This window comes from Panthera uncia, chromosome X (genome assembly GCF_023721935.1).
Source record: "Panthera uncia isolate 11264 chromosome X, Puncia_PCG_1.0, whole genome shotgun sequence".
In the NCBI taxonomy this organism is placed as follows: Eukaryota; Metazoa; Chordata; class Mammalia; order Carnivora; family Felidae; genus Panthera; species Panthera uncia.
The window spans coordinates 31,645,270-31,717,358 of record NC_064817.1 but is presented as its reverse complement, the minus strand read 5'-3'; the positions used below and the strand labels follow the sequence as shown (position 1 = coordinate 31,717,358).

General features: G+C 41.2%; 1 protein-coding gene across 1 annotated transcript; it reads right to left on the bottom strand.

The window, feature by feature from the left end:
• Positions 1-14,075: 14,075 nt before the first annotated feature.
• LOC125931598 (cytochrome b-245 heavy chain) lies at positions 14,076-47,344 on the bottom strand. Its single transcript, XM_049643666.1, has 13 exons — positions 47,211-47,344; positions 44,805-44,900; positions 43,415-43,525; positions 34,956-35,040; positions 32,016-32,161; positions 29,745-29,935; positions 26,528-26,657; positions 23,963-24,055; positions 21,398-21,651; positions 20,379-20,541; positions 19,112-19,258; positions 16,987-17,111; positions 14,076-15,673 (listed from the first exon to the last, which is right to left on the bottom strand). Exons 1-13 carry the CDS (start codon positions 47,253-47,255, stop codon positions 15,547-15,549), a joined length of 1,713 nt encoding a protein of 570 aa, XP_049499623.1. The 5' UTR covers positions 47,256-47,344; the 3' UTR covers positions 14,076-15,546.
• Between the last annotated feature and the right edge of the window lie 24,745 nt (positions 47,345-72,089).

The following is a 72,089-nucleotide window of genomic DNA, read 5'->3' as shown; positions in this document are numbered from 1 at the left end:
AAATGAATTTGAGTGGAGTCAAACAATTCAAGATTATACCACAATGAAAAAAGAACGAATTCCTGCCTCCCATAAAATGGATGAATCTCAGGAATATTTCTGAGTGAAAGACAGAAAACTGCATATACTACACGATTCTATTATATGAAATTCAAGAGCTTGCAAAACAGATATATGATATTAGAAGTCAAAATAGTAGTTACCTCTAGCGGGCAGAGTATTGACTGTCAAGGGGCATGATGAAAATTGGGTTCCAGAAATGTTTTGTATATTGATCTGGGTGATGTTACACAGGTACCTATACATGCACAGATTTATTGAGTTGTACGTTTAAGATTAGTGTTCATTATATACCTTGCTTTACATATGTCATGTATCAATACATTAAAAAAAGGAAATGGAGGGGCTTCTGGGTCGTTCAGTCAGTTGAGCGTTGGGCTCCTGATTTTCCAGGGTCAAGGGATTGAGTCCTGCATTGGGTTCTGCGCTGAGCTCTGAGCGTGGAGCCAGCTTGGGATTCTCTCTCTCTCCTCCCTCTGCCTCCATGCATGTGCATGCATGTGCTCCCCCACAAAAAAATAAAAAATAAGAAATGGAAGTCTGAAAATATTTTTGTTCTGCCTCATAGTTGAGTGTTTAGCTGGGTTAAAGGACACAAACTGTGTGCTTCTTCTTAGATCCCCTCAAATGCCTCCTTACTTGCACTCTTGGACAGAGCCCCAACTGTGTGGGATTGCTCCTTTTCTTCCAGACTTCGATGAATTGTCCCAACACATCACAGGAGATCTAGTTCCTGACATGTACTGGATAATGGCTGGATAATGCAACCCAAGAGTGTGCAGGTGTGTGTGTGTGTGTGTGTGTGTGTGCGTGTGTGTCTTGGGGGTGATGAAAAGGAAAAATTGTTTTTCCTCTCAACACTACTTCACTTCTGGTCACAAAATGTGTGGACATTGTCCCATACTGACCAAATTTCCAGCATCACCTGGGTGTCCTACAATTCAATTCAGTTCTGACACTACCTGGAGTTAACTCAGATCTCACAAGTTCAGAGCTCAGTCCCACTAGGCTGCTCCCATTTCAGATGACAGTCACAAGTCCCAGGTTGTCATCTGTACTTCAGACTGATCGGCTCTAAGTCAGAGTTCCCATTACCCCCTCTTCAGATTTGATAATGTGTTAGAGCAGCTCAGGGAACTCAGGAAAACCATTTACTTATCATATGACAAGTTCATTATAAAAGGACACAACTCAGGAACAGCCTGGTGGAAGAAGCACATAAGGCAAGGTACATGGGAGGGGTTGAGGACCTTTCACGCCCTCTCAGGGTGTGCCACCCTCTCAGCACCTTGATGTGTTCAGTGACCTGGAAGCTTTCTAAACTCTGTAGTTCAGAGATTTTTGTGGAGGCTTCATCACATAGGCAGGATCAATTATTAACTTAGTTTCCAGCCCCTCTCCCTTCCCTGGAGAATGGGGGATGGGGCTGAAAGTTCCAAGCTTCTAATCATGGCTTGGTCTTTCAGGGGACCAGCCTCCATCCTGAAACTATCCAGGAACCCATCAAGAGTCACTTCATTATAAACAAAGGTGCTCCTATCACTCAGGAAATTCCAAGAAATTTAGCAGCTGTGTGTCAGGAACTGGGTCAAAGACCAAATGCTAGATCAAAAGATACTTCTAGCACCTTTATTGCTTAGGTAATTACAAAGATTTTAGGAGTTCTGGCCAGAAACCTGGAATGAAGACCAAAGCGTAGATATTTCTTATTATATCAAGATATCACAGAAGGTTATGTTCCCTTGAAGTGAACTTGACCAATGGAAAACAGATAGGAATATACTGGGAAGATTCAAAAAAATGGGGGTAATTCATTTAGGCATTATTCTAGGAATATTCCCTTTCCAGTGTTATTGTCATGACATTAGATCCATAGAGAAGGAAAAATAATCCTAGCACACAACTCAGCTTAAAGTTAAAAATAATTATATATATATAACTATATATATATATATATATAACTATATGTATATATATAACTATATATACAACTATATATATATATATAATGTATAATGCACTGGTTATTCAATGGACCCCATCAATATGATGCTTTGTCTTATTAGCTCAGATAAATTATCTTCTAATTTCTTTAATACTTTTCTCCCACCTGCTACTTCTGTACTGTCTTTCTGGAACTTGCATAGATTAGATAATGGACTGTACTTTTTTCAGTTTCATGTCACTATTCTCCTCCTTTATGTCTGGTATTCCCACGTCCCTAAACTCTCTGGCCTTTTTTAGGATAAGTAGGGCACCTCCTCAGATACTTCTGGTTTGGTTTCCTTCCTCCCAAGTCATGAATTATCATTTCTCCACCAATTATCCAATTTCTAGGAATATGTTGAAACTGTTTATCCCTTGAGGTCCTCATCCAGCCCTTTGCATGGGTTATCTATTATTTTTTTAAGTGCACTTTAAGAGCCTTGGGATACAGAGAAGGAAAATTGCTTAGGGTCAGTTTGCCATCTTGAACTGGCAGTGTCTAAATGTTTATTAAATAGTTGAAGCTGCCTTTGCCATGTGACTTGTGCATTTCATGACTGTGTAACAGGACTATCTTTTTCTAAGTGTGAGGCATGTTTTTGATTCATTTAGCCAGGGCAAACTTTTAGAGACAAATTTAGAGTTCTCTGCTCTCTCAAAGCAATCAATACCACCTGCAGCAGACCTATACCCAGCAGGTCAAAACTTCTTCATTTCTGAAAATAACTAATTGTGCTTTTTAAATATCACTGAGAAAGAGGAAAGTGAAACAGTTGTTTTTATATCCTGTATTTTTCACTTCCAGCATAAGATTTAAGGAGTTATTTTTCGAAAAATAAAATTCTATTCTTCTTCCTTTAATGCCTTAAATGTCACAGAATTTCTATCTCCCCCTCCCCCATTTTAAAGCAAGCTAATTATTTATTTAAAAATTTTTTTAATGTTTATTGATTTTTAAGAGACAGAGTATGAGTGGGGGAGGGGCCGAGAGAGAGGGAGACACAGAATCTAAAGCAGGCTCCCGGCTCTGAGCTGTCAGCACAGAGCCCAACACGGGGCTTGAACTCATTAGCCATGAGATCACGACCTGAGCCGAATTCGGAGGTTTAACCAACTGAGCCACCCAGGCGCCCCACTAATTCTTTATTTTTATCTTTAAATTAATTTATAAGCAAATTTTCCTTATTTAGGTAGAATCTACACAAGTTCTCCTTTCCTTTCCCCCAGAAATCTGGACATTACTGTACTGGAAATGGACATACTAATTATGCAAAATTTACCAAAAAATCAGACACACTAATACAAAATTTAAGCCATCTGGGAACACCCTGGCACAAGCCATTCTCAATTCTTGAACTTTCCAGATGACTAAGGATTTACCTTTAAACATGGGCAGCAATCTTAACCATTACTCAAGAATATTTTAGCTGACTCCACATGTTTTAGCCCTTTTGTGAATGGACTGTTAAAAACATGATTGCCATTACACACATTATTGTACCAAATTGTAAGCTCTAATTAATATTCTCAGCTCTTGAGGTCCTGGATAATACACTTACCAGAGAAAAACTCAGGATATATAGCATTTGTTGAATGTATGTATGAATGAATGAATGAATACAGAAAGAAAGAAAGGCAGTACAATGACGCTCTTAGGTTCTGCTGGGGTATATGGACTCTTTTCCGTTATACCGAATGACCCCAGACTGCTGTGCTTCTGAGTTTTTGGGTCTGTTTGTAGTGTTCCTTTTTGCTCTTTCTTTAGATTCTCTTGTCTCAAATGTCTCTTGTTACGATTGTGTGTATACCTACCTCTAAAAATCCTTCTCTCTTCTTTAACTCACCACTTCTCATTTTTTTATTTAAACTGTTTAATTATTTTATTTATTTGAGAGAGACAGGGACAGCATGAGTGGGAAAGGGGCAACGAGAGAGGGAGAGAGAATCTCAAGCAGGCTCCGCTCTGCCAGCAGAGAGCCCGATGCAGGGCTCGAACTCACAAAACCATGAGATCATGACCTGAGCTGAAACCAAGAGTTGGATGCTTAACTGACTGAGCCACACGGGTGCCCCAGATGGCTGTATATTGGTATTGCCTTCTTGCATTGTAAAAGCCAGCACCCACAAGGTAGTCATTCTCTTCCAACCACTTATTAAGTATGGATTTGGGACCAAGATCACTAAGCTTCTTATGGCAAATTTAAAAACAGCTCTGAGTTTCTGATTGGTTTTATCGGAGTTTAATGTACTGTTTGTGGATTTAAGTTCAATTTTGGTTGCTCAGACACTTCCTCCTGCCCTCATCCCCACTTTTTACTTCTATTTCAGAGAATAAGATTGCCAGATAGCTTATTTCTACATGGTGAACAATGCACTAGTTATTGGGGTAGAATTGTCTAATACGAATTACCTATATTTTCTAGATGGCAATACCTTTAGGTTCTATGAGCCCTGGGACTTTCAAAGCAAGCATAACTCCACATAAGTCATGACAATTCAGAAGATGTAGTGTTTTCCTCAAAGTAAAACCAATATATTTTTTATGGTAATTCCAGAAAAGTTTGCCATGCAATGTAAGCATGAATATAATCACCTAAAACTCTTGTACTGGAACCTCCATCTCTTTCATCAAGTTTTGATACTATTTATATCAGTAGCTTCATCGCATAACAAATTACCCTAAAGTTAGAGGCTTTTAACAACAACTATTGGGGTGCCTGGGTGGCTCAGTCAGTTGACCGTCCGGCTTCAGCTCAGGTCATGATCTCACAGCTTGTGGGTTCGAGCCCTGTGTTGGACTCTGTGCTGAGAGCTCAGAGCCTGGAGCCTCTTCAGATTCTGTGTCCCCCTCTCTCTCTGCCCCTCCCCTGCTCTCTCTCTCTCTCTCTCTCTCACACACACACACACACACACACAAATAAACATTAAAAACATTTTAAATAATAAAAAAATAAACAACAACAATTTATGTTTCTGAGCATCTACAAGTCCTCTGAGTGATTCTGTTGGTGTGAGCTGGGCTCACTTATGCACCTGCAATCAGCTATAGGTTGCCTGAACAGTTCTGTTAATCTTGGGCTCTCTCTCACATGTCTGTCTGGGGTCTTGGTGGGCACTGCTAGGCTGAATTTGCTCTGCCCTACATGTTTCCCCTCACGCAAGCTAGCTTGGACATACTATCGTGGAAAAGGGAAAAGAGTAAAAGACACCAGAAGCATGCCAGTTTTCTTGAGGTCTAGACTCTGGAATTCACACATCAATTTTGCTGCATTCTATTGGTCAGTCCGTGCAAGTCACAAGAATAGCCCAGATTCAAGGAGTGAGCAAAATAGACTCCCTCTCTCGATGGAAGGAACTGCAAAGTCACATTGCAACAGACATGGATACAGAGAGAAGTAGAAAATTGGGGTCAAATTGCAATCAATGTTAACATTATTTATGTTTTTGAAAGCAAGGAAAAAGCCACTCCATTTTATTTTAACATTCCCCATTTCGTTTCACTCCTTCTAGTTAATGCTGATACCACCTATTTAGGTTTCATTTTTCCCTATTCCCATCTCTTTGCCTTTGATATGCAATACCTTAAAGAAGAAGATGCCTCAAAACGCATTTTTATATATACCAAAGGGAAAGTAAAGTTTGCTGAACATTTGCTACAAAAGAAAAAAGTGCAACAACTCACGATCTTAAAGGGTGTTTTACAGCCTACTTCCATTGTGAGTTGGAAGTGGTCAGCTGACTGTTGCCTTTGATCTCAGTCAAGTCACAGGCACGGTTGCCCTAGCAGAATGAAACGCCAGGTGATAAATGCAGCAGAAAGTTGTCAACACAGATGTCTGAGTTTAATATTTTAGCTGTGGGTGATACAGAGCCTCCAACTGGAAAACAGGATGATCAGATAGCTCTGTGAACCGTCGGTAGCTAGATCTGGAATAACCACCACGTGAATGGTGTGCCCTGGTGATCTTTAGCCAACACAGACACATTAATTAACCTCAGGAGATGTTTAGGTAGTGTGATTTTTTTAAATCAACCTGTGCAAGGAGCTCTGAAACTTGCTCTCAAATCTCTTAGGAAGGACAAAGATGACTCCTTCATTATGCCCTGAATTTCCCCCCATCTGACCTGAAGGAGTGATGTTTAGCTGTTTCCATGGGAGTGGGAGGGTTAGAGATTTTATTGTCACTTAATTGGGAATTGCATGACTAAAAACAGGAAGCACTGTTTAGCAATCAAGTGATCTAACATAATGGTACCCTTAGGGATTACTTAATATTTTAATGTAATTCTAAAATTTATGAAGAACTTTTGAGCCTGATTTTCATAGAAATCAAGCTTACTATATTTGAAGCAGTCTTCTCTGATGGATAAATTTCAGAATACAATACTTTGGGCTGTTTTCAAAAGTCAGACAGGCACAGTGCCCAGGTCATTGGCTCTCAGAGCAATATTGTGAAAATAAATTCACAGTGGCTGCTGTTCACGTACAATCTTTCCACAACCCAGTATGCATCAAAATTTAGTTTCTTCTTATACTTTAAACTGCTTCCTTTTTTTAAAAAATTTTTTTAACGTTTATTTACTTTTGAGACAGAGAGAGACAGAGCACGAACGGGGGAGGGTCAGAGAGAGAGGGAGACACAGAATCTGAAGCAGGCTCCAGGCTCTGAGCCGTCAGCACAGAGCCCGACGCGGGGCTCGAATCCACAAACTGTGAGATCATGACCTGAGCCGAAGTCAACTGACTGACCCACCCAGGCACCCCTAAACTACTTCCTTAAAATCTTCTAATCTATTAGCAATAATGAGTATGAATTGGAATATCCAATTGTTGAGATTCCTCATCAAGATGACAAAAACTACAGTTTTAAAAGAACCTCAGGCCACCTGGTGGATCTTTTGTTAAATTGTTAGAAATCTCTAGGGGTCAGACAACCTAGCCTACATCAGCAATTTATTTTTCACCCAACAACACTTACAGTTGTGAAATTATGTCCCTTTATAACTTACCTTCATCCTCATACAATTTTATTTCATAATACACACACACACACACACACACATACACACACACACATACACATACATGCACACATTCATGCAATGTACAATAGTTGGCCCATCTCTGCCAGATAGAGATACATTATAAATAAAATAAATACCAAAAAGTAGATTTCATACATATTGTTAAAATCTTTTAATGTATATTTATATTTGAGAGAGAGAGACAGAGCACAAGTGGGGGAGGGGCAGAGAGGGAGGGAGACACAGAATCTGAAGCAGGCTCCAGGCTCTGAGCTGTCAGCACAGAGCCGGACTTGAGACTCGAACCCATGAACCATGAGATCATGACCTGAGCTGAAGTCAGAGGCTTAACTGACTGAACCACCCAGGTGCTCCAATTTTATACATATTATTGAGTCATCCTAGAGCCTTCTTTACTCCAAGAAAGATACTTTCATTTCTTGATAGGTCCCATCTTATTTTAATTTGAAAGTAAAAATTAGGTTACATTGAATAAATGGTAACATAGGAGAAGCCAGCTCTCCAGCCTTCCTCCCCACAGAGATAATAATTAGACACTATCCATGAACAAAAACAGCTCTGGGAGAGCTCTTGAGTCCACTTAGGACACTTTAGAAACACAGTTGAACAAAAAAACTGAGATTAATAACACAACAAGAGAAGGAAAACAAATTCATTTTGCCGCATCATCCCATCTCCCAGGCCACCATTGTTAACACCAAGAAGGAACTTCCCAGTTAGAAAGAGTTTCTCTCATCCGAAGAATGGGCTAAGTGACCAGCTTCCCCAGCCTTCTGGGACACTGCATAAAGGTTCCGTTTCACCTTTACCCCACCCAGACCTGCAAAGTTGAGATGTATTGAGCCAGCTAAGAATATGGAAGAAAAACAGAGGCTGTTATTAGCAAACACAGAGCAGCAGCCATTGTTCATAGAGACCTGCTCTGCAGAAGAACTCAGTAGATTTTGCCACTGATGAGGCCAAAGGCCAGCACAGCTGCCATGGACCCCGTGCACATCTCTCTAACTTTTGCCCCAAGGATATTCATTTGCTGATGCTGGCTGTTTGAGTTCTCCTGCTCCCTTCCCCCTCCCATCCTTACCAGAGCCTGGGACCAGCACCTGCAGCCATTGAAGTCTCTGTGGCTGGACAAGTGTTGAGACGCACCCACCGAAATCCCTGCCCATCCCCACCAGAGCCCAGGAGCCATGCTCACAGCCAGCTCTAGCTTCTGCAGCTGCACAAATTCAAGACATCAGTCTAGGACCCCCTAGCTGACCCCACTACTATACTTGATCTGAAGGCTAACCCCTTCAGCTGTGTACCTGCCCACCACTGGCCTGACACCAGTCGTTGGCTTCCACTGCGGCCATCAAGCACAGGGGAAGAGTATATAGCCATGGGTGCTGCATCAACAACTAGGGCCTTTGCAGATGCTTGTGGACCCAGATCAAGCCCCATCTTCCATCACTGGCTGGCACCACCATGCCTACCTATAACTAACCCCTCTGGCTTTATATGCGTACACTCCCAGCCTGAACCTGTCACCAGCCTCCACTGCAGTGTGCATTTCTGTGAGGAGCGTATGCAACCATAGGAGAGCACACCAACATCCAGGTCCTCTGCAGCTGCTAGTGAGCCCATAGTTAGCCCCGGTCCTTGTTACCTGTTCTGGTGCCCATCATTACGAGTGTGTCTACAGCTGACCCCAGCCACTACATAGGCACCTGCAGCTGGCCCCTGTAGTCAAGTGTGTGTATTATACCACCAGTTCTGGACACCACTGCCTACCCTGATCTTCAACTACTGGAACTGGAGGTGCTATTTCGAACCCCAACAGCCCTTGCAGACATTGAAGACTCCTCACAGTGCTCACTAAGGACCACATAGTTATTGATGCCATGGATAGATCAAATGATAGGTCATAAAACAAGTCTTAGCAAATTTAAGAAGGCTGAAATCCTAAGTGTCTTTTCTGACCACAATGGTACAAAACTAGAAATCAATAGCAGGAGGAAACTGGAAATTTTACAAATACATGGAGATTAAATAACACATTCCTGAATAACCAATGGATCAAAAAAGAAATCAAAGGTAAATCAAGAAATATCCCTAAACAGACAAAAATGGAAACCCAATATGTCAAAAGTTATGGGATGCTGAAAAAGCAGTTCTATGAGGGAAGTTCATAGCAATACATGCCTACATTAAGAAACAACTCAAATAAGCAACCTCACTTTAATCCTCAAAGAACTAGAAATAGAACAACAAACTGCTAGCCCAAAGTTAGCAGAAGGAAGGAAATAAAGATCAGAGCAAAAATAAATAAAACAAACACCAGAGAAATAACAGAAAAGATCAATGAAACTAAGACCTGGTATTTTTGTAAAGATAAGCAAAATTGACAAAAGTTTAGCTATACTAACTCATAATAAAAGAGATACGACTCAAATGAATAAAATCAGAAATGAAAGAGACATTATAACTGATGTCACAGAAATACAAAGGATCATGAGAGAATACAAACTGGATAACCCAGAAGAAATGGATAAATTCTAAGAAACATACAATCTACCAAGGCTGAATCATGAAGAAATACAAAATCTGAACAAACCAAAAAAAGAGTAAGGAGATTGAATCAATAATCAAAAACCTCCCAACATAGAAAACTCTAGGACCAGATAGTTTCACTGGTGAATCCAACCAAACATTTAAAGAAGAATTAACCCCAACCTTTCCCAAACTTTTCCAAAAAATTGAGGAGAAGGGAACATTCCCAAATTCATATTATGAAGCCAGTATTATCCTGATACCAGGGCCAGATAAGGACATCACAAGATAAAAAAAATTATAGGCTAATGAACACAGATGCCAAGATTCTCAACAAAATACTAATAAACCAAATTCAACAGCACACTAAAAGGATTGCATGCCATGGTCAAGGGGTATTTGTCCCTGGGATTCAAAGATTATTCAATATACACAAATCAACAAATGTAATATATCACATTAATAGAAAGATAAAAATCATATGGTCATCTCAATAGATGTCAAAAAAGCATTTGACAAAATTCAATATCCTTTCAGGATAAAAATTCTCATAAATTGGGTATAGAATGAAAATGCCTCAACACAATAAAGGCCATACATTGACAAACCCACAGCTAATATCATACTCAATGGTGAAAGGTTGAAAGCTTTTTCTCTAACATCAGGAACAGGACAACGGTGCCCCCTCTCATCACTTCTATTCAACAGAGTACTGGAAGTCCTAGCCAGAGCAATCAGGCAAGAAAATTAAAGAAAAGACATCCAAACAGTAAAGGAAAATTAAAATTGTCTTTGTTTGTAGATGATATGATCTTGCATAGAGAGAATTGTCAAGACTCCACCCAAAAAAAGCTAGAACTAATCAATGAATTCAGTAAAGTTGCAGGATACAAAAATCAAAAACAGTTGTGTTTCTATACACTAACAACAAAAGATCTAAAAAAGAAACAAAACGCTCCCATTCACAATAGCATAAAAAATAATAAAATCCTTAGGAATAAATTTAACCAAGGTGGTGAAATATCTGTATACTGACAACTACAAGAATTGAATGAAAGAAACTGAAAAAGATAGAGACAAATGGTAAGATATCCTGTGTTATGCATCAGGAGAATTAATAGTTAGAATGTCCATATTATCCAAAGCCATCTATAGATTCAATGCAATGCCTATCAAAATACCAATGACACTTTTCACAGAAATAGAATAAACAATTCTAAAATCTGTATAGAGCCACAAAAGACCCCGAGTAGCCAAAGCAATCCTGAGAAAGAACAAAGTTAGAGGCAAACTATGCTACAAAGCTATAGTAATCAAAACAGTATGGTGCTGGCGTAAAAGCAGACACACGGACCAATGAAACAGAATTGAGAGCCTAGAGATAAACCCCCATATATGGTCAACTAATATTTGACAAGAGAGCCAAGAATACTCAGTGGAGGGGAAAAGATAGTCTCTTCAGTAAGTGGTGCTTGGAAAACTGGATAACTACATGCAGAAGAATGAAATTATTCTATCTGACACTACTCGCAAACATGAACTTGAAATGGATTAAAGACATGACTGTAAGACCTGAAACCATAAAACTCCTAGAAGAAAACATAAGGAAAAAACTCCTTGATGTTAGTCTTGGCAGTGATTTCCTGGATATGACACCAAAACCACAAACAATAAAAGCAATAATTTATAAGTGGGACTACATCAAACAGACAAAAAGCTTCTACACAGTGAAGGAAATGACAAACAAAATGAAAAGGCAACCTACTGAATGGGGTAAAATGTTTGCAAATCATACATTGGATAAGGGGTTAATATCCAAAATATATAAAGAGCCTCTTAAAACTCAATAGCAAAATCAAGAAATCCAATTAAAAACTGGGCAGAGGGGGCACCTGGGTAGCTCAGTCGGTTAAGTGTCTGACTTCGACTCAGGTCATGGTCTCACAGTTTGTCAGTTCAAGTCCTGCATCGGGCTCTCTGCTGTCAGCACGGAGCCTGTTTCAGATCATCTGTCCTCCTCTATCTCTGCCCAACCCCCCCCCCCAATAAATAAACATTTTAAAAAATTGTCAGAGGAATTAAATAGACAGTTTTCCAAAGAAGACATATAAATGGGCAACAGGTACATGAAAAGGTTCTCAACATTACTCATCATCAGAGAAATGCAAATCAAAACCATCATGAGATATCACCTCGCACCTGTTAGAATGGCTATCATCAAAAAGGCAAGAGATGACAAGTGTTGGCAAGAGCGGGGAGAAAAGGGACCCCTTGTGCACTGTTGTTGGGAATGTAAATTGGTGCAGCCACTATGGAAAACAATATGCAGGTTCTTCAAAAAATTAAAAATAGAACTACCCTATGATCCAGCAATCCCACTTCTGGGCATATATCCAAAAGAATTGAAATTATTATCTCATAGAGATATCTGCATTCCCGTGTTTACTGCAGCATGATTTCACAACAGCCAAGATGTGGAACAACCTAAGTGCCCATCGACAGATGAATTGATAAAGAAAAAGTTATATATATATATAATATTTATATATATTTATATTTATATATAATATTTATAATATTATAAAATATATAAAATATTTGTATATATAATAATATAATAATACTCCATTGTGTATGGAATAACATTTTTCTTTCTCAGTCATGAGAAGGAAGGAAATACTGCAATTTGCAACAACCTGGATGAACCTTGAGGGCATTATGTTAAGTGAAATAAGTCAGACAAAGAAAGACAAATGCGGTATGATCTCACATATATATGGAATCTAAAGAAGCCGAACTCAGAGAAACAGTGGTTACTAGGTGCTGGGGTGTGGGGGAAATGGAGAGATATTGGTTAAAGTGTACAAATTTACAGTTACAAGATGAAAATGTTCTGGGGATCTAAGGTACAGCATGGTGACTATGGCTAATAATACTGTATTGTATATTTGGATGTTGCTAAGAGACTAAATCTTAAATGTGTTCACCAAAAAAAAAAAAAATCATTGGTAAGTATGTGATGAGATGGAGGTGTTAGCTAACACTACGGTGGTAATCATTTTGCAATATATAAATATATCGAATCAACTCTTTGTACATCTTAAACTTACACAATGTTATATGTCAATTATATCTCAAAAAAATCTAGGAAAAAAAGAAAAGAAATTGGCAGATTACTGAGGTTTCAGAATACAGATATTTTGTAACCATCATTGTAAAAATTGATTCAGTGAAATTTCATTAATGTATGCTAAAACGACTGGGTAAAAGGCTATTGGAGAAAATGAGATTTGTAAGGTCCCAAAGTATTCCCCAAATGTGACTTACTAGTTACAGAAGTAAAATGAAACCTTTCCATTTATACAGAGAAACCTGGTGATAAACTTAATACCATCAATAACAGGACCAACTGACAATGGCTACCCTCTAACGCAGTGCACTGAGGATACAACGTCACTTGTACATAGCCTAGAGAGTAAACGTTGGTTCTGTGACAGTGTTAAATTTCTTGGATTTGTTCACTGCCTTGTGGTTATATAGGTAAAAGTTGTTCTTTGGAAAAACATTCTTTGGTGAATCATCATGTGGTATGCTTTAAATATCTTACAATTTTATTGGTCAATTATACCTCAATAAAGCTAAGGAAACATTATAAATAAATATAAATAAATAAAAGTAATAAAAATTAACGTGAATTGGATTAACCAGCGTTTCTTAAAAGTTTTTAAATGTTTATTTATTTTTGGGGGGGGGGCGGGTAGGGGCTGAGAGAGAGGGAGGCACAGAATCCGAAGCAGATTCCAGACTCTGAGCTGTCAGCACAAGCCTGATGTGAGGCTCAGACTAGGGGTTCTTTGTCTTTGAGAGATTCTTTCCACAAGGTGAGGTGACACTGTATTGTCTCCTACCACTGCTGTGAGGGTCCCTAGGACGTGAGCAATAGAACTCAGTACCCAGTTTTCCCTTCCCAACCCATAAATCACGACATGTTTGGCATGTCACGTGCAAAAACACAGACTCTCAACCCCACTGGGGCAGAGCAAATCTTTGCTGTTTGAATCCACCCTTTAATAAGAAGATCAATAACACAGACACCAACAGAAGCTCATCAGTTTTAATAGTTGAGCACGGTTTTAACAGTTCTTCCTAGGATTATATCCCAGAGCCCCCCCCTCCCCACCAAAGTACTCAAATACAGCACCTACAAGTATTCAAATTTCATAAATGCAATATTGCAAAAGCAGGAGAACTCAGAGAAGCCTTCATAGCGTTGAGATTAAAAACAATGCTTAATCATCCTCTTGGTACCTGTTGCTAAGCGCTAAATACTAAAAGCTGAAAAAGCTGTATTGGCAGCTGGCAGCTAGCTGCTTGGGAGAAGAATATGGTAATGGCGAGCACTTTCACACTTCATTTTTCATCTCATAACCAGGATAACACAGGACAGGGCTCTCTGGTTTGGTAACTATTCTGTTATCAAGGTAAAAAACCCTGGAGAAATATTTTCAGAGCCACAAATGGAGTTGGTTTTACTCATGCCACAGGGTTAGAGACGGCCAGGATTCTCAGAATTTTCAGAACCGTGATTGCTTCTTCACACATTGGTATAAAGAACCGAAACTATGAGCACAGAGCCTGAGTCATAGTAAATAGCACAATAAAAATTTGGTGAATGAATCAAGTGATACCTGGGTTTCAGTATGAACAGGCTGGACCTAAGTTTCTCTAAGTAAAAACCTTCCTGGGACATTCTGGGGAGGCAACATTCTCACAGCAAGCCTGACTTGTCAGGACCCGCCCTCAGTGACCTGCATGTCCCGGGAGCCCAAAGGAACAACTGAGTTATTACTACTTCATCCCAGTCCAATGCATATGCCCATCCAGCGTCAAAATTTGCAACCAGAATCTCAGATTCAATACCACATGTAATCAAAACAAAATGAATTATGTGTAAGCCTCCTTCAATTACATTCAATACATAACAAGACTAAGAAATCTAGGGTGGAAAGTGACCAGTGTGAGACCTTTTTTGCTTTCTTTCATTCTCCTGTTCTCTTCCCCCTTCCCTCACCCTTTCCTCCTAAACCAGTCTTGTGCCCTTCCCCCAGCTTTCTTTTCTTCCTTCCTCATTACCAAAGTAGTTCTAAATATCTGTGGCTTCAGAGGGTGGGGCAAATAAAGCTGTTTTAGTTTCCAGAAATAGAAGCAGTTCTAAGAAAAAAACCAACTGTTTCTGGCCACACTAACAGTGATTTAGAGGCTCTCTCTTGAACTCATGGATATCTAGAACATTCTATGGGGTGTGAATTCAATAGCTACACAGTAAAGCTGGGGATTTTCATTTCTAGGGCATGAATTTGTTGATGGTGATGATGATGATGATGATGATGATATGACAATAAAACATTAGCCACACAAATAAGAGACATTTTGTGTGTGTATTTAAATAAAACAAGGGGTAGATGCTTTTTAAAAGCAGATGGGCATATCACATACCTATTTGTCCCAGTTTTTAGTTTAAGGCAGCCTGGTATCATGGAAAGACCACAAAACCCGGAGCGACGTGCACTAGGTCCAAGCTTCATAATGTTAAGGAAGTTACTTCACCATTTCGAGTCCCTATTTTTTTTTATCCTAAATACTGAGCCCAGGAATCCTTGTCCTACCTTTCTCTGGCATTACTGTGAGTGAAAAATGAAATACAGTTTGTAAAAGTGCTCTGAAAACCATAAAGCCCCATACAAATGCAAATTACCACTATCAAATGATCTTTGACATCTCTGACATCCCTTTCAGGGAAAACCTGCACATTGTAACTTCATTTTCTCTCTCTTTTTAAGGGGGGAACTTACATTATCAACTAGCATTATTGGGTTGGGTACTTGGCAGCATAATCCTCACTGATTTTCTCGTGGAAGAGACCAGTTAGAAGTTTTCCTTGTTGAAAATGAAATGCACTCCCCGAGGGCCAGACTCAGAGTTGGAGATGCACTGTTTACTGAGGGTTTCCGCCAAGGCTTCAGGTCCGCAGAGGAAAACTCCTATTCTGGTACTTTGGGGAAAGAAAGGAAAAATAAACCGTTTTAGGCTTTTGGATGAGATAGACTACAAAGCACGTGAGGGAATCTCTTATTTCCCTCTGCCCCTGTGTCTTTTCCACTAATGGCAGAGTTCAGATTACCCTGCAGGAGAGTGGTTCAGCCCTGTTTGTGGCGACAGCTTCAAAAGGCAGTTGACCGCCCTGGGAAATGACATTCAAGTAGAGTTTACAGAGACCTCTACCACAGAGAAAATGGTGGTGAATTCGTGAGTCTGTGGGCTACTTCACTTCAGGGCTCTATGTCCCCAAACCGTCTCCAGCATCTTGAAATCAGGAACAAATCTGGTTTAGGTTCACCAACTCGGCCAACAGCTTGGTGGGGATTCATCTCTCTGTGTTTTAGATTCTAAAGTCACGTTCCTCGGGGCGCCTGGGTGGCTCAGTCGGTTAAGCGGCTGACTTCGGCTCAGGTCATGATCTCGCGGTCCGTGAGTTCGAGCCCCACGTCGGGCTCTGTGCTGACAGCTCAGAGCCTGGAGCCTGTTTCAGATTCTGTGTCTCCCTCTCTCTGACCCTCCCCCATGTCTCTCTCTGTCTCAAAAATAAATAAACGTTAAAAAAATTAAAAAAAAAAATAAAGTCTCATTCCTCAAGGTGTGGTTCCAGACCAGTAGCCTCCTAGTCCGCTTTTTAAGAATGTAGGTTCTCCACTCCCACCCCAGACTTACTAAATCAGCATCTGCATTGTGAAAAGATCCCCAAGTGATTTATATGCTCATTAAAGCGTACAAAGCAATGGCCTGAAGGGTGTGTTCGTGGTGATTCTTGAGTTTATCGTGAGTTCTAGTAAGGTAGAGGATCCCCTCAAAGTTTCAGAACGGCTAAAGCTTTAATGAAGGCAGAAAGGACCTTAGGATGTCTGTCAACTTATGATTTTAGACCCCAAAACTAAAACTGAAAGTGGGGATGGTGTCTCCTTAATAATAAAAGTATGAATCGTATTAAATTAGAAGAAGTAGATACACTGGTGAAATTTAGGAGCTGAAAGAAAAGAACCAAGTTACAACCCTTCTTAGGAGGAAAAGGGTTCAGAAACGTGGAGGTGGGGGGCCCAAGCATCTTTGTTTATAATAATTCTCCAGGTAATTTTCGTGTGATTTAAAGACTCTCTTGTAAAGTCATACATATCTAGAAAATTTTAGTGGGTGTGAAGATAGTAACCTAGGTGTTTTGGTTTTCAGAGCACACAAATCGAGCCGTGTTTGAGAGTTGCTGCTTTAGGCAGGCCATGGGCCTCAAGCACACTGTGGTGGGGGACTCCTTACTTTGGGTGTTGACTTGCAATTGTCTTGAATTCATTATCCCAGTTGGGCCGTCCATACAAGGTCTTTTGTTTCAGGCCTGTGATCACGTCTTTCTCCTCATCGTGATGCACAGCAAAGTGATTGGCCTGTAGGAAAGGACATGAATTCACAAAGCAGAGACATGCTATAAAAAAACCCATATTAACTATATATATATATATACATATATATATAGTTATAGTTGAATATACACATATATATATCGTTGAAGGCTAGAAGGTAAACAAATATGAAAAAACTGGGTCTCCTCAGGTAACTTACAATCTAGAAGGGCAGACCTTTAGGAGAATTGCTAAGAACTAAAACAGATTAATGCACTGATATTTTGGTAACACAATGAGACAACAAATCAAGTCTAAAGGTAGTCTGTGTGTGTGTGTGTGTGTGTGTGTGTGTGTGTGTACACACACAGTCACATGTTGTTTTCTGCTACCCTTCTAGGGAGCCTCAGTTTGAACAACAAATATTTTTCATAAAAGTGGTTAATTAAATGTATTTAAAACTTAAATCAGATTTTAAATTCACTGTACAGGGGATGGATGATGGGCTAAGAAGGGTGGCCAGTCTGGTTTCATAACCCTGTAGAGACCAGTTTTGTAAAGCAAAATAATTGTTTTTCAATGCAAATACATTTCCCATTTAAAAAATGGTGCGTGAGTTTTTAAATAATAAAACTGCCAAGTGATTTATGTATTATATATTTTCCCCCGGTCTCATTTTGATCAAATATTTGTTGTTGTTTTGCTTTTAAAATTACAGAAGTGGCATTGCGAAATCCCATTTTTCTAGAGCAGCACTTTTCATGGTCATGTGTCCCTGGATCCACACTTGCAACCAGGCTCATCTAAGACCCAGAGAGTCTATGATAAACAATACACCAAAACCCAAATGAGAAACCAGTTTTCACAAACACCAGGCGCCAATGTGTGGCTATGGCCAGTAGAGACACTGGCCAGTGATAGGCAGACACTCTTGCCTTAGCTCCTTACACAGGGGGATAGCTTCTGTTGCTTCCAGGCCAAGTAATTAATGTTTGCTTATTTAGAAAGATGTTACCCCCTAGGAATCATTAACTTGTTTCAGAGTTTCTCAATGTCAACACTTTTGACATTTGAAGCCAGATAGTTCTTTGTTGCAGGGGCTGTCTTATAAATTGTAGAATGCTTTCATTGCAAACATGAAATTTTGCAATGTGCCTGGAGGGAGGGGTACGTGTTTGTGTGTGTGTGTGTGTGTGTGTGTGTGTGTGTGTAATGTGTTATGTCTCATGCATTACATAGTATACTATACCCACATATATATATACACACATATATATATGCTACATACATACATACATATATACATATATACACAATATATATCATCTTCATTAACTATATTTCAATATATTATCAAATATAAATGATAATCATGAACTCCTGGGAGTTGTTAAGAGTGCAGGCTCTGGAACATTCTGCCTCTGCCTCTTACTAGTTCAGTACCTTTGGACAAACGACCTAACCTGTTCTGGGCTTTGGTTTTCTCACGTATAAAGTATGAATAATAACAGTAGCTGTTTCATAGGGCTGTTGTTAGGATTGAATTAGACAATCTATTTAAACACTAATAAAAGTACCTAGCACATAATATAGGCTTAATAACTATGAGCAGTTATTATTACTACTTATTAAATGTATTGTGTATATTGAAAAACACACATAAACATAAAATTAGAGGAATATGTGTGTGTATACTGATATAAAGGTAGAGATATATATAGAGAGAGATATAAAGAGAGGTGGATCATCTTGTCCACCTGGGTTGAGTCCCCTGGTAGGAATGTGGCTTTAATACAGTCAAAGTCATGGCACCTATTCCCTTGTAGGTTCCTTAGCTTTGATCTGTTCCTCAGATACTAACTTTGAATCTAGGCTCGTTAGTCTGAACACGTGGGGATATTGAGTGAGGGTGGACAGGCTGGATCACTAAAACCCATCAACAGTTCTTGGTAAAAACGGTACACAAAATACTCCCATAACCAAAGGGAAGTCAGTCAGCCCTGGACACTGGGGGAAGGACCTGAGATCTGGGACGTCGCCCTCACCTGAGACTCATCCCAGCCGGTGAGGTAGATGTTATAGCTGAGGAAGCCGGCGTTATTCCTCTCCAGCATCTGGGTCTCCAGCAGCTGCAGCAAGTCGGCAAACCACTCAAAGGCGTGCGTGTCCCGGCAGAGCCAGTAGAAGTATATCTGCAAGAGCCACAGATCATGAAGCAGTCTAGATTTAAATAGGCCTTATCGCAACTGATATATGGATTTCTGCTCTTCCCCCCACTCGACTTTTTCCTGCTGCTCAGAATGCCTGGAAACATAGGTTTTCAGAAAGCGCTGGGCGTTTCATAAGCTAGCTCACATGAACCTGTGCTGGCCTTCACACTGGCGGGGCAGTACATCAATAGCTTGGTCTCAGAAGTACATGACTTAGGAAGAAACATTAGCTCCCCACTTTCCCTCTAGGTCTGCCCTTACCCACCCCAGATCCCTGGCTTCCTTTGTGCACAATAGGATCAGGCATTCCTGAGTTCCTCCTCCATACAGTAAAGAGAGAAAGGGGAGAATGAAAAGTCAAGGTACACTCCATGTCCCTATTAGAGGTTATCTCTATAGTTATTAGAATGACTCACGTTTCATTCAAGGTGTCCTTTACCAGGCAAGGAAACCAAATTTACATGTGACCAAAAAAATGCCCTGGGAATTTATTCTGAGGAGCTTCCCAGAAGAAAGTAAACGTTTCATGAAAGGACATGTCTCCTGCCCTCCCCTTGCAAACTAAAAAGTACTGGGGGACTGGAAATGCAATCAACCTCAATGTCTAACACAGGATGATAGAAAAGTTTTTCTATATCCTCTCAATGGAACACGGAGGAATCATTAAAAAGGATCATTATAAAGCCTGTGACAACACTGAAAAACACCATAATATGTTTCTGCTAAAGCAGGACATGAAGGTATATGTACAAGTTTCCAGGAGTATGTAAACTTGTGGGGAAATATTGGAAGAGAATACACAAAAACAATAGCTACTGGACTGGGGTTGTGAATACTTTCTGCCGCATCTTCGTTTCTTGTGAATTTCTACTAACGCCGTACGAGCATAGTACGTTGCTTTCAATAATAGACCTGCTTCTATGAAAGCACATTTAACTTCTCAAATCGCCCTTTTATGAGAAGTCGGTCTCGCTGCAACCACGCAGAACTTGTCTTCACTTCCTTTGGTCTCTGCCAGCCTCTGCCCTGAAGTCTCTCTCAGGCTTCACTAGGCAGAACCTAACGACCTTATCCGAGCCCTGTGAAAAATGAAAGAACTTACCTTTTTGAGCCTCAGATTGGTGGCATTATTGCAATATTTGTACCAGACGGACTTGAGAATGGATGCGAAGGGTGTGACCCCGATCCCTGCTCCCACCAACATCACCACCTCGTAACTGAACACGTCTTCACTGGCGGTGCCAAAGGGCCCATCAACAGCTATCCTGGAAGGAGGCGTGTGAGGAGATGGTTACGGGGCTATCTTGCACTTCAGAGAAGGATGGGGCACAGGTTTTCACTGGGGGTGTGTGCAATATGTCACATCGAACCGGGACGACGTATCTATGGGGCACTTTCTTTTCTGAAATAGCTTTCAAGTAATGAACCTGATGTCAACAGTGTGGTTGGAAGTAATAAAAGGAAGTTTTAGCTAACTGAAAACATTTGATAACTCTCAAGGGTGTTTTTTCATCTCTCCACACCCTTCACCTACCACACACACACACACACACACGCACGCACGCACGAGATTCCTGTTTACATCACACCCTGAGGTAAACTGAGAATTTTCTGTCATAACATCTTATAAATTTAATATCTTCAATTTTCACTTGTGTATTCATCGAGTGAATCAACAAGCTTTTCTCTAGCATCTACTAAGTGCCCAGCACCGTCTCAGGCATGTGGGAAGGAGGGGACAAAGCGAATAATATGTGGCATTTACCCTCCAATAACATATATCAATTAAATTTTAAGAACATCTTTGATACACTATAACTTTGTTAGAAAAGTTAATATAACTTGGCCTTGACCCTTACCCATTTAAAGGAATTTGGGAATATTTGTTATTAATGTTTGATTCAAACATATTTTTTATGTTTCACACAAGACTTATAGATATACGCATAAACACACCACACACATACAATGGGGAACACAGAGATAGCTGCCTATATTTGTAGAACTTGTGTGTTTTGTTGGACCCAGCAGATAGTAGAGTGAGAGACGGGAAAAGAGGAGCTATTTAGTGACATTTTCCCTGAACTCATACACTTTCGTACATACACACTTTGTACTTACTTAGGTAGTTTCCAAGCATCTTGAAACTCTTGTTTATCACAGCCACAAGCATTGAAAAGTCCTTCTGTCCAGTCCCCAACGATACGAATATGGATGCTAAAGAAGTCTTCCTCAGGGGCGGAGGTCAGCGTGAAAGGGTGCCACTCCAGCCTGGACACCTTGGGGCACTTGACGAAAATGTATTGTCCCACCTCCATCTTGAATCCCTTCTTCTTCATCTGTAGCTCGATGGTTTTGAAAGGGTGAGTGACCACCTACGGAACAAAACAAGTTGAGCCCCTCTCCTCAACTTGGGACAAGTCCCAAGAGTCATCCCAACCCTGGCACTCCCTGTAGCATCAGCTGAGGCTGCAGTTGCGACCTCATTGAGGGTCAGCTATTTCTTCCCCCATCCTGACTTTCTTTTCTTTTGCAGGTTCCTTTCCTGAGACTATGCCTCAACAAACCTTCTGCATGCAGTTCGCTGTTTCAGAGTCTTTGCCAGGGAATCTAACTTAAGACACCAGCCTATTGTGATATTTTTTTTCTCCAAGAAGTCAAGGCAGGTAACTACAAACAGGAAGAAGAGATGTCTTCCTGCTCAGTCTTCCTGCCTCCCCAGGGGATGATTGAGAGCCTTGGCAGCTGGATAGAAGAAGGAGACCCCATTGGCTAGTAGTATAGTAACATCCCCCAAACCAAGCCTAAGGTACTAGTCTATCTTTGTCCTGAGCCACACCTTGAATCTGCCTGATTCCATGCATTGTTTCTACATTTCTACCTACCTGGGAAGTATACCATCCATCTCTCCCAAAGCCAGGCCCCAGCCACCCGTTGCCATCCTCATTCTCTATGTATACAAGTGTTCATGACAGCTTTGTTTATAAGAGCAAAACATTGGAAACAGTCCAGACATCCATCAACTGGTGAGTTGGTAAATAATTTTAAAAAACACAATCAAAAGCTGTCATCACAATACAGAAAGTAATATATTTCTGGGACAATTCTTGAGATACCTAGGACTTTCTATGTACAACTAAAAAACAAGGGACATCAAGGAAAAGAAAAATCAATAGAAACAAAACAGCAGCTTCCCAAATGTTGACTGATAATGTGAAACGTTCCTTTCCATGAGCGAGGAGGAGTAAAGTGGGAAATCCTTTCGATACACATTGCGAAACATTTCCAAAACTTGTGATTTAAATAGATGTTAAATGATAAGCTGTAACTGACTTCCTTTCTTCACTGAAACAAAGAGCCACAATGCTTCATTTTGAAAACAGAAAATAAAAATTTATGAAAATTATTTTGAAAATGATGTTCACCATGTTGCAATTTTGTATGGTGAAAACATTTTTTACCCTGTTGCAATTTCGATACCACAGGCGAAATTGGGATGGAACTAAATAAACTGTACCAGCAGAAAGAATTGACACCGGAATACTTTTGGATGACATCTTGTTTCTTTTCTTTTCTTTTCTTTTCTTTTCTTTTTCTTTTCTTTTCTTTTTTGAGAAGAAAATGAATATCTATGTTTATAAGAAGAAAGTGAATATCTATTTTCTCCACAGGAAAACAAGTTTGTCTTTGAAATATGTTTAAGGGAAATCCTTGTCTGCTTAGTCAGGTCTGGCCTAATAAGGAAAATTTTGTGGCAGCTCTTTTTGCTCATCTTTGGGTTTTTTCTTATAATCCAATATAAGTATCATAAAAGGAGAAGTGCTGTCACTTCCTATATTTCACGATTTCTAAGGCCAGCTGGACTAACTTTACTCTGGCCTTCCATAGATGCCAAGAAAGAAAAGCTTGGGTGGAGGATGGAACATTTGTTGAACTGTATTGAGTTGAATTAAATTTTATTTGATAAAACTAGCTTTGTCTGTTGTTTCCTGAAGCTATAAGCAGGAATTTCTATTTCTATTTAATTAGTTGTATATTTACATAGTTAGTAATGAGAAGCAGCATAGAAGCATGGGGAGAAAAGGCCACCTTGTACCTGGTGTTGATGAACTCAATTCTAGATGCAGTTTAGTTACTAACCTCCTTGAGACTTTGGATTCTTCAACTCTGATATTCTATGATTACATACACAGCACAGAAAAGGAGATAAAGGGAGACTTGGAATGCTATCTCAACCTCAGTCAGACCTGCCCTTGGCTCCCTGGTTCTTTTAACATCTGAGTATTTTAAGGCTCAGTGTGTGCCCTCTTGAACTCATGTGTTTTGCCTCTTCACTCTTAATCTGCTCACATCATCACTGTATGCTTCTCCCCTCTACACACACACACAATGAAAGAGAGAGAGAGAGAGAAAGAGAGCGAGAGAGAGAGATTCATGCACACAAAACAGTTGGCTTTATTTTTCAACAGAAAATGTTAACTTGTAGCTCCCCGAGTTAAAAGGTCCAACTACTTGATTATCAAGCTAAGTACACTGACTGAAATTAACTATAGGTCTTCTCTCTACCCTATGTTTAATCGAAAGAAACCGGGTGAAAGACAGCTCTGACCAATGATATAGAGAACTTGGGTAAACTTGTTCATGATATAGTTAGATGCTATTAGTAATTTGTAAACCAGACAATACCTTGGTGATGACCACTTTCTGTTGAGATCGCCAAAACCGTACCAACCTCTCACAGAGATACAGAAACATGGGACCAACAATCCATTTCCAAGTCTGTAATTGGAGCAAAAAATGAAAACAGGATGTGTTAAGGGGTAGTAGGTAATACAAGATTCATGAGGACAAAACATTGTAGAAGTCAAGTTAATCTTTGTAGGCTTGTTTAAATATTTGATATTAGATTAGTAAATTTGTTATGCAACAGAACACATCATAAATATCTAAAATCAAAGCAAATTTTTGAGTCGATAAAAATGAGCATTCTCCTTGGCCACATTGGGGAACTTCATCTACAGTATGAAACTCTCCCAAGAGGAACTGTCCAAAAGAATGGGATTTCCTCCTCGTGTTGCAACAGCAGTTGCAATAACCTTACAGCAGAGCAAGGTTGGTTTCAGAATTAATGTTTCTCTTAAGGATACCATTTCAACAACACCATATTTTTCAATGCAACATTGAAGTTGCTTTCTCTCAGCCATGCAGTCAAAGCTTAATCTTTTGCAAGGTAAGAAATTTTATGCAAGAATGCAGCTGTTTCTCCAATATCCTGGTAAGTTCTCAGAGCTATGCAATGTACCTGCTGAAAGGGATAAGCCCAAAGACTTTTAGATTTCTTTAGATCCCCTTCTGGTCAGAAACTCCAGTGTTTCATAACACTGGAGTTACCCTGTACTATTATTGGCTATAATAAAAACCTTTAGGACACACAGATCCATCCTGGGGCACAGTCAGTTAGGTTCCTAGTTTAATATCTGAAATAGCCAAGAGCTTTAGAAGGCAACATTACTTAAAAAGATGGCATTCCAGAATGGATTCCAAGAAAGAAAAAAAAATTCCCAAGTCTCACATATGGTCTATTAAATTTTTTGAAGAAACTTGTTATTGGAAGTTGAGAGCACCTGAATATCTGCCCCAAAAGTTAGAAATATTCTGCTGCTGGCCTTTGTTTTCAAGGGACAGGTTTTTTTGTTTAATTTTTTAAACTTTTTAAATGTTTATTAACAGAGAGAGAGAAAGTGGGATAGGGGCTGAGAGAGGAGGAGAGAGAGAGAATCCCAAGCAGGTTCTATGCTGTCAGCACAGAGCCCACACGGGGCTTGAACCCACAGAACTGTGAGATCATGGCCTGAGCCCAAATCAGGAGTTGGATGCTTAACCAACTAAGCCACCCAGGTGCCCCGTCATGGGACAGGTTTTTAAAACATCCTGACGTCTGGGGCGCCTGGGTGGCTCAGTCAGTTAAGTGTCCGACTTCGGCTCAGGTCATGATCTGACGGTTCGTGGGTTCGAGCCCTGTGTCGTGCTCTGTGCTGAAAGCTCAGAGCCTGGAGCCCGCTTCCAGTTCTGTCCAGTTCCACCCTCCCCTGCTCTCTCACTCTCTCTCTCTCTCTCTCAAAAATAAATAAACATTAAAAATTAAAAAAAATCCTAGCATCATCCATCTATTTCCTGGGTGCCACAATGGGGCCCCACTGAATGGAGCCAGGTCTCGGACATTGCCTCTAATCCCAGAAACCCAGAAGCTCCTTTGAGGTAGATGCCTATTAAGGTAGTACTCTGATTCCAGCTGTCTTCAAGGAAATGTGCCTTCCCCTAAACCATATGAGGGCCTGCAATACAGTTCCTTTTTTTTCCTTTCTATTGATGTCTGTATGTAGAGGGGCAGTGCATTGAGACGTCTGGTGCTTTCATTAATGAGCAAGGTTGCTTCAAGATGTTAAGCCCCTGGACAGCATACTGTGTCTTAGAGGAAGAAAACTGTTATAGTAGGAAAGTAGAAAAAATTAAGGAGAAAATGAGATGGGACGTCTGCCTTTCTGTTACACTGTGTTTAAAAAAATTATAATCCTGTCCAGAAGCCCTATACAGATGTTGATTTTTGCCTAGTTTTATACCAACGGTTAGCATGATAACCAATAGAGTATACTGCCTGCCAATGGAAGAAAAGATATGAAGAACACAGGGCCCACTTCTCACTCAGTGGAGCAGAGATATTGAGAATACACAAAATGGAATTGTGCAGAGCACCCAACAGGAGGTCTGAACAGAGAGTTAATATTCCCGCATGTTTTCCCATGGGCACCCTTGCCACACTCCTGCTCTATACGCAAAGCCTTTGGGTGTTGGTAGGAACCTTATATCCAAAGAGGCTCATAGCTCCTTCTAAGTGACTATCTGAGTCATCCAACTCAGCTCAGAATGGAATCCCTCTGGAAATCATTAACTGCTATCATGGCCTCATATCCAGAAGAGAAGAGATGGAATTTCTTGAACCCCAACAGCACTTTCAAAAACAATCCTTTTTCAAGTTTTAGATCAGGATGTTCAGAACAGACCAATGCAATCCTTATTTTTCAAGAAATAATTCTAGACAATAAGTGTAGCAGAAAAAACTAGACACATAACATTCTAGCACTTCCATGGCCTTCGTAATGGACAGCTCTATGACATTTGTACGTATTTCTTAGACACAGTTTGAAGATGGTTGGTAAAGAAATCGTAAAAGTAACAATGAATTGTACATACCATAGGAGGGTTCCCAGAAAACTGTGGGATTGGGCATTCCTCTATTTTTCCCCATTCTGAGATATTTTTCTCACAAATTTCGTGATGGTGTTGGTCTAAACTCTGTGGGGTCTGCCCACGTACAATGCGCCTGGGGAGGAAATGTAAGTCCGGATGGTTTAGCAGTGAGAAATCAAGCTCTTAGTATTTTGAGACTCTGGGCATATTTCAAGTATTCTAATATGAATCCTGTACTTTCCATTTACCAGTAATATCTTATTGACCTCTCTGAATAGATTTGAGGAAGGGAAAGAAAATATGTCTTCTTCAGCAATAGAAAAAAGATATGTACAATGGCACAAAGTATAGGTAACATCGTACAGGGTAAGTTTTGGATCATTAATATGTGTTTTCTTAAAGGGAGCATGTGTGCTTCCGTTTCGAGTGTTACTTTCATTTATAAACAAACGGAAACAGGAAAACCGTAAATCTAACAGAGCAATGAGTAGCCCATACAGTGCCTTGGTGCAAATTAGAAAAAGACGCCCCCTCTGAGAGGGCAGTATTAGAGGCAAAGAGCATGGCCAGCAAAGCGTGGGCTAATTTTATGCCCTGCGGACAGGCACCCTTGTGTAGTTGACCATACACTCATACACAGTAGCTTTGAGGCTTAGTCCAGGTGCTTCATTGGTTAAACTCAAATTGCCTAAATTGAACCAAAAAGTTTTATCAATTTAAGAAGACTCTGTGGAGATTATGACATTCTCACAGACATCGGCACTAATGGTGTGCCCTTTGAAGTGCCCACAGCCCATTCATTTCAATTCCATAAACTGTAATTGAGCAACTGCTAACACACAAGACAATGTGGGTTTAGTGGGAACAGAGGAAGGGAGGCACAAGGTCAGGTAAGTCAGGTTCCTGACCTCGAGGAACATAAATTGCAGGGTCTTCAGAATATGTGAGAATAGAGGCACAAAAGGCCCTTTGTAATAGTTTCTATGGGGGAGCTAAACTTTATTGTGCCACTTGGTACATTCTGCAAATGGTTTTTTTAACACTTATTTTTAGAGAGAGAGAGACAGAGAGAGAGGAGGAGAGGGGCAGAAGGAGAGAGAGAGAGAGAGAGAGAGAGAGAGAGAGAGAGAGACAGAATTCTAAGCAGGCTCCACACCCAGTACAGAGCCTGACACGGGGCTCGATCCCACGACCTTGGGATCATGACCTCAGCGAAAACCAAGGGTGAGACACTTAGCCGACTGAGCCAAGCAGAGGCTCCTGTGACTGTTCTAATTCAAGGCTGTTAACCATCCCTTTCTGTCCTTACGTTTGGGGGCAGAGAATTACTGTGCCAGACCTGGGGAAAGGCACTGTACACAAATTATCTCAGTTGACCCTCATAACAAGATTGAATGGTAAGTATTAGCACCCCCATTTTACATATGAGAACACCGAAGCTTAGAGAAACTAGCAACTAGAAGCAGAATGATTTGGAGAAAACACTTCTGGGCCTAGGTCAGACAGCGTTGGTTTCAAATCCCACGTCTACCGCTTGCTAGTTTGGTGGCCTTGGGAAGTTATTGAACTTCCTCCAAGCCTCAGTTTCTTTAGCTGTAAAATAGGTAATAATAATACCTAATTAAAGGTTTATTTTAGTAATCAATCGGCATGATGCATAAAAAATGCCGGGCACAAAGTAAGAGTCTAACAAATGATAACTATCAAAGTTTCTAATGCCCAAGTTCACATGTGGAGTAAGTGAGAGGAAAAAAAAGGGGGGAGGGGATTCTCCCGTCTTCTCACTGCCAGGACCAGAAGTCAGAAAACCTGGATATTAATCCTAGCTCAGCTTCTGCCTGGCCAGGAGACTGTGAGCGATCAGCCAACCAATGTACGTAGCAGATTCTGTTCAGATGGAGAGTGAGGTAAATCCGTCTCCTCTGCCTGCTCCAAAGGAAAATGTATAGTTGAGAAACTGTACAAGCATAAAGTGCCGGAATTACTAAACTAGAGATGGGGAGAGATTCATTTTGTTTTCTCTAGGATTCTCTGAAACAGCTGGATTATGACCATATCCCATTTAAAGATTTTCAGTTGCTTCAGGAAAGTCAAGAGATTCTTTGTCTACACAGATTTCCTGGTGCTTAAGAGCTGATCAGGGGTCGGAGTCAGCAAGTGGATTAAGAATGCACACAAGTAGTTGCTCAGTGCTGCTCCTTCCTGCTCTTCCCCTTTTCACACTCAGGTCTTAATCACCTCTAGGCCAACTTGGCTCTCAGCAGAGTCATTGAGCCTTGAGTATCTACTCCCTTCATGCTTAGCTATAGAGCCTCAGACCCACCAGGGAACTTCCCCATGCCTACTTTTGTGTGCAGGTGTGAGAACCAGCTGGTGTGAAATAGCATAAAAAGGAAACCTGATATTAAATAGGATTCCCAATAAGGGAACTGTCCCAACCACACATGCAGGCACTGAGTCTCTATGAGAGTATTTGTCACAGCCTGCCTTAGAGCAGCTGACAGGGTGCTCTACAAACAGGGTGACTTGGGCTACATATTTTACCTCTGTTAATCTGTTTCCTTGTCTACAATCTCCCCCAGGAAATGGGGATGTGAGAGCATCTCTACCTAAAAGAAACATTTCATGTCTATAACAAGTGCTCAATAGAAGAGAGCTCTTACCTTTATCATATTAGAAGGCTGGAAGGCAATAACCATGTATTTTTCCTTCTAGTATTCCCCCACAGTACCTGAGATCAGCCCTCAAACATGGTAGGCAATCAATAAATGTCCAGCTTGAATCAAAACTCATTGAACTACAGCAAACGCTTTCACCTGCTTAATCATTAGCCCCTCAAGTTTGGGAGTTGGACTAATTTCCTAGCGATTAAACCATAAGAAACATCACTGCAGACATCCAAGACCCCTCCAGCACCCTTAACATGTCTTATACACTTGCAAAGACACTCAAACTTTGGTGCATTTTTCAAGCTTGCTAGAAATAACTGCATTAATAATAGCTATTATTAAATAACTAAAGAAATAATAGGTATGAATCAGGCGGAAGAAACTAAAATGTTGCGGAGTGGTCTCTCTCAAACTGACCCCTGTTGTCCCCTCATATTCTATCAGCAGACAGGCTGCCCACACGTAGACAAGGAGGCCACTGTGCCTCTAACAGCATCACACCTGGAAACTGAAGGACTTAAAGTACTCGACGGTGGAAATTAAATACTCACTCAGCTCCGTGGATGGCGAGCCCGATGAAGAAGATCACAAAGAGATGGTGTGTGTACCAAAACAGTTCAAAGTAAGATCTCCGGATGGTTTTGGTGGAGGAGGTGATAATTAATATGAGGCACAGTGTGATGACAATACCAGTGATGCCTGCCAACCGAGTCACAGCCACATATAGGCCTCCTTCAGGATTCTGTAAAATACACACACACACACACACACACACACACATGCACACACGCACACATGAACACACACACACACACACACACACACACACACACATTACTGGTAGGCTCTCAAATGCAGGACTACCTATTTATAAACTTTCCAGTGTATAGGGCCATAGGTATTTCCTCTCTAGAGAGAGATACAGACTTGGAATAGATATTTCTCAATTTGAAAACATTTACGTGGCTGAGGTATCATGGGAAGTACTAACTGATACACTGAAATAGTTGTAAGGGAGGATCGAATAAAGGAAATCAGCCAAGTAGAAGATGCCCTAAAAGGGTCTGAAGCGCTTTCTCCCTTTGGTTTGGAAAGGACCACAGTACTTTGTTTTGCAAATGTATTCTGGACATGCCTGACGTCTTAGGCTGGGGTCCCCTGAAGCAGGTAGACCTTGAGATGAGGGTGCATGTGCTCCAGGAAGAGACTGGTCAGAAGATGGGTGATAGATCACAAAAGAGGAACAAGTCAAAGAAGGAGGGTGATCGCAGGCTGTTTTGTTTTTTTTTTATATAGAGGGTAGCTCCCACCTGATGCTGCCGAGGAACTGTGGACACTCAGTCACATGTCAGAGTTCATCCTGACTCAAGACAAGGAGGATGGGCTTTCATGGTCTGCCCCCATCAGTTTTTGGCTAGGGCTGCCCTCAGAGAGGTAGCCATCAGGCCCTTTCAGTTCTCTGAGTTTGTGGACAAAGGGACTCCAATAGCCCCAGAGTGGTCCTCTGAGGAAGAAACGCAGGTCTCAGAAATCAAAAGTGAAAACACACAGAAAGGTGTGGGAGCACAGAGTAAAAGTGGTCCAGAGACATCCAGGCAGAGCATGACAGTGTCAGCCCACCTAGTATGGTCACATTGCCTTCCTTACACATCACTGTGCAAACAACGGACAACACAAAAGGAAAATTATCCCAGACATTACAGAAAAAGAATTTCTGTTTTCTTTGATGCAAGTATTTTCTTCACGGTAGCCCGAGGAGAATTATTTCTGCAAAATTAAGGGGCTTTTCTTATACTCTGCTAAACACAAGGAAACACGTTTGCAATTGGGTGTATAGTAATTTGACTCGGCCATCCTCCCAAGCCATTGAGCACATGAGGATGACTTACTTGGAGCTTTAGCCACTGTTGGAAGGGAAGCAGGGCTTGCCGTGGATGCCCCAAAGGGCTGCCTCTGGAAGACTGCTGAGTACTCCCAGTGCACCTGACTTCTCACGGAATGGTGGTTAGCAGACATAGGCCACCCCTCAGATGTTGTAGGCAAGAGAGAAGAAAAGCATCTCTGACAGCTGTCAGTCAGTGGCCAGCCTCATACTAACACCGAGGCCGGAGTGTTCCCTGTTTCACATAACCAAGTGCATAGAACACCCGCATCAGACGAGGTCATTCTGTGACTGTGGTGAGTGGGACAAAAATAAAACCACTCCAGAATTATGTCTCAGCCGAGACAACACAAGTGACTGCTGCTTCTTTACCAATTACAGATTTAGCCCCATTCTATTCCTTCTGCCTCCTGGAGAAACATTCCTAAGATACCCAATCCTAGAAAGACCCCCAATTCTTGAACATACCTGATCCAGAGCAGATCTTTGCTTTCTTAAACCCCTCCAGAACCACCTTACACAAGTCCATGTCCTCTATTAACAAGCCTCTATTAACACCTTCCCGGAATGTCCCAGACTTTCTCATGGTGCAAGGCCTCTTTTGCCGCAGTAAGTAATAAGCCCAACTTTGTTTGACTGGATGTGTGTTCCTGTCTTTCTTTGATGGTGGGCATTGTCATGGGTGAGCCTGAGTTACTCCGGGTTCCACAGGTGAGCTTAAGGAGCTGGAAAACTTCTAGAGATCCTCCACACGTGGGGTCGGGAGTGTGGGAGACATTTCCTCTGTACCCACATTCTTAGAAACTACAGAACTGTCCCCCTGATAGTCAACTTTTGTCACTGTTGTTGTTCTGGCCAAGTGCGGTTCTTCACTCACTGAAATCTAGTCCTCAGTTTTAATGGTCTAGGGAACATCTGAATCAGGAAATAGGAGACTTACCTTGAATCTCTGTCGAGCAAAATTGAGGTAAGTTTCATTAGGTTTATCTCCAAGGTCAGAGAGTGCTATTGAATAAGGATCAGAATTGTTGGATCGGGCATCCACACACCACTCCACATTAAACAGATGTGCAATAGTATGAATCGCTGAAGAGGACAGAGAAGAGAAACAAACAGGGTGAAGGGTATGTACAATTTTATTATGAGCTGGGTTTCTGCCTATAGCCCCTGACTCTATGATAAGTTATAAGGAGACCCAGGGATGGCCCAAGACACTCACAAATAAGAACTGGGTCTCCAGGCCACAGGGGCAAGACAATTCGAGTCAGTAAGCTACTCTCTAGTTGTGTGATCATACACAAATCACTTGACATCTCTGGTCTTGGTTTCCTCATTTGTGAAATGAAGGTGCAAAACGACACCATCCTAAAGATCCGATCAAGTTCTGAGATTCTACAAAGTAACCTTGGTCTCTGAGGATATTTGGATGTGCTCTCTTTGCCTCTCTCCCCCTGATATATTTATGTTCAAACAGGAAGACTCTCATGTAATATATGCCTTTAGTGGACCCATTCACCTGACTCTGACATTACTCCAGAAAGATAACAAATTTTATTGATCTGATATAAACCAATGGCCATAACAGTGAATATCTTCTTAAAAATTGCATTCCTTACTTAACAAGCACTAACATACAACTTACTAGGTACCAAGAACTGTTATACATGCCTTTAATTACTTTATCCTTATATTGATCCAATGATGTAGGGACGATTATCATCACCTCATCTTACAGATGAGGAAACTGGGGCATAGAATACTTAAATATCTTGCCCAAGATCACCAAGCTAGGAAGTAGCAGAGTTAAGAATCAAATCCAAGCAATCTGGCACTCAAATCTATGCCCTTAACCATTACACTATGTTACATTCTAATAAGATTTTATCATGCATTTTGCTTTTGAGCCATTTTGTTTGCCACAGAAAGCCTTCATGATCTACTAATAGGAGAAGAGACGCCCAGTTAAACACCAGCAATCTAAGCCTATTTTACTCAAATTAGGGACAGACTCTTTAAGGGCAGAATAAAAGTCTCCTTTGTTTATCACCATGCCTGTGTGCATGACTATCGCCTGGCACAGCCCTTATTTATTAAGTGAATTAGTGGAGATTTTGTAAGGGTTCCAGATGCATCCCTTGTGCCAACACCACCACTTTAATAATGATAATAATAACAACACATAATATAGCATACATATATACATATGTATACCTATTATATATAATAATAACAATAATAATAAAGAAGATGCTTAGCTGATAAGGGCTACCTTACCATTAAGATAAGATATCTTCTCAACTTACGGGTTGTGGCCCCTGCAGCATTACTGCAAGAAATCCATAAATCTAAATGTTTAACCTAGTATTTTTGTAATGGATAAATAAAAGCTCTCGTTTGTGAACTAACAAATTTTTTTTCTATTAAAAAGAGTGGAAAAGGGTGAAGACGCTGGGATTTTGTCAGAAGAGCCTAAGATAAAAAAAGTTTTAGGAATTGAATAAATCCTAATAGAGGGATGAAAGAAAGAGTGATGAATATTTTTTAACAGAATTCATTCAAAAAGTACAGCACATCTTGGCAGGAATGTAAATTGGTGCAGCCACTATGGAAAACCCCATGGAGGCTCCTCAAAAAAACAAACAAACAAAAAAACAAAACAAAAAGGAAGTACCATCTGACCCAGGGATTCTACCCAAAGAAAATGAAAACACTAATTTGAAAAGATATATGCACTCTTATGTTTAGAGCAGCATTATTTACAATGCTGAGCTATGGAAGCAACCTAAGTGTCCGATAGCAGAGTTAAAAATCAAATTCAACCATCTGGTATGGATAAAAGAAGACGCTATTATATATATATATATATATATATATATATATACACACACACACACACACACACACACACGTACATGTATGTGCATACATATACACATATATATACATACATGTATATATATATATATATATATATATATATATATGGAATATTACTCAGCGATAAAAAAAGAATGAGATCTTGACATTTGCAACAACATGGATGGACCTAGAGAGGATATTATACTAAGTGAAATAAATCAGACAGAGAAAGATAAATACCATATGATTTCATTTATACATAGAATCTAAAAACCAAAACAAACAAACAAATAAAACAGAAGCAGACTCATAAATACAGAGAACAAACTGGTGGTTGCCAGAGGGGTTGGGGGTGAAAGGATGGGCAAAATAGGTAAAGGAGATTAAGAGATATAAACTTCTAGTTATAAAACAAATAACTCACAGGGATATAAGGTACAGCATAGGGAATATAGTCAATAATACTGTAATAACGTTGTGTTATTGGTAACTACACTGATCATGGTGAGCATTTTATAGTGTATGTGATTGTCGAATCACTATGTCATACACATGAAACCAATATAATATTGTATGTATTATATGTATTGTATATGTATATGTTGTATGTATTATAATATTGTATGTATACTTCAATTTTAAAACTTAAAAAATACAACATATCCAATCACCACTTGATCTACCTAAAAAGGCTGATCTCTTATTTTAAAAAAGGTATCTAGGGGCGCCTGAGTAGCTCAGTTGGTTAAACATCCAACTTCTGCTCTGGCCATGATCTCAAGGCTCATGAGTTTGAGCCTCATGTCGGGCTCTGTGCTGTCAGCACACAGCGTGGAGCCTGCTTCGGATTCTGTGTCTCCCTCTCTTTCTGCCCCTCCCCTGCTCACACTCTGACTCTCTCTCTCTCTCTCTCTCAAAAATAAACATTAAAAAAATTAGAAATAAATAAAAACCAAACTTAAAAAAGGTATCTAGGAATAGAGGGAACTCTCTGGTTCCAAGTTTCTGGTAATAAGCTTACCAGTGTGAAGTGCAATCATCCATGCCACCATTTTATGAAAGGTGAGATTCCTGTCCAGTTGTCGTCGAATTCTTGTTGAGCAGCACTTTGGATTAAGGGGAAAAGAACAAAATAGTAATTGGTAACAAGAAGGCTTTCCAAGCGCCAGGCAGTAGATACATATCATCTCATTTCATTCTCACAACCACCCTAAAAACGATGTCATTCGACGCATTTGACAGATGAAAAAACTGAGGCTCAGATATGTGTAGTCATCTTCCCAAGGTCAAATAGCTGGTAAGTGGCATACCTGATAGGTCCCTGCAGTAACCACACACAGGCACAACCAGCTCAGCCCAAGAAGCCTAAGGTTTGTTGACCAGCAAGCCTTAGGTCCCTACAATCCGTTTCTGCCTATTTCACCTGGACCTGAAGGGGGAGAGCTCTTCTCTGTCTTCTCCATCACTTTCCCCTGCCCCAGAATGTATGTGAGCTCTCACGGTCCCACCCTGGGCAGTTAGCAAAGGTTCATCCTCAAGAAGATGTTAACCAGTAACTTAAGTGTTAGTCAGTTGAGAGATTCAAGTGTCAGCTATCCCAGAATACTGGCAAGCTAATAGGATTCCCTCCAAGAGAAAAGGTGTATGCATTTCACAAGACCCTGAAAGTCTAATGGGGACACAGACAAGTGAACAGTTCTAGAACAAGTGAATAGTTTGAGAACATCCTTCTAAGACATACACTATGGGAGGAGAAAAAATTTTCCACCTGCCTCTGTTGATAAACATCACAAGGAGACATCATTAAACAAATAATAATAGCAAAAATAACAATAGCTAATATTTGTAAAGAGCTTGTGCAAGGAGCTGGTTTAAGTGTTTTATATGCATTTTGACACTTTTCATTCTTACATCAATCCTATCAGGGAGGTACCATTTTTATCACTATATACCAGATTAGGAAAAAAGGCGTAGAGAGGTCACCTTGCCTTAGGTCACATAGTTAATAAGTGGCAGAGCTGGGATTTAAATCCAGAGTATCGGATGCCAGAAGTATCAGTATTCTGATATTTCATACCTTGCATGATTAGTCTGACATTAAAAATAGTATTTTGGTCAGTACTCTGGCGTAACTGTCCTACTGATGCATGTTAGAAGATGTGGGTGTGAATCTTGATTCAGGTCAATGCCCAAAGTAGAAAAAGAAACACCCTGCTTTATGGTTGAGTCAAAGCTTTGTCCTCCTAGAAACCGGTCAAATGCTCGCTCTGGCTGTTTTGTTCTCAAGTCTAAACATACTGCCACAGAGATACAAAGAACCTTTTGAGAAGAGCCGAGTGCCAAAGACAATCTTAGGTATTATAAGAATCTGGTTCTAAACACATTCAATTTATTCTAAAGATGTTTAATTTTTGGTTTGCTTATTTTTTCAATAAAATTTTCTGATTTTATAGGAAAAGAATGTGGTTGTGTGGAAAATTGTGCTTATTCCACTATCTCTCAGTTAGCTACATCTACAGAGAGCATGGGAACATGACAACAGGTTCTTGGGATTGCAGTGAGGAAGATACTGAGGATTCCAGAGAAAGGAACAAAGAATTCGGTTTCATCGAATGTTTTCTGTGAGCCAGACAGTTTACGCAAAATCATTACCTCATTCAGTGGCAACAAGATAAGGATCATTATCCTCATTTTACAGATAAAAAACCTAAAGCTAAGTCTCACACTGTCTGGGATCCAAGTCTATTTTCTTCAACATTCATACCCTTTTCCACTAAACCAATTGCAAAGATATCGCCACTATTTTTCTATGTGTCTAAAAACCCAAGACGAGAATTTTAAGTGTAAGTACTCAGCTGCAAGGTGATCGCAGAAAACAATGTCAGGGGAAGTGAGACTAGGAAGAAAAGGAAACCAGTGAAAGGTATATTAATCAGATCAGCTACCACTATCATATATCATATCATATCATATCATATCATATCATATCAAAACATATATCATGTCATCATAGTCTTGCTGATCCGAGGACTCTGAGAGACTGTGTAGAAAATGCCCCAGAGGATTTTTTTTTTCATTTTTACCTGAGGGATTACAAAGTTTAGGTATTCATCCAACAACTCCTATCTGTCACTGGCTGAGGGCTAGTCCCAAGGCATCAACTCCCTGGCATTTCAGGCTTGCCCCAGGAGAGGCTAAAAGAAAATTCCGAGGCAGAGAATGACTGGGGCTTCCAGAAGGCAGCTGCCCCATGAGCTGCAGAACCAGAAGTGGGGAGGGAATATTAGTGGAACACTAACTGTTGCTTGACACAACAGCATCAGCTACGACTAAGAGTCCATTGGTGGAGCTGGGCAGTAACTCGGGCTCTCATAATAAGGGTTTCCTGTTGGAGATCACTTAGTTTACATTTCTGTTAGTGAAAAATTGTTAAAAATTTTTAATGTAATTTTTTAAAATCTTTTTTTAATGTTGATTTATTTTTGAGACAGAGCGCAAGTGGGGGAGGGGCAGAGAGAGAGGGAGACACAGAATCAGAAGCAGGCTCCAGGCTCCGAGCAGTCAGCACAGAGCCCGACGCGGGGCTCGAACTCATGAGCTGTGAGATCATGACCTGAGCCGAAGTTGGATGCTCAACAGACTGACCTACCCAGGTGCCCCTTAAAATTTTTTAAAGAATTTTTTGATGCCTATTTACAGTGACCCTACTGGGTCAAGGCGAGGTAAGGAAGGTGTCCTCTCTCTTTTTTTTAATGTTTATGTTTTTGAGAGAGAGAAGAGGGGAGGGGCAGAGAGAGGGAGACAGAGGATCTGAAGTGGGCTTTGGGCTGACAGCACAGAGCCCGACGTGGGGCCCAAAGTCACAAACCACAAGATCATAGCCTGAGCCAAAGCCAGACACCTAACTGACTGAGTCACTCAGGCGCCCCTCTTTACAATTTTAAGGAAATATATTTTTCCTGTTTCCCAATCACTAGGTTCCTCCATAGTATCTTAAAGTCCTCGAGGTAGGCAGAATTCAAAGATGATCCCCAATGATATTATATAATCTCCTCCATTTGAGTGCGAGTGGGACCTGACCTGTGAATATGATAGGACGTCACTCCTATGAGTTTGTTACATTATATGGCAAAAGGAACTTTGCAGAGGTAATTAAAGTCCCAAGTTGACCTTATGAGAAAGATTATCTGGATGGGCCTGAACCAATCTCATGACCCTTTAAATCTGGGTCTAGAACACAGAGACTGAAGAATTCAGAGATTCAAGGCACAAGAAGTATTTGGTGCAATGTTGCCAGCTTGAACATGGAGGGGGGGCCACATGGCAAGGGATACAGGGACATTTAGGATCTGTGACCAGCCCCTGAATGACTGTCAGCAAGGAAACAGGAACCTCAGTCCCACAACTGCAAGGAACTGCATTTTGCCAACAAGAATGAGCTGGGAAGATTTCAACCCAGAGTTTCCATTTGAGAAGTCAACCCAGTAGGCACCTTGGCTTCTGCCTTGTGATATGCTGAGTGGAGTACCCAACCACCTGCAGACCTGCAGGGTGCTGAACTTCTCATCTACAAAACTGTGAGCTAATAAATGGGGGTTGTGTGAAGCCACTGAATTTGTGGACATTTGTCACATAGTAAGAGATAATTACTATAGCCCTTACTGGGGTGATGGCAGACAAATTGGAGTCCTAAGACAGAGAGAATGGCAATTAGCGGGATCAGAAACCAGTACTGAATTACATTTCAGAGAGCAAGTTTTGCCATCCAATATACCCATGTTGGATCTCTGCTCTAACACCTAGCTATGTGACATTGAATAATACGCTCAGTTTCTAACTTCCTTGCCTATATATTTATCGTAGTTCTTTCCCCATAGATCTGTTTCATAGATTCACTGAGAAGTGCTTTATAAATATTTGAGGGTTTTCTTGTATCATGATTTAACTTTTCAGTGAGTAGGGCTTGGCTCCCCAGCTGTGGAGTAATCTTCCTATATACAGAGTAATATATCATATACTGTAAAAAAAAATCCCTTGGTAATTATTTGGTTAAATGAATTACATTTTCACTAGTCTAGAACCTAAGATGATTATTATAAACCTATAGAGAGGTATTTACCCACATGTCTATACTTGCCATGCTGCTTGCTTTTCTTCTTCCTGACAAATTATTTTGAAACTTTTGGGAGAAAATACACTGGCTCCTGCATGCTGAAGTGGAAGAAAAGGAAAGTAGTTTTGAAGTGGCCTCTACAGTGTCTCTACAGAGTTCTACCTTTATCATCATCAATATAGATCATGGGAAATCTGCAACCATAGATTCTCATGCCCCCTATCAGCTTGAGCATCTGACTGTTACAGAAAATGAAATTGAATGCCAGAACAATGGAGAAATGTGCTTGGGAGATAAAAAGGTCCATTTGGTAATAGTCTGATCTTAATAGGTAGTGTTTTTTTTTTTTTTAAAGCTAATTAATAAAGGGGTGCCTGGGTGGCTCGACAGGTTACGTGAAAGACTCTTGATTTTGGCTCAGGTCAGGATCTCACGGTTCACGGGACTGAGCCCTGCATCAGGCTCTGCGCTGACATTGCAGAGCCTGCTTGGGATTCTCTGTCTCTCTCCCTCTCTCTCTGTCCTTCCCCCATTCATGCTGTCTCTGACTCTCTCAAAATAAATAAACTTATAAATTCTTTTTTTAATTTAAAAAGCTAATTAATATGAAACATGTACATCTCATGAAAGGAAAAACAGAGGCCATTAGTCACTAATGGGCCAGGACAGGAATGGGTCTCACCAAGGCACCAATCCCTAATTTTCCCAAGTTACCCTCTATGGTATCTCAGGATGGCAAAAAAAAAAAAAAAAAAAAAAAAAAAAAAAAAAAAAAAAAAAATCCCAAGGAAAAACCACAAGACATGCTTATATGGGGCTTCCAGATACAATTTCTTGCCGTTTGTGAAAAGGGAGCAAGGCGGCTGGTTGGTGGGGTGAGAAGGAAGGGCTTTGCTGCCTGTGACTGCCCAGGGCTTTTTTGTCCCTCCTCCTTACAAAGATACCATTCTTATTCTTTTGAGTCACTTCTGAATTATCACCAGCCGCCTCCTAATTACCCAAGCTGCCGTCATGTCCCGTGGCTTCCTCACCGAACTACCTCTTGGCCTTTTGCCATTGACTTCTAAAGGGAAGTTTCTCTTCTGTTACTGTCACCTAGAGCCTTGCCCGATCTCACTAAGCTAACGTTCAAGTGTAAGGGAGATCAGTGAGTCATCTCAGCAGATTTCTATGCTCCATTCAAACTTTAAGAGAGAAAAAAAATTTAAGTGAGAAATGGAACTACAAAGAAGTGCATGTTTAATGGGGTATAACATGACTTTCTCTAACGTGACCGCTACAGAAACATAAAAGTTCTATTTTGTGTACACCTGGTCCTACCACACATGCCATGAACTCAACTCACCTAAATTAGACGTTTATGTGAAATTTGGGAGAAAGTACAAAAGCCAGCCTTGAATCTACAGAACTCAGGCAAAGGAGCTGACACTAATGTCCAGTAGGATGGTGGCAGTAGCATATGTAATAAATAAGAACATCACTGTTTCTAACTTTGAAATCACGTGTTTATTCTCTTTCATAAAACTCTAAGCTCCTTGAGCTCATGGCCCATTCATATCCTACTCTTTACTCACCATGTGTCCCCAGTGCTTAGAATATAGCTGGCACTTAACAAATATTTGTTGACTGACAACTCAGCAGTTGACAGGTTTGGTCAATTAATATATACTTTTAGAGTATATATTACTCTATTATTTAATATATATTAAATATTATTAACATGTTAATATATTAATAAACAATTATTATAACCATGAAATTTTATTTATTTTTATAAATAAATTTATTTATTAAATAATTAACAAATATATTAAATATTATTAGTATATTAAATATTACTCTAGTTCTTTTCTTTTTTTTTCAATATATGAAATTTATTGTCAAATTGGTTTCCATACAACACCCAGTGCTCATCCCAAAAGGTGCCCTCCTCAATACCCATCACCCACCCTCCCTTCCCTCCCACCCCCCATCAACCCTCAGTTTGTTCTCAGTTTTTAAGAGTCTCTTATGCTTTGGCTCTCTCCCACTCTAACCTCTTTTTTTTTTTTCCTTCCCCTCCCCCATGGGTTTCTGTTAAGTTTCTCAGGATCCACATAAGAGTGAAAACATATGGTATCTGTCTTTCTCTGCATGGCTTATTTCACTTAGCATCACACTCTCCAGTTCCACCCACGTTGCTACAAAAGGCCAGATTTCATTCTTTCTCATTGCCACGTAGTACTCCATTGTGTATATAAACCACAATTTCTTTATCCATTCATCAGTTGATGGACATTTAGGCTCTTTCCATAATTTGGCTATTGTTGAGAGTGCTGCTATATACTTTTATATATACTTTTAGAAGACCCTCATGAAGATCTTCCCTCCTGGACCACAAGAAGCCTAAACGCAGCCATTATGACATGTGCTTTTCATGGGTCATGGCTGTTCAATGGCAGTGCAATTTGGGCCTGTGAGGTAACAAGGATTTCTTAATGGGCCTTCCTGGTGAAAACTTTGCCTGTTGCTCAGGATTTACTTCCTGTAAATAGAGAGTATTCAAACGGGGCTAAGAGGAAGGCTACAAAAATGAATCGTGCCTTCCTAAAAACAAAAAGTTACAGTGCATGAGTTTCATTTAGCAAATGTTCACTGGGTACCTACAATACACCAAGCACTGTAGTTTTTAGGTGGCTCATTGATAGAACTTGAAATCAAATGGAATTTGATCTTTGTGATTGAGAATATTATTTAGAAATCCTTGTAATCAGGGGCGCCTGGGTGGCTCAGCTGGTTGAGTGTCTGACTCACACGGTTTGTGAGTTTGAGCCCCATGTTGGGCTCTGTGCTGACAGCTTGGAGCCTGGAGCCCGCTTCTGATTCTGTGTCTCCCTCTCTCTGTGCCCCTCTCCCGCTTGTGCTCTGTCTCTCTCTCTCCCTCTCTCTCTCAAAATAAATAAACATTAAAAAAATAAAAAACAAAGAAACCCTTGTAATCAATGTCTACTGTTAGCTGTGTCCTGCTCATCTTATATTTATAAATCAACCAGCAAATTTAGTAAGACTAGGAAAAACAAGGCAGAATTCAAGGCAAATTCTACTTGTTATCAACAGTTTAGATCACTTTCCTTCCCCCAAATATTCTGTGATTGCCAAATTAAGTATTAACTTCTCAGCTATACATTTAACGTCCTAGTTTACCAGCAAAGCTCCAGCTCTCCTCTGCTGCCTTACCTCAGACACCTGCCCTTTACAATCCCTACATCCCCATCAAAGTGGATTGCTCCCTGGTCTCTTCTATAAATTATCTCTACCTAAGAGATATTTTAAAGCTAGTTAATATAAAACATAGACATTTTATTAAGAAGAAAAACAGAGGCTATTAGTTACTAATCATCCAGTAGAATGGGTCCCACCAAGACGTCAATCCCTAACTTTTCCTAGCTACACTGTTTGGTGTGGCCAGGAATAGCCAACAAATCCAAAGAGAAGCCACATGTCATGCTTATATGGGGCTTTCAAGAATATAATTTCCTCACTATTTTCTGTGCTTTGGCCCATTCCATTTTCTCCATGCAGGATGTCTTTCTCTCTCATTTACATCTCCTAGTGCTTATTTTACCCCTATATGCCCGTATTTGTTGCCATCTTTACCAAATAAATATAGCCCCTTACGTCTAATGTTTTGTGGAACCCATCATATTTTGCTTTGTATCATATTTATTTGGGTACACAGATCTAAGTAGATTATAAGTGCCTTGTTTCTAATCTTTGTATAATAATAATAATAAATTCACATAACATTGTATAGGTTACACAGTTTATTCTTACATAATATTTTATTTCTTCTAGCATAGTACATTTAGGGGCTCGCAAACTTGTCAAAGTGAGGGTTAAAAAAATCCCTGAGCATTTAGAAAGCTCTGAACTCCTCAATTCCATGGACTTGACACCTCTTAGTCACCCTCATTATACTCATCACTCATTGATTCCATCTGCCTGGGACACTATCCACAAAGAGATTTTCTCTGACTTAAAAATTTTGAAAAATATGGCACTGTAAGATCAATTCCCAAATCCCATGTCAGCGTCACAAAGCCCGTAATATGTTACAGATGTCTGGTGTGTGTGTGTATGTGTGTGCACACGTGCGCAAGTGTTTTATTGCTCTTCTTGAGGTGTAGGTTGGTGGGTTGTTGTTTTTATGTCTATTCCAAGTTAAATGGCTGTCCTAGGGAGCTCCATCAACAATGAATATACAAATAAAATGGAGAATCAGGCATGGCTTGGCTCATGCATATTGTACAGAGGTTGGAATCCTCACAAACCATTAGTTTGCTTTTCTTCAAACTTCAAAATTCAACTTTGTAAATGTTTGCTCTTACCGCACTGGAACCCCTGAGGAAGGAGAGCAGATTTCGACAGACTGGCAGCAGAATCAGCATGCAGTTGAAATTCAGGCAGGCTGCAGGGGCCCTGGCCAATGGCAGTGCGATCTGGAAGATGCAGGATAGGGAGTGGGGAAAGGTATCAGGTTATCTGAGGAGGAAGGTCCTTCAGAGCTAAGAGTTTACCTTTAGGGCCTGCTGGGATCCTTTGTTTTAATCTGGCCCTTCTCTCCCACCCCAACATTTTACTGTGAACATTTTCAAACATAAAGAGAATTTGAAGTAATTTCACAATGAATGCCTGTTTACCCAACTCCCAGATTCCACTATCACGTATCTATCCATCCATCTACCCATCCCTCTGTCTATCCATCAACACAGCTTAGTTTTGATGCATTTCAAAGTAAGTAGCAGACATCACTTTCCCCTAAGTACTTAAGCATGTGTATCATTAATTAGGGTTCAGTATAGAAACTGGGGCTTTCTAAAGATTTTCTTGGCACTTAGACTCACTTCAGAAGTAACCTCGGTTGGTATGTTGTAATGCTTTGGCATTATAATTGTTCTCTGTGATGCCTAAATAAGTTGCCTATTTTGGAGAGGGAAGAAAAGGGAAATCCTCCTCCTCAGTATCAATGTGAATAAGTTAACAATAGCTATAATAGCGTAGTATGATTATGTATTATAATTATTTATACAAGTGATATATAATACATATTATCATTAGTATTAAGTAATGAATTCATGGTTTCAGCATGATATAAGAAATGATTTCCTGTGGGGGCAGCTGTGATCGTAATTATCTTCATGTGTCATGAAGCAGAACCCTGGCAGATCAAGGAAATCAAGAATGCAATGGATCCAAGGAAAGATGGGGGCCTTCCTCTGCTGGCCTAGTCAGTGAAAGCGACCCTTGGGCAAGTTCCTCAAAGGCTGCATCTGTAGGGAGAGGCTTATTTCCTGAAGACAATTTCACAACATGCTACCAGGCCCAGGGCTCACCATGCACAAAAGTGTCAGGAATCAGATGATTTAAAGAACACGGGAAGACTCACTTGTCCCACCCATGTCACCCTTGGATTGATCTCTCCAACCTTGCCTGCCACGCCAGAGTTGGTATTAGATTTCTTCTTTAAACTAAACAGTGGCACAGTAGTCCTTGGGAGGGAAGGGATGCCACTGGGACTCTCTGACACACTTTTTGTTTCTCCCACGCTGGAAGGCCTAAAGCTTCTTGCCCAGGTGGTTGCAATGGAGGGGGCAATGCTGATGGTGCTGTTCGAGTTGGTCAGAACATTTATTTAAAGTGTTGAAAGGAATATGAACCATAATCTTTGATTAGAAACGTGAGCCAGTCAATATTGCATGAGATGGGACTTATACTTACCCCCAGAAGTTTTTGAGTGTAAAAGAATGTCCTTCTCAACGCATAGAATCTGTAGTACCAGACAAAGAGGAAGACGTTCATCCCCAGCCATATTAGCTGCACAAAGAGAAATAGTTGCATAAAGATTCCACATTTCACTGGGCAGATTTCACATAAGATCAGTGTCAGACCAGGGTCAGGGCTTCCCCAAGTCTAGCCTTCAACAAAGGTGGTTAGAAAGCTGGGTGTAGCCAGCTGAAAGCCAGCTCTTGCCCACAACAGTGCCTCTACACCTTGTAATTGACCTTTCCACTTTGTCTTGTTACCCATGATTGTTTTACTACTGGCCAGTACACCAGGTTGTTATCTTTCTATCTCCCCTCTGTTCTTCTGCCTCCTCTTTTCTTCTTAGCTTTAGACAGATAGATAATGGCAGGTGAGTCTTCTCAAAAAAAGAAGGGAAAGGAAGATGTTACTGTGCTGTCCCCCGCATCGGTAAGACGTCGTGTTCTACTCTCACGGGTGCCTCCCTCCCCCACACGGTATCCCAACCCCCAGCTAGTGAGAGTCGCATCAGGTAAAATGTGGAGTCTTTAATTCTGTTTGGTAAGTTTTGCCAAACTTTTGAAAGAGGGGATATTAAGCATCAATGAGGGGGTGAGGGGCATGGGATTTTTTTTTAAGAGGATGGAACTAGAGGGTATTATGCTAAATAAAATAAGTCAGTCAGAGAAAGACAGATATCATATGACTTCACTCATATGTGGAATCTGAGAAACACAACAGATGACCATAGGGGAAGGAAAAGAAAAATAAGATAAAAACAGAGAGGGAGGCAAACCATAAGAGACTCTTAAATACAGAGAATAAACTAAGGGCTGCTGGAGGGGGCAGTAGGTGGGGGGATGGGTTAAATGGGTGACAGGCATTAAGGAGGGCATTTGGGGGGATGAAAAAGGAAAAAAAAAGAGACCCTTCTACATTTTGACTGCTCATTTCATCCCAAGAACTGACTACATGGTAACACTGCCCAGTCCTCTACCTTCAGCTCTATAGTGATCTTTTCTTACCTGTGCTTTGACGCTATTAAATGTCCATAGGTGCTTGAGAACAATCTCTCTTTAAGAAGAACGTACTAAAACAATTTCTCCATTACCTAACCTTGTCATTCTTACTCTTGCTTTCCAAGCTGTGTCTTTATTTTCAGGTGTATGAGTGTGTAATTTAGAAGGAGGCCATCTCCTGGGGAAAACTCTGGTAGGAACTAAAAGTATAAACATGAACTTGGTTTCTGTAGGAGTAATCTGTTCTTAAAATGGTGGTAAGAAATCAAGTTAACAGGTCTGAGTCCTCAGAAGAATTCTATATTGCATTAGAACGTTGGTTTGGCCTAATTGTTTGACGTGATATTTCTTGTTTTTACTTTATTTATGCCACTAATTCCTCTCTCTGTGTACAACTCAAAGACTCAGTATTTACTTCATGAAAAATTCTTTCAAAAATTCCAGTCGTAGGTGTTCTTTTTAACATCTATATAATACTTCCATTGGCTATTTGGAAAGGCTATTTATATATCGCTTCTCGGCCTTTTGGCTAAGATCAAGTGGAAAGGCTATTTATAAATCACATTTCTGTCTTCCCAATTGCCCGTGATTGTTTTGCCGAGACTGCCATCTTAAAATAATAGTTCATCTTTGTTATGTTAAAAAACTAAAGAGATTAACATGCCTATTTGAAAATTAGCCATATCCTCACCTACAAAAATTGTTTCTCGAGATGGATTATATTGATTTATATATATAATATATATCATATATCCACTGTGTATATGAGTCTAGTTTATTTCAATTACTTTCCCTTGAATTTTTATAAATCTCGTAAACAGCTCAAGTTTACATCAGAGAGAAAAAGTACTTTTTAAAAAAAGAAAGTTGAGACCTTCAATAATTTTTGGTGTAATTACTGAATAAAGGCCAATTTTCCATACATGAGCCAGTCTTGTACCTATTATTTGGAAAATGGTGTAAAATTACGATTACCCATTTTTAAGTGGTATAAACACATAAAAAGTAGAGAAATTTGCCTCTGAGTAAATACCAATAAACAACTTAGACTCGGAGATCATTAACATAAAATGTCTTCTACTCCCTCAGTGAGATGCTGGCCAATTTAGTACTCCCAAAGACTCAAGAAATAAAGTAGGTGAAGTGAGCCCCCAGATACATTCTTTCCATTAATAAGTTTGGAAGAATGCACTCAGTCCGGCTTATGGCTTACAGATTAGAAGTATGTTCACACAGTAAATTAGTTTCAACACAATTTCTCAGAGAAACAAGACAAAGAAACAAAAAGTTTTGCCCTATTTCATTTTCCGAGAGAACCCAGACAAGTTCGAGAACTTCTCATTTGTCTCTCATGGGTACTTACAATGACAAAGATGGAGAGTCCCTCATTTTCAACCCAGTTCCCCATGGTGACAGAGGATCAATGCTTTGTGTGTCTGCCCTTCTTCTCTGCTCTGCTTCTTCTTCCCATGAGGAAATGAAAACAGCAGCCTTGGGGCAATCAGTTTCCTTTTCTATTATCAGAAATTAGCTAATCATTGGTCAACTGAAAATCTTGTTTCCATAAGAACTTTAAATCTTTAAACCACAAGAAAAAAACACTGCAGAAAAGGGGTCTGTAATAATCCAGTCATAACTAAATATAGTAGGAAACGAAACCAATTTCCACAACTGAGAGACAAATATCAGTCCAATGATGGTACAGATTTTACACACGGAATTAACTTTTTGACAACTAGTTATCAAGTACCAATTTTTAACAAGCCCTGACTCTGTGCTGGGTAAAAATCATTAAATATCTTTTGACAGGCTGAGCAGCATTTTACAGTCTCATTGAGAAGAATAATAACAATAATGATGGTTGATGTTTATAGCATACTTACATCGTGCCAATTTTCTAAGACACATATGTGTATGTGTGCATACACATATATACACACATACATATATAGACAAACATATATGTACATATGAATTGATACATACATGTGTGTAAACACAGACCCCCCACACACACATATAATTCAATATACAAATAAATTCACTTGATTATAACATTTCAATCCCTATAAAAAAAGTAGTTTCTTTTTTTTAAGATTTTATTTTTGAGTAATCTCTACACCCAACGTGGGGTTCAAACTCAACCCGGAGATCCAGCATCACACCCTTTACCGACTGAGCCAGCCAGGAGCCCCTAAAGTAGTTTCTATTAGTATAAGTACACTTACAGCTGAGGAAACTGAGACCCAGAGTAGTTAACTTACTTGGCCAAGGTCATGCAATTAGGAAACAGTAAAGTTGGGATTTGCAATCCAAGCAATTTGGCAACACTTCTAACCAGATACCAGAAAAAAAAAAAAAAGCCTAACTCTGTCAACCTCATCCCAAATCATACCAAATACAAATACAGGAAGTAAAAATATAACAAATATGGCAAAACGTTTGGGTGACTATAGTATTCCTAGGCAGACACGGCATCCTGCAGGCTAGCTATGTCAATAGGGTCAAAACAAAGGTGTATCAGATGGGGCAGATGCCAAAAGCCAGATTTAGCATTTTTCCTGACTACTACTCTGTCTTCAGGACACGAAAGAGACAGGAGGGTAGGGTGGTAACCCCAGTACGAGATCAAAGCTGACCAACGGCACAAAGGTGGTTGTACCACAGCTAGAGTTAATGAAGAGGTAAAAGCAGAAATAGCAGGAGGCATACGGGAATGAGAGGAACCAAAAGAGAAGCACGACCCGCTGTGGTTGTTTATTTATGAACCACTTGAGACAGCCTACAGAATTGTGACCATTAGTGAAGTAACATTATTTTTCACTTAATACTGAAGGAAAGGTATTAAACTGTGACCTTTTCCATTGCTCTTGGATCATGAGTAAGCCACGTAAAGGACAGACGGCTGCATGATTCCATTGCCCACAGAGGTGGATTCAAAGAGACACGGTTAGACAACCCCAACACGGGCCACTTCTTTGCTTCTTTGCTCTGAGATCTATTCCCTACCCTTCCCTTGCTCTGCTCCATTTCAGGGAGCAATTCAGAATTCAATCTGCTGGGCTCCTTGGCCCTCTGGCTTCCGGTGTGGTCGGCCAAACGGGAGGATGAGGAGCAGGAGAGAAGCCAAAGTGTTTTTCCCGCCAGCTTTCTGCTTCAAGTGGCATCTCTGAAGTGGCTGCATTTCCATGAAGGCTCCGGCTGCTACCAGTCAGCCTTTCCCTCTATGGCATGAGCTCCGGCTGGCCATCGCCACCGTAGTTTTAGGCTGCCAGATGGCCCTGGCTTCTGGGCTTGAGTTATACCACCTCCTTCCGGTGTCCCTCCAACACTGAGGGTGGTAACCACTTCCTGTAGATGTTAATCTTTATGTTGCCTCCACACCCATGTTGGGATTCTGCACTTTCCCATCATCCATGTAACAAATTCCTGGTATGAAATTCCCTGCGTTAAAATGTGGTGGTTTGTTTTTCTGACTGGACTTTGCCTGAGACAAAAAAAAAATGTAATTCAGGCGTGTACTCTTTTACTCGTGTAATTAAAGAGGTGAGGCAATGAGGAATAAGCTGTTTAAACACCTGCTCTCCCCCTCTCTGCCTCTCTCAGACTCCTCCACCGGGTGTCTGTGGCTCCATCATGCTCTTTGAAACTTATCAAAATCTTCTCCTCTCTACTCTTTCCCCTTTTCTCTTTCCCAGCCTGCTGGTTCGCCTTCCTTTATCCCATCTGAATCTTCAAGTTTCTCCCACATTTTCTCATCTACCTCCTGATGCCTGTGCTCTGCTGGGGAAGCAATGCGAAGGGGACCATGAATATTCATATACCAGGAAATGATGTTCTTTGTTTCACATAAACCTGTTTCTTGAACGTTTTCCAACTCCCTTCCTCTCCCTCCACAATTTGAGAGAAAATTCAAAAGAGAAAGAATATTTTCCATGGGTAATCAACCATTCCCTCCTATTGCTTTTTTCCCCCTTAATCAGTTTCACAGCTGGAAGAAGAGAGATCAGTTGCAAAAAAAAAGAGAGACAGAGAGACAGAGAGAGAGAGAGAGAAAGAGAGAGTAAAAGCTTTCCTTTATGGAAAGTACCTTCTCTTTTAAGAACATTGTTCAAGTAAATTGTAATGTGCTCCACTCTTGGAAAGATGGAGGTTTGATAAAGAAGCAACAGGTAATGGTTGCCTGGGATTGACTGGATACTGAGAATAAAGAAAATTGAGCCTCTGTATCTTCTCCCAGCCACTTTGGCTTCCACTGTCTCCTAAGCTCTTAGTGTCAAGCCAGAGTGTGGTGAATACAAGGAAGTACTCACCCTCCCAGTAGGCAGTCATGAGTAACACCCTCAGATGCGATTGAAATCCTAGACACCTCTTGCTGAGACAAAAAAGGAGATAAGCAGACCCAGTCGCTAGGAAATTCCCTAGCTGTGCATCCTGAGTATAAATCCTTCTTGATTTTTCAAATTAAATTAGGCTAATAAATTAGGCTCCTAATTTATTCCAGGAAGGATATGTGAAATTGCTGAAGAAAGGGAGGTGTGGTACCACGCCAAGATTCCCAGTGCGTTTTGTTCCTGGTGATGATGAGAAATGGATTTCTGTTCCTTTTCTCTCTGCTGTGTATGCTATTCTTTTGAGGACTGCCATGCTCCTACTCTATATGCTTCTATGAGTTATGTGGCTCCACTTTCCTTGCCTAATAAGGATGACCGAAGGGGGGACTTCATCTTCCTGGACACAGTGTATGTCCCACGGGTGGGCACTTGACCCAAAGAAGGGTCAGGAGGGAATTGTTAGGAACTCGGGAGCAGAGAAAGTGAGGCTTTTCTATCCTTGTGAATGATGTATGCTGGCTGCTGCCATAGACTATCTCTACTATTTTGGGCTAAGAAGTTGACTAAGAATTATGCCAACACAAACAAAATCAAATCAGAAGCTAAGGAAGGATGGAGAAGTTTGGAGACAGATATGATGACAATGTTTGAATTCCCAGGTCAGACCTGCCTGAGACACCTGGACATCTTAGTTATTCTTATAGATTGGGTTTCCTGGCATGGAGCTTAGTGTTCAGGAGTTTAATTATAGAGTTTCTTTGGAGGTAAACACCCATGGAAAGGAAGGAAAAATAAGAATGCTGGAGGGGGCAGATGGGGAAGTTGAATTATCAGTGTGTGGTCACAATAAGGCCTCAGCAACCCTGTGGAGAGATCTGAAACTGGGATGACTCAGAATGCTTTTGGACAAGATGGCTCTCTTCACTGAAACAGTCAGTGCTGTAGGTGCTGACGGCAAGAGAGCTAACCTTTTGTTCCTGAAGTTCAACCTGGTGGCCATGTTATAGTATTCAACCCAGTTACATAAGCCATTAATTCCCACCACTACCACTTCCTGCTTTTAAAAAACAGTTTGAGTTGACTTTCTACCACGTACACCTACAAGGCTTTCTACTAAAGCATGGTGTAATGAAACCCTCTTTTACTCCATAACCATAATCTCAAAGGTAAGTGAAAGTTGAATACAGCTGCTAGAATGGGATCCAGATGTTCTATATCATTTGAGGGAGAAAATAAGGTAACAGAAGAGACATTCAGGGAGTGATATAGGTCATTAAAGGCATTGCAGACATGCTATTAACTGGCATTTCATTTAATAGAAAGCTAAAGTGTCTAGTGATGAAGATTAAATTTTTTTAAAATGTTTATTTATTTATTTTTGAGAGAGAGAGAGAGTGCATGTGCAAGCAGGGAGGGGCAGACAGAGAGGGAGAAAGAAAATCCCAAGCAGGCTCTGTGCTGTCAGTGCAGAGCCTGATGCGGGGCTCGATCTCATGAACCATGAGATCATGACCTGAGCTGAAATCAGAGTCGGACACCCAACTGACTGAGTCACCCAGGTGCCCTGAAGATTTATATTTTTAACTCTTTATGTTAAAATGTGATTTGCATACATGAATTCTTCAGAATAAGGAAGAAAATGAGGAAAAATCACATATATTCTCTCACTAAGCATTGATTTGGATTGAAACTTTTCAGTATGCCTTCTGTAGTAAATTGATGATTGTCTTTCTTGAAAAAAATCAATTTTTACAGACTTATTTTAACAATAGCTTCAAAAGCATTTTATATGTGTCAAGTGCCTTATGTGATTTACCTCATTTATTTTAAAAATGTTCATATCCATTTGTAGTAGGATGAATAGTGGTCCTCCCATCAAAGATGTTTAGGTACTCGTAGGTTCACAACCCTCTCGGAGCTTTTCTGATATAATCTGAAAGTAGCCCCTGTATGCAGAGGGCAGGGCAAGACCGAAGAAAGAGGCGGTCCTCACCATGTCAGTAGGTGGGAATTTTAATAATAATCAAAGGGAACTTCCATATGAGGCTTGTCTTGGGTGGCAGCCTGATGAATAGATTCCCATACTTGTCCTCCAAATCTTAAAAGTTTATATAAAGAGACCCTAACTGGGTTCAGTCACGTATACTGTGCAGGTGTTTTCAACATTACATCACCATCTCGAGGCTTTGTCTTTGGAGCAGACTCTGGGAGCAGGAAAAGCAGGTGGAACCCACAGTCCAAGGACAGAGCAGGAGGTGAGGAGCCTCTGAGTGCCCAGGTTCAGCTCATCGGTCAATTAGCAGTCATGTCTTTTTTGATCACGTTCTCCAACAGTACAAATCCTTGGAACCTGTGAATACATTACCATATGTGGTAAAAAGGACTTTGTAGATTTGATTAAAGACTGAGATGGGGAAATTAGCATATACTATTCTGGGTGGGCCCAATGTAATCATAGGGGTCCCTATTGGAGGGAGGCAGGAGGCTCAGAGGCATAGATAGAGGATGTGAGGAATGAATCAGAGACCAGAGAGAAGATGCTATGTTTGCCATCAGCCAAGGAATGCAGCTCCAGAATCTGTAAAAGGCAGGAAAATGGATTCTCCTCTAGAGTTTCTAGAAGGAATACAGAGCTGCCGACACCGTGCTTTGAGCCCAGTGAAACTGATTTTAGACCTCTGACCTCCAGAACTGTAAGAAAACAAATCCGTGCTCTTGTGAGCCAGGTGGCTTTTGGTAATTTGTTGTAGCAGCAGCAGGAAACTCTCACATCATTTTACAGATGAGAGAGGAGAGCACCGGGGAGATGAGCTGCTTGCCCAGAGTCATGTGGCTACTTGGTGCCAGAGCTGAGATGTAAATCTGAGAAGGCTGTTGCACTGCTTCTTATTTCAGCCACCAAAAGCATTTTGTAAAGCAGGGGCTTCATCATAAATAATAAAATCATTTCATGAGTATCAGTTGCTAACCCAAAGCCCCAACTTGAACTCTGCTCTCCTGCTTTTGTTTGCAACACGTAACATGACTCTTTGTCACAAGACTGATAGAATAGTCATTGGTTTCTAGTCCCCTTCTGACAGCCTGGATGTCACTGACAGTTTCGTGGAGTAACCGCACGTATACAGAACCAGTTCAGCCCAAGAAGCCTGAGGTTTGTTGACCAACAAGCATAAGGTCCCTACTATCAGTTTCTGCCTATTTCACCTGGACCTGAAGGGGGAGAGCTCTTCTCTGTCTTCTCCATCACTTTCCCCTGCCCCAGAATGTATGTGAGCTCTCACGGTCCCACCCTGGGCAGTTAGCAAAGGTTCATCCTCGTGAATATGTTAACCAGTAACTTAAGTGTTAGTCAGTTGAGAGATTCAAGTGTCAGCTATCCCAGAATACTGGCAAGCTAATAGGATTCCCTCCAAGAGAAAAGGTGTATGCATTTCACATGACCCTGAAGTCTAGCTCCCTGAATACTTTCAGCAAATAATGTTTGGCCTAACAAAACTAAGAGGGTCTTACTGCTTGCTAGTGAGAAACTGACGATGTTTCACATAAACACGTATAGTCACACGCAAACGTCTGTTAGGATACATAACCACAGTACAATTACCAACATTTTCTTTCTGTTCTAGTACAGGATCCAATCTAAGATCATGCATGGAATCCACTTGTCATGGATCTTCAGACTCTCTTAATCTGGACCAGTTCCTCAGCCTTTATTTTCTTTCATGACATTGACATGTTGGAAGCATGCAGCCTGGTTATTTTGTAGGGGCACTGCTCATTTGAAGTGTGTCTGAGATTTGTTCATGACTAGATTTAGGTTATGCATTTGGGGCAGGAATATCCTAGAAGTGATGTGTGTCCTTCCCAGTGTATCACATCAGGAGGCACGTGATGTTGGTCTGTTGTATTACTGGTGATGGGCCTGCTCTTAGGAAATGCACACAAAAGTGTTTAAGACTAAACATAGGCAATTTATTCTCAAGTAGTTCAGAAAAAATAATATGGAGAGAATAATGTAAATGTGATAAAATATTAATAGCTGATAAATCCGGGTCAAGAGCATACCGGATTTCTTTGTACTATCCTGGTCATTTTTCTGCATGCTTGAAGTTATTTTCAAATAAAAAAGTTTTTAAAATTGGACATTTGAAGCTCTCTTCAGCATGTACAGATTTCTCTGGCAGTTGAGGGCAGAGTATGTTTTGGGGAGATGCTGTTCTTTTGTTAGGGAAGACATTTTGGTGGGCTTTCTGGTAATTCAAAGACACTGCCTGGTTTAGGTGTTAGTGGTGGAGTCAGGAAAGATCTAAACTGCGTAACACAGTAAAATGAAAGGGTGACATTCTTGTGTGGAGAAACTTATAGTGTTATCTGATTTCAAACTTACACTGGAGATTGTGAAAGAGAATGTCATGGTGGATACGAGTGGTTCTTACAGAGATGACAACTAGGTCCCAGAACAGGACAGAATGTTTGGCCACAGAGAGGACATGGCCAATGAGGGTGACGATCGTAGAGAACAGGGACACACAATAATAACTGCTTGTTTTCCTTTTCCTATACTGTAATTTCCTTTGTTTGTGTGTCTTCACTAGAGCTGATTAATCAGCACAACACAGAATCAGCTTGATTTAATGGTCATCTTGGAGGATAAGGCAGATGCTGGCCACGGGTGAAGGAGGCTAGAGGGGCTGAGGGAGTAGAGAGATGTCCTGATGAGATGATCAGAGATGACCCCCAGGAGCAGCAGGAGACAACCAGGAGGATACCAACGTCTGAAAATCCCCAGAAGTATTTGGGAAAATACACAGGACTTGCAGGCATGGTCTGGGGTTTGAACTGTAGTGATTTGCGTACTAAGGGGAAAAAGACGGCAGAACATGATTATATACAGGACAGCAGCATTCATTTGCCACTTACGAAATCACATACAATCAATAGTATGTATATATACTTACTGCAACAATCATTAGGAGAATAACTTCTGATTTAGCAAAGTAAATTCATCCATTGTAGATAAGCTAGATCAAGAATGGGAATTTCCCACGTGTGTACTTTCAAACTTTGCTAATTCCGGGACCATGTGTAAAAAAGATTAAGCAGATAATAAATATTTATTTTATTTAAATGCAGTGAGAGTATTAAGTTATGGTCATTTGTGAGATTTACTAAACTGCTTTCTTGAGTCTGAGATCTCAGTAATTAAAGAAGTCTACGAAACTCAACCAAGAGTTCAAATGAATCATAGGGTTTTATTTTCTCACCGATATGGGAAGACATCTGCACACACTGAACTTGAAACTACAGGCTAAAAATGTAAATATTGCTGTCAGTTCAAGGAAGTGAAGATATGCAGACTGAAGCCAGACTTTTATATAATTCAGAGACCACACACGTTTCCTGTTCTAAAAAAGTTCCCTGGGTTCACTGGATTAACAATTTTGAACAAAGGCAAACATTTCGGTGGAAATGAAACCACAATTTTAAAAACAGATTCAAAGACTATGAATGACATTTAAAATTTCTTCAATTGCCTTTGAAATTTAAATATCTACATTTATACACGTACAATTGAGTAACTATCAGTCCTGTGAGTGTGATTCAAATTTAAAACTATTAATTTGGCTTAAAAATGAAACTTGCTCATCAAAAATGGCAGTGTCCAGGGCACCTGGGTGACTCATTTGATTGAGTGTCAGACTCTTGATCTTGGCTCAGATTGTGATCTCGCTGTACATGAGTTCAAGCCCCACATTAGGCTCTGTGCTGACAGCACGGAGCCTGCTTGAGATTCTCTTTCTCCCTCTCTCTCTCTCTCTCTGCCCCTCCCCTGCTCATTCTCTCTCTCAAAATAAATTTAAAAAACTTTAAAAAATGTCAGTTTCCATGTAAATATGGCACACATGTGGAATATAGATGCTAAAAACTCTCATAAATCATCTAGCAATATGGCCCAATGATGAGCAATGCTTGGGTCTCAGATGACTGTATAAAATTGTTATCATTAATGAAAGAGCTGAAATCAAAGGGACACCATGAGTAATCCAAGCCCAGAACAAAATGAGGTACTCCCTGGCTGTATTCACTTCACATTTCTCCAGGATAATTTAGTATGTTAAATACCAGCATAACAGGTGTTGTTTTTGACTACTCCAAAGATTTTCTCAACTTCCTTCTCCCCTGCTGCCTCCTAATATAGAGAATGAAAAAACAAATACTAGGTCTCCCAAACTTCCCCAAACTCCTTGCAAGTAGCCTTAAAATAGAATTTTCCAGGGCGCAGGGGACAAATCACTACTAGAAAAGCTTTTTGTTTTAATAAATAATAATAATAATAAAGTCAGGGATGACGTCAGCAAAAATGGTGGTATTATGGACTGAATTGTGTCCCTCTAAAGTTCATATGTCTAAATCTTAACCTCCAATGTGACCATATTTGGAGATAGAGCCATTAGGAAGGTCATTAAGGTTAAGCGAGGTTGTAAGGGTGTGGCCCTAGTCTGATAGGACAGTGTCCTGGTAAAAAGAGGAAGAGACACCAGAGACTTCTTTCTTTCTCTGCATGTGCACAAAGAGGCCATTTCTGAGGGTGTAGCTAGAAAGCAGGAATCTACAAGCCAGGAAGAGAGACTTCACTAGAAATCAACCATAATGGCACCTTGATCTTAGACTTCTAGCCTCGAGAACAGTGACAAAATACTTTTAAGTTATTTAAGCCACCCAGTCTGGAATATTTTGTTATGGCAGCCTGAGAAGATTAATATAGGCAAGTAAGGAAATCCAGAGGTCTGTCCAGCCCCAGAATCATTAGAAAACCTGGGAAAAACTGTCAGGATAAACCTTATCAGAACTCTGGAAGATAATGAAAGGGTTATAGCAATTGAGCAAATGTTTAAGAGAATGGTCACTAAAACATGGTAGGAGAGCTTTGTGGCATTTTCCCTTGTCCTTGTCCAATCCCCTCACCCCTATGTGGCAGTGGTCTTGAAGAGAGCAGACTGCATTCCCTTTGCAGGTACTGGGTTGTAGAGGGATCAGAGCAGACCTTGTTCCTGAGGATCGACATTTGTCCGTTTTGACCTATCTGGGGGCTCCCTGAGGGACTGACGCAAGGTGCTTAATTTTGTTTCCCCTAAATCAAAGCTCTTTCAAAGTGAAGTGGCTAAGAAAAGGTCCTTCCTCAAAGACATTGAAAGGAAATCCATTTCCACCTGGGGCAAAACATAAGACAGGGTAAACAATAGATACACTGACAGCCTGGCAGGAAACGCTGGAGTGTGAGATATTTGGGGAATAAGGGTTTTGACAAGCTGCTGTGTAGACTGGGGAAACTAGAAGGCCATGCACACACACACACACATCCAGGGCAGGAAGCATGCTCAGAAAAGACCTAAAAAAACCATAAGCTTCCACTTCTGGCTGATCATTAGGCTCTGATCAAGTAGGAAGTGAATGTTAAGGCAGAACTGTAAATGGTTTGGCTAAGAGTTGAAGGACCGCCCCAACACAGAGCCAATCCTCAAAGACCTACGGAGTATATTTTTTCTCTGTGTTTGTGTGTGTGTGTGTGTGTGTGTGTGTGTGTGTGTGTGTGTGTTTATCTCTCTCTCTCTCTCTCTCTCTCTCTCTCTTTAAATTTGGCTCCATGTGTTTAAGGAAATCTCTGTCAAATAAGTAGCTGACTTCTGAGTTAAAGGAAAGAGACCTCTCATATTCCACTCATGGCAAAGAATACATTCTTTACAAAAGCAGTTTAGGAAAGTCACTAAACAACTGCGACCCATAGGAAGCAACAACAAATCCTGGAATGGGGGAGAATCTAAGTCACCATACCATAATTTTCAAAATATCCAGTTTTCAGCAAAAAAATTACAAGGCATGCATAGAAACAAGAAAGTATGAATAAAGTATGGCCCAGATGAATGGATAAAGAAAACGTATTCAGCCATAAAAAAGAAAGAAATCTTACCACTTGCAACAACAAACTGGATAAACCTGGAGGGAATTATGCTAAGTGAAACAAACCAGATACAGAAAGACAAATACTGTATGGCCTCGCTTATATGTGGAATCTCAAAAAGTCTAACTCATAGAAGCAGAATAAAATGGCAGCTGCCAGATATTGGGGGTTGGGAGAAATGAGAAGATGTTGGTCAAAGGGTACAAACTTCCAGCTCTGAGATGAATAAATTCTGGGGATCTAATATGAAGCATAGTGACAATGGTTAACAATGCTGTGTCATATGCTTGAAAATTGTTCAGAAACTAGATCTTAAATGCTTTCACCACAAAAAAGAAATGTTAACAATGCAAAGTGATAGAGATGTTAACTAATCTTATAGTAATGATTTTTTCAATATATACATGTGTCAAATAATCACGCTGTATGCCTTAAATTTACATAATGTTATTTGTCAATCATAATAAAGCTAGGGAAAAGAAAAGATAAGGTCATACATGGGTAGGATGGACCCTGAAGGCAGTGAGTGGTGTCCTTATATTAAAAGGAAAAAAAAAAAAGGATGTGAAAGGGGTCCTGGGTGGCTCAGTTGGTGGAGTGTCCGACTCTTGATTTTGGTTCAGGTCATGATCCCCGGGTCATGGGATTGAGCCCTGTGTTGGGCTCTGTGCTGGCCGTGGAGCCTGCTTAAGATCCTCCTTCTCTCCCTCTGCCCCTCTCCCCCATTCATGTTCTCTCTCTCTCTCTCTCTCTCTCTCTCTCTCTCTCTGTAAAGTATAAATAAATAAATAAATAAATAAATAAATAAATAAATAAAAAAGATGTGAAGACATGAGGGGAGAAGATCATGTGACAATAGAGGCAGAGATCGGAATGCTGCAGCTGCAAGTCAAGGAATGCTGGTAATTGCCAGCAACTATTAAAAGCAAGGAAGAGGCAAGGAAGGATTCTCCTCTACAGGCTTCAGAGGGACCATGGACCTGTTGACCACCTGGTTTAGGAATTCTAGCCTCCAGAACTATGAGACAATAAATTTTTGTTTAAACCACTCAATCTGTGGCATTTTGTTATAGCCTAAGAAACTAATACATGCCTCCTGTAGAGAAGACGACATGCTCAAAGGCCTGGATGCAACAGAGAATATGGCTCAGCTAAGGATCTGCAAATAGCTCAGTGTATTTGAAACTAAGAGAGAGAGGAGGGTAATGCCAAAAATGAGGCTGACGAGATGAATGAGCAGGGGTCATATTATGCAGGAGTTTGTAATTTATCCTAAAGGTAAAGTCAAGATACACTGAAAGGTTGAAGAAGGGGAATAAGATGATTCGATTTGTGTCTTAGAAGAGTACTATGACTTCAATAGGAAATGGATCCGGAAGGAGCACTATAGACAGGAGTAAAAGTTAGGAGGCTCCAGAATTTGCCTCAGTGAGTATGTAAATTGGCTAATACAGTGTAAGAAAATACCCCGAACTTAGTAGCTTAAAACTCCATCCAATATTATTTCTTGTGGATCAGTTGATAGATGACTAATCTAGGCTGGGCAAGTTGGGGGTCAGCTGATCTAGACTGGGCTTAGCTGACTGTGACTCCACACCCTGTGGTTTTTCTCCTCCTCCTAGGGACAATATGGGTACATCCTTATCATAGTCATGGAAGAAGTGCAGGAGAGCAAGCCCAGGCAGACAAACACTTTTTCAAGCCCCTGCTAGCATCATGTCTGCCAACATCCCATTGGGCAAAGTGCCCCACATGGTTGAGCTCAAGTCCAAAGGGCAGAAAAAAATACATGTCATCCCTTCTTGGGAGGAGCTGTAAAGTCACATTATAAAGGGTGTGCACATAGGGAGGGGTGAGGAATTGAGGCCATTAACACAATCCACCTGTCATGTGGGAAACTACCTTAATATGATGGTGGCCTCCAAGTACACCACCAGGCAAACTATCCCAGAGGTCGCAGAAAAGACAGACCCACAGACCATATGAAAGAGCTTGAATCACAGAGTTTATCAGACAAAGTTTAAAACACACAGCAAATGGCAAGGGGAAAGAGATGAGGTAGGCTGCCATACTGAGCACAGGGTGCAAGCAAGCAGAACCACACTTCCCGAATCCTGGAATATGCAGTGGGCATACCTTCTGTCTATCTGTCTCTTGCTGCATCAGCCTTCCCTGCTGATGGTGTGGTTATGAGCATTAGAACTGAAGTTTGAGCCAGCGGTCGGCAGACAGAAAGTTCCTAGGACCAGCGGCACACACTTCCTCTGAGAGATGCAGAGACAAGTATACCAAGCCACAGCTAGAGTTGTCACTAAGTCTGCTGAACAGCTGAGGGTTTCATTTGTATTTTGTAGGAAGAGGACACACGGGACCAGGATGATGTCACCAGTGGGTGGCCAACATAAGACTTCACAAACACGGAATCCCTCATAATCCTCATGTAAAATAGTATGCCTCAAGTACCTTGGGTATATTTTTCATACATATCATGAGGATTAGTATTTCCTTGTTCCTTCCATCCTTTTCTCTCTATGTTCATACACGTATGCTGCACTTACTGTACTTATCTCACATCACATGTCTTCCAGGTTAATAACTTACTCTTTGTTTTGGACTGAATTTTGTCACTCCAAAATTCATATGTTGCAGCTCTAACCCCAGCGTGAATGTACTTGGAGAAAGGACTTTTAGGAGATAATTAAGGTTAAATGAGATCATACAAGTGGGACCCTAATCTGATAGGACTTGTGTCCTTATGAAAAGAGGAGGAGAAAAAGATCTCTCTTTTTCTATACACACACACACACACACACACACACACCAAGGACACCTTGTGTGTGAAGATACAACAATAAGGCAGCCATCTACAAGCCAGGAAGAGAGGCCTTACCAGAGTTTAATCATGCCAGCACTCTGATCTCACACTTCCAGACCTCAAAACTGTGAGAAAATAAACTTCTCTTATTTAAGCTACCCAGTCTATGGTATTTTATTATGACAGTCTGGGCCAACTGAGATACTGATCTCTGCCTAACACATTGTATGAATTTCACCCATCCCATTCATTTTCTTGTCTTCTACAGCAGAATTGAATATTCTCAAACAATACAGCAAATATGCACTATACTACCACTGTGAGAGATAGTAGTGATGTGAATTAGACTAGAATAGACTAGAGAGAATGGCAAGGGAGAGAAATGGAAACTTCAGAAGTAATATTGCCAGGATTTGTTGACTGAGGAATTAGTTGGATGAGACTGAGGCACAGGAAGGAGTCAAGGCTGACCTCTGGTTTCTGGCTTGGGCAGCTGGGTTGACGGTAATGCCATATGGAGAAAATGGCCAGGAAAAACAACCATTATGTAGAGAATGGTAATGAAATTCAGTTTTATACAGGACTGAGTTTAGTGGATTGGGAAAGAGAGATTTCCAAGGGGAAGCACTGGCTGGTTAGTTGGATGTATAAATGTGGGACTCAATAATGAGGTCTGGGTGGAAGCATAGGTGTGGGTATCATAAGTAAGCAGAAGGTAAACAAGGTCATAGGAGAGTGTAACAGTAAGAAAGAAGGAGTCTCAGGGAAGATACTTCTTGGAGACTTTGGTTTGAAGGACAGTAGAAGAGAAGGAGTCTGAAATGGAGAAGAGGAAAGGCAGTCAGAGAAGATCAGGGCAAACGTACAACTATGAAGCTTGGCAGCCACTAGAGTCTCAGGTACCAGTCATTTGATGCCAAGAGATTAAGTATGATACAGAATAATAAGTGAGCCCAGATTTAGCAATATAAGTAAGTTATTAGTAACCTCAGTAAAAGGTTTCGGTAGACAGCAACAAGGGGAGCCAGATGTTAGTGGGTTGAGATGAAAGATTGGAGTCAACAATCAGTCAAAATGGCTGGCTCTGATAGGGAAGAGATAGCATGGCTGTCATCGAGAAGACATGTGGACACCAGAGGGATTTGGTTTCGTTTCGTCTTTAATTAAGAGCTTGTTAAGTATTGTTGAGAAGGAGCTAGGACAAAGGGAGAGGCTACACTTGGAGGATCTTTGATAGAGCAAGGTTCCTGAGTATAGGGAAGGACAGAAATGGAAGGAGCCTTAGGTAGGTGGGGGAGGGACTCTTCTCTTGTAAAAGGAGGGAAACAGAGTGCAGATGCAAAAAGGTCTGTAGGGTTGGTGGCAGGAGTTTGAAGGACTTCCTCTTTGTGGTTTCCATTTTCTTTGTGAAAGAACAGGAAAGGTTTTCTGTTGAAAATGAAGTGGTTAATGGACATTTCAGGAAAATGAAGAAAGCTTTCAAGTTTTGTGGCTGCTGTTCAAACATAGGGCTTGGATGTAGAAAAAAAAATGACTTAGGGGCGCCTGGGTGGCTCAGTTGGTTGAGCGTCCGACTTCGGCTCAGGTCATGATCTCACACTCTGTGAGTTCGGGCCCCACGTCGGGCTCTGTGCTGAAAGCCCAGAGCCTGGAGCCTGCTTCGAATTCTGGGTCTCCCTCTCTCTCTGCCCCACCCCCACTCATGCTCTCTCTCTCCCTCTCTCTCTCTCTCTGTCTCTCTGTCAAAAATAAATAAACATTAAAAAATTAAAAAAAAAAGAAAACAAAATGATTTCAAGGCAGAGTTAAGAACCCAGTTGGGTCTGAGATCATAAATCAGCAGTGGTATGCATCTGTGGGTAATTTTCATAGCTCTCCTTACCAACTTATGTTCAAGTGTAGAGGAAGAAGGTGGTTGAGGTGATCAGGGTTGGGTTTTGCCTGATGGGTAGTACAGAAGGACAGTGTGTGAGGGAGTTGAGGACACATGCAAGAGATAGCTGAAGTGACGCATGGTAGAACTGAAGATGGGTAGAGCACCAGGAAGTGAACATGCAGGAGGAAGGCAAAGTCAAAGAATCAAAGAGAAACCAAAGGTTTTGATGAAGTTGAGACAGTCACCTTGGGTGGGAGGGAATGAGGAAGAGAGGGAAGCAGAAGTAGTGATCTAAGGGGTCATGTCTGAGATGGGAACTTTAGAGCAGGTATACTTCCGAGAGATGACCAGTTTCAGAGCATGGCTATGGGACAGGGTGGCTGAAGCAGAGTCGGGGTGAAGATCTCTGAATGAGCAGGTGAAGGAAGAGTGAGGCAGGGTCTGGATCCACTGAAGTCACCCAGAATGAAGGCCCTCCTCTAGTTGAAAAGGGGTTTTACGAAATTACATAGAATTTGTTTGAATCCAGACTCCCTACTTAAAGCTATATGACTTTAGTCAATCTATTTAACCTCTCTTAGTCTCAGCTTCCTCATCTAAAAAATGGAAGGATATTAACATCTACCTCACTGGGTTGGTGGGATAATGAAGGGTACAAATGCACACAGTGCAATGCTCAACAATGAATGAGTTTTACCTCCCTTATAAGTGTCATGCACAAAATTGAGAAAAATGTTCTAGGTGTTGTGTGACTGGTCAAGAATGAAGGGTGATCTTGACTGTCTATGTTTTTTTTTAAGATATTCATTTTATTTTACTTTAGACAGAGAGTGAGCAGGGGATAGAGGCAGAGGGAGAGAGAGAGAGAGAGAGAGAGAGAGAGAGAGAGAGAATATCCCAAGCAGACTCCATGCTCTGTGTGGAGACTGATGCAGAACTCAATCCCACAATCCTGGGGATCATGACCTGAGCTGAAATCAAGAGTGGGACTCTCAACTGACTAAGTCACCAAGGCACCCTCTTGTCTGCTTATGTTTTAAAGACAGCATGTCTATGGTGCAATCTCAGACCAACTGTGCTACCTTTTTAAAGACTTGCCTCATATTATTGGCTCACATAGAAATGTGTAACCAATTTCAACCACCAGAACATTTTAATATAAACAGCAGCAGTTGAATTGAGGTATCTGATAAAAAATATCAGGCTGAGTATCTATAAATTGTGAAGCCTCATGGGAGGAAGGGATCATGTATCAGGCCTCCATAACGAAACACCACAGACTGGGGAGCTTAAACAACAGAAATTTATCATCTCACAGTTCTGGAGACTGGAAGACCAAGATCAAAGTCTCAGCAGAGTTAGTTTCATTCTAAAGCCTCTCTCCTTGGTTTCTAGATGGCCACCATTTTATTTGTCTTCACATGCTCTTCCCTCTGTGTGTGTCTGTGTTCTAATCTCTTCTTATAAGGACACCAGTCAGATTGGATTGGGGCCCACCCTAGTGGCTTCATTTTAACTTAACTGCTTCATTAAAGACTTGATAAAGTTTTGATACAGTCACATTCTGAGGTCCTGGGGGTTAGGACTTCAACATAATGAATTTGGGGAGGAATACAATTCATCCCATCTCATTTGCAAATGAGAATTCCATTTTAACACACTGCAGATTGGGGTGCCTTGGGGACTCAGTCAGTTATGTGTCCGAGTCTTGATTTTGGCTGAGGTCATGATCTCATAGTCATGAGATCGAGCCCCGCATTGGGCTCCTTTCTGTGTATGGAGCCTGCTTGAGATTCTCTCTCTCTCCCTCTCCCTCTGTCTCTCCCCAGTTCAGGCTCTCTCTCAAAAATAAAGTAAAATAAAACACTGCAAATTTGTCAAGGCTTCTGGTCATATGTTAAGACACATTAGAAACACATAAAAGTGAAAAATGTTGAGACAATATCAATTTAGTTTCAGGGGCGCCTGGGTGGCTGAGTCGGTTAAGCATCCGATTTGGGCTCAGGTCATGATCTCATGGTTCATGGGTTCAAGCCCCGCGTCGGGCTCTGTGCTGACAGCTCAGAGCTTGGACCCTGTATCAGATTCTGTGTCTCCTTCTCTCTCTGCTCCTCCCACACTTGTGCTCTGTCTCTGTCTCTCAAAAATGAATAAACGTTGAAAAAAAAAAGTCTCTAAATTTAGTTTCAATAATATGTAATAATAGTAGCATAATATATAATATTCATACTAAAAGGGAAAACCCCTGAAAAATTATTCACTGAGGGAAGAAATAAATAATGCATCCTGTTCTGTAAAGATAAAATGGGTAAACTGTTGAGTCTATGAAACAAAGCAAAACAAAACAATTCACGGGAGCAGGTGGTCTCTCTCTATATTTAAGAGCTGGGCTGGCATTCAAACACATGTTTCTTCTTGGCAACGTAGGTAGAAACGTTTCTTTGGAGTTTGAACTATAGAAGCAGCTCTGTGAAAAAGCTACAATGATGATGCTACTGCCCTGCCGGTGGGTGCTTGGGATTGCTGTCAGAGATGAGAAGTCGAGGACATTGCATTATCTGAATTTTCTCACCCAGTCCTTATATGAAGGTCACCCAATTTCAAGATGGCCACATAGGGATGGGAAGGAAAACAACATTTCTTGAACATCGATTACTGGCAGGGTCTGTGATAGGTGGTCTGCATTCACTAATTTAATACGGTGCTCATATGAAGATTAAGAAGTAGTTCTTCTTGGGACGCCTGGCTCAGTTGGTTAAGCGTCTGACTCTGGATTTTGGCTTAGGTCATGATCTCATGGTTCATGAGTTCAAGCCCCGCAGTGGGCTCTGTGCTGACAGCTCAGAGCCTGGAGCCTGCTTAGAATTCTCGCTCTCTCTCCCTCTGCCCTTCCCCTGCTCCCCTGATTGCTCTTTCTTTCTCTCTCGAAAGAAGTACTTCTCATCCCCATTCTACAAATGACTATGCTGAAGATTAGAAAAGCCAGGTACCTCACCTAAAGTGTCACGGTGGTAGTAACGGAGGTAGGATTCAAACTTAGGTTGGTCTAAAGACAAAGCATTAGTACTTTTGATTATACCAAGCAAATGGGTCTAGACCACTGCTGTCCAACATAGTAGCCACTAGCCATATGTGGGTCTTTAGATTTAAAATAATTAAGTTTCAATAAAATTTAAAATTGAATCTCTCAGCTGCACTAACCATATTTCAGGTGCTCGGTAGCTATATGTAGTTAGTGGTTTCTGCATCGGAGAGCCCAGATGTAGAACCACTTCCATTATCATTGAAACTTCCATTGGACAACACTAACAGCCCCTGGCATGATTTAAGTGTATAATCACTTCTGTGAACCTTTCATTGACCAGATGTTTTACAGCAACTAATAAAAATGTACATTTTAAAGGTACCAATTTGATCACTTTTGGAAAATCTCTAAAAATCATGAAAGATGCACGTCTTCAAGTGCATATACCATAAATGGACAATTTAACTAATAATTTTAAAGTGAACAGGGGTGCCTGGGAAGCTCAGTCAGTTGGGCGTCTGACTGGCTCAGGTCACGGTCTCACAGTTCATGGGTTTGAGTCCCACATCAGGCTCTTTGCTAACGCATCAGAGCCTGGAGCCTGCTTTGGATTCTGTGTCTCCCTCTCTCTCCTCCCCTCCCCCCACTCACACTCTGTTTCTCTCTCTCTCTCTCTCTCTCAAGAATAAAATATTAAAAATTTTTCATATAACTTGAATCATAGGGGTTCCTGGGTAGCTTAGTCGGTTAAGTGTCAGACTCTTGATACCGACTTAGGTCATGATCTCTTGGCTTGTGGGTACAAGTTCCACTCGGACTCTGCACTGACGGCACATAGCCGGCTTGAGATTTTCTCTCTGTCTCTCTGTCTCTCTCTCTCTCTCTCTCTGTCCCTCCCTCACTTGTGCTCTCCCTCTCTCTCTCTCAAAATAAACATTTAAAAAATTGAATCATAAAGTAGGCATTATTTTTTCTTCTTGTTTTTGTGTTCAAAATAACATTAGTAAGACTCATCCATTTTTTTACATATAGCTATAGTTCATTCATTTTCTTTATTGTATACATAAAATTCCCTTTGTATATGTATATGTGTATTATGCCACACTTTATTTTTCTCTTCTGTTGGTGGCTGTTTGAGTTGTATCCAGTGTTTGACTATTACAAATATTACCCTTCTCTGAAAAAAAGGAGGATTTTCCATTCTGCCCAGGTGACACTTGGGTTAATAGAGATTTCCAAACACTTCTCACCACAGCCACATTTAGAATACATTTTATATTGTGACTCGGTATACTCATAAATGTATAGAATGGAAATGAAACTTTCCCCAAAGAACAATTGCCTTGATATGTGCAATGCCCTTTTATATTTTCCTTTGTATTCAATTCTAGTGTCTCCTTTAAAAAAAAAATGTGGCTTTGGGTTTCAAAGTCTAAGTTAGTTAAAAATAACATTAAATGGACTTTCAGTTCCCTTGGTGGCCAACGTTGTGGCCATGAATGTGGAAGCCACAGGTAGAAGAATTCTGGAATGTAAGTTATATAAGAGATATGGATGGCAATCCTAGGCTAGTGGGCTCTTCAGAACAAGCCTTCCACGGTTTCCATGACTCCCCATTTTTCAGGCTGATAAAATCAACCATGTAAAGAACCCAAACTCTCATGGCAATCTGTTTCTTCCTCTCTTCTTCGCCAGAATGGGTACGTAAATGCAGCATACAACCGAAAGCAGCAGGAATGTGGAATCTGTCACCAGTCTTTGTAGAAAGCATCATGTCCCAGAAATGGTCTGTCAACCTATCTCACCCAGGCTACAAAAGAGCTGACCCTGTCCCTCACGTCAACAGCCCCTCAGAGGATAATCTCTTTATTTCTTTATGGGCCCTTTCAGGAGCTAGCCCTTCCCCAAGGTGTGGACGAATTACTGAATTACTCAGAGAAGCCAAACCTCAGCCCTGAATCAGCATGCCTCTTTGCAAGCCACCCTTTGTTTCCCCTCCGTTTCCATGTTCACTCGGCTTCCTTCACTGCAGATCCTGTCGCCTCCCTCACCCTATGTCCAGCTACCTGTTGCCATTGTATTAACTTGCCTCTGGGTATTCTGGGGGCTCTTTCCCAGCTTGCTGGAGATGAGACCCTAGATTAAAGGACCACAGCCTTTCTGGAGTGGCAGGTCAAGTTGCCAACTCTGATTTTTCTGCAGTTGTCAGCCACAGGTGGTGAGGGAGAGTGACATCTGGGGAGTGTGGGTGTGGGGTGGGCACAAGGGTGACGGCAGGCACTCTTGTACTCTTGGCTGCTAAAGCAGGGACATGTGATGTCCTGCAAGACCTCAAGGGAGTAGGAGGTTAAGAGCAAGGGTTTTAATTTCAGATGGCCTGGACTCGACTCTGGCTCTTCCAAATCCTGGCTGTGTGACTTGGACGAATTGTTTAACCTCAACCATGGTTTCCACACGTGTAACTGTTACTTCGCAGCCCTGTTTTGAAGATGAAATGAGGTGATGCATGTGAATCACTTAACGCCTTGCAGTTAAGAACGGGCCCATTGATGATAACTGCTGTTATTAATGTTTTGTCGCTGGGGAACAGAAATGATGCAAAGGTCTAGGCAGAGGCTCTGGGAAGCAGCTAAGTGCAGGATGTAATGCCTGGGAACTGAACATTTACACTCTCAAATTCAGAAACTGGGCCTACCTGGGATGGCAAATATGGGTTTGTCTTGCGGGCCTGTTATTCACTGGAAACCTCCTGAAGAGCAGTGTTGAGAAGGACCCTGAGGTCATGGTAAGTGTCAGGGTGGCAATAAGACATAAGAATTGGTCATCTTAGCCTGTTGGGGGCTGGGAATGGAGTGACGAGTTTGGAGTGGAGAGACCAGTTGAGTACTTGTCGTTCCTGCCCCTTTAGTGATTTCATGTTTGGTGATTTCATATAGAATTTTCCAGAATTTTCAAAACGGCTCTTTTTAAAAGTATTATCTCTGGTAGGCACCTTGCTAGGTGGTATACAAGCCTCAACCATGTCTCTGCCAGGCCACAGTCTACAAGGTGCATATTTGAGGAGGTGGTTAGATGTATAACACAGGTGGGTCAAGCAGTATAAAGGAAATGAAGCAGAAGGAAAGAAACAGCCCATGACAGGATGTGGAGGGAGACAAACCAGAACGTGTGCGACTTCTGAAACAGCAGGCTAAGCTCAGGCTGGGCTCCTGTGTAAGGGGACTTCCATTGCTCCGTATCTGGCTGAACAAACGCCGCCACCTGGTGGCCAAGGCGAATGTGAGTGTCGAGGAGCCCATGTGGAAATCCCGTATTTGAAAAATGTAAGGAAAGGGGTGAATGAATAAAAACTTTAAAATATTTACAATATCATGCTTCACCATGTGAGTGTAAATGTGTGCTCGGGGCCTAGAAACCAGAGGGTAGCAGAAGTGACATTAAAATTTAAATGAAGAGGGCACCCGGGTGGCTCAGTAGGTAAGTGGCTGACTCTTGGTTTTGGCTTAGGTCATGACCTCAAGGTTGTGAGATGGAGCAGGGCTCTGCGCTGGGAGTGAAGCCTGCTTAAGATTCTCTCCCTCTCTCTCTGCCCCCTCCACTGCTCTCTCTCTCTCTCTTTCTCACAATAAGTAAACTTTTAAAAAAGGTAAATGAAGAAAACGCATCTATTTTTGTATAGCTGACATTTATTGAATATTTACCCCATGCCAGGCGCTAGTCTAAGTGTTGAATGTGTGTTAGCTCATTTACTCCGGATGTCACAGGATACAGTTGTATCCTGATTTTACATTTGTGGAAACCGAGACTCAGAGGGGTGAATACACCTAACCCAAAGTCGCTCAGGAAAGAAGTGTCAGTGCTAACATTCCAACCAGGCAGTTCAGCACACAGCCCAACACATATATTTGAAACATACAGGAACCCAGCGATTGCAGGCAACTTTCGAAGACCTGAAGAGTAAGCAAGTAGGGAAAGGAGCTGAAATAATAACGAAGGCACAGAGATAACTGATCTTTTCTCAAGCGAATCACTCCGCAAATAGTTACTGAGCCCCGCCTCCGCACTTCCTACTGCTCTAGGTATCGCGAGGGCTACAAGTCTGGTATAGGATGCCCATCCACCCTCAAGGAGTTCCAGTCAAGGTAGGGAAATAAAACACGCGTGGAGGGCGCAACCAGAAAGCAATATATAATCGCATCAGAACGTGTTGTAAATTGTGCAGGGGAGAGTATCCATGATGAGCAGCAGAACTTAAGGAGCAGGAATGAGTGAGCGAGGAAGGAGGGATGGGAGCGTTGCATAATAAACAACTCTGGGTTACCTGAAGTGTCTGGAATTCAAAAGAGCCTGAAGCAGAGGACTCGGACTCCACAGAGACAGATTAAATACTGTTGGGGGGTGGGGGGAGCTTTAGTGGTTGATAGTAAACACAATTGAAGTCGTCTTCCCTCCTGCGTTTATTTACTTTTTAACTCCAACTCTTCCCAAAGGCATATCAGTAGTGCCACCGCTTGGGTTTCCTTATATGAAAAGAATGCTTCCTGGCAGCTTGTCACTTTTGTGTCTCCCAAGGGAAGAAGTGAAGAGCTGCAGAGGGGGAAGGGCTACATGGAGGGAAGGAAGGGCCCGATGGTTAAGAGCACAGACTCTGGAGCCAGTCTAGATTCCAATCCCTGGTTGACTTGGCCAGCTGTGTGACTTTGGGCACGTTACTTAACCTCTCTGTGCCTGTTTCCTCATTAAGCTGCCATCAGGATTAAGATGATTTGATTCGTGTAAAGTCCACAGAACAGGACCTGGCACTCAGTAAACTGTTCCTACGTGATTGTGATAAGAGTGATAGTCATATCTTAAAATGCATATTAACAGACTTTTTCCTTTTGCATTCCGTGCAGCAGACCCTGTCCCTAGTCAGCCTGAGGCAGCAGCATCTGCCTGGGATGTGGGGATTAAGGGGTATACTATGGGCTAGAATTGGAGAGAGGAAAGCAGAGTATTTCCATTTGAAGTCGGCAAAAAGATTTTTTGAGTTGAAGACATGATCATGAAAGTCAGGCTTTGTCATGAGAGAGAATGGTTTTCTAAGTTCCTTTGGCTCTCACTGAGCACATCCAGAGCAAATCCTAGAGGGCTGAGGCCACACGGCTCTTGTAGAGCTGAGAGGACGCTCTTTCGGCCCCGGGCATGTAGAGCAGGAGACTTGCTGCCCCAGAGAAGGCCAGGCTATGCGGGAGAGGAAGTGGGCACTGGGCCCTTGGGTGATTGTGGGCAGAGGGGCCCTGCTGCATCCTGACAGCAGTCCCCGGACCTAAGCCTGGGAAGGGGCATAGTGAATCAATTGAGAGAACAACAAAGGTTTAGGTTGAGGACTTTTTGCTTCTCTTCCCATTGGTGACTCTTGCAGGCACGTTTGTCTGGGCCTCCACCTGATCATGTGTTACCAAGGAGGAGGAGAGGTGCAGTGAGACAGAGGGCAGGGACTAGCCCTGCCGTGTGGCTGTAGGGATTCAGAAGCCCAGCCTCATCCAGAGGAGGTATGATGTGAGGCTGAGGCCAAAAAACTTCCATGTGCCCTCTTCCATGTAGGGAACGGCCCAGTCCCCAAGGCCAAAGGAGGGAGAATAGTATGGGCTCTGAGGTCTGCAGCTCACAGTGAGCCAAGGAAGGCCAAAGAAGCGAGCAGAGGATAGCCCCTCCCCCTCTCCCCCCTGCCAGCTACAGACCTCAGCAGCAGACTCCAGCAGAATGTGTAGGACACAGGTGTGAACTGACACTGGCCTGACCTGGCCTCAGGACTAGCCTCCATCCATTAGGTTCTCTGCCATGAGGTCACACAGTCTCTCTCCCACACACTTGGGCACTGCCATCTTAGTAAAGGAGGAGGGCAGGGCAGGCATTCTGAAGGACAGAACATTTTAAGTGTAAGATGTCCAGTTAGTCCAAAGCGATTTTAATTTAGCAGAGATGCCAAGCTTAGCAAGGTTTTGTGGGTATTTTGTCTGTGTGTGTGCCAAATGGGTACCGGGAATCACGAGGAAGTTCAGATTCGTTCTATTGAAAAGATACATTTTATTTGGACATCTGAGCACAGTATGGGGAAACCAGTGATTTTGATACCTTTAGACACATATATCTGATTAAAGATTCACCTGTTGTTAAGCCCCAGATGCCTACCTCTGGTTATAAAGCAAGATTTCTGGAAGGCTGGAGAGCCCAGGTGCATTGTAATCACCCG

What these genes read in the sequence shown, in the direction of transcription:
- LOC125931598 (XM_049643666.1), bottom strand. Translation starts at nt 47,255, where the DNA reads ATGGGGAACTGGGTTGAAAATGAGGGACTCTCCATCTTTGTCATT. An exon ending in CTCGCCATCCACGGAGCTGA is followed by an intron (nt 26,658 to 29,744) that starts GTGAGTATTTAA and finishes TTTCCTCCCCAG; the next exon opens with GCGCATTGTACGTGGGCAGA. An exon ending in CCGGCTGGGATGAGTCTCAG is followed by an intron (nt 17,112 to 19,111) that starts GTGAGGGCGACG and finishes CCTTTCCTACAG; the next exon opens with GCCAATCACTTTGCTGTGCA.